This window comes from Anas platyrhynchos, chromosome 3 (genome assembly GCF_047663525.1).
Source record: "Anas platyrhynchos isolate ZD024472 breed Pekin duck chromosome 3, IASCAAS_PekinDuck_T2T, whole genome shotgun sequence".
Classification (NCBI taxonomy): Eukaryota; Metazoa; Chordata; class Aves; order Anseriformes; family Anatidae; genus Anas; species Anas platyrhynchos.
In genome coordinates this window covers 111,661,332-111,733,420 of record NC_092589.1, presented here as the reverse complement: position 1 = coordinate 111,733,420, position 72,089 = coordinate 111,661,332, and the positions used below count along the sequence as shown (strand labels likewise).

The 72,089-nt window shown below is 37.2% G+C and overlaps 2 long non-coding RNA genes across 3 annotated transcripts; one reads left to right on the top strand and one right to left on the bottom strand.

Moving 5' to 3' along the window:
- Positions 1–27,209: 27,209 nt before the first annotated feature.
- LOC106014987 (uncharacterized) lies at positions 27,210–43,280 on the bottom strand. 2 transcript variants are annotated; one of them, XR_011808596.1, is made up of 5 exons: positions 43,048–43,280; positions 42,874–42,969; positions 35,337–35,492; positions 32,486–32,522; positions 27,210–28,482 (listed from the first exon to the last, which is right to left on the bottom strand). It is a non-coding gene; the product is annotated as an uncharacterized lncRNA (long non-coding RNA). The 2 variants fall into 2 exon arrangements; XR_005265040.2 differs by lacking the exon at positions 43,048–43,280 and having other exon boundaries at positions 42,874–43,041.
- Positions 43,281–43,825: 545 nt separating this feature from the next.
- On the top strand, positions 43,826–56,714 carry LOC106014994 (uncharacterized). Its single transcript, XR_001186729.5, has 3 exons — positions 43,826–44,057; positions 50,744–50,788; positions 56,616–56,714. It is a non-coding gene; the product is annotated as an uncharacterized lncRNA (long non-coding RNA).
- The last annotated feature ends 15,375 nt before the right edge of the window (positions 56,715–72,089 follow it).

Here is a 72,089-nt window from a genome sequence, read left to right as displayed (position 1 = left end):
TGTTGCTGTATTTTAAAAATAATTGTGCATATAATTATGTTTTTACTCTTTTTAAAAAATATATATTTTTTTTCTATTATAAAATCCTATAAAAATGAGTCAACTCAAAAGGAAAGAGAAACCAATTTTAATTACATATCTAAATTAGATATCTAATCCTGATAGATTAACTCCCTTTCAGATATAACACTCAACAAATGAAATAGTAAAAATTCAAATAATATTTCTTTTACAACAAGATTTATTTGTACAACAGTTCTTTGCCTAACCCTGCAATAACCCCATTGGCATTGTAATTGCTTACTTGTTCTTCTCCTTTACTTGTTTTTAATGTTTACTTTTCTAACCAATCCTTAATGTTACAACATTCAGATTTATTTACCTCATTATATATCAAGAGAATAAGGCATTTGCTTCATATGACAGTACTTTGGTGTTTTACAGGGCTAATGTCCAAAGTTCTCAAAGCACTTTTCATCAGTGATTTATATATTTCTCAATCTTTCCATCTTCATTTAGAACTATTAACTTAATTTGTATATTAGGTGAACAAGAATACTGAAACCAGCTGAAGCCATATCAGACATAGTAAGGACATGCTTATGTTAGGAAGTAATTCAGAATCATTCAATGGTGTACTTTAGGCAGATTTACTCTGGTCCTCTGGACTAAGCATCCCCAATGAATATTTCAAAGCTCTCTGAACGATCTGACATTATTTCTTACACTGTAGTCTCCATTAGGAAAGGGTAAATATTCATTGTCAATGTGGAAAGGAACTACTCATTTAGTACTTTCTAACAGAAATCTCTTTATTGTGTTATATTTACAGAAACCACTTTGCTAGCCAAACTAAAACATTGAAAGTGGAAGGAATTGAAATACTTCAAAACTGTTTTTCTGCTTCTGAGAAAAACTGTAATGTAAGTGGGGACATAGAAAGAAGACATATCCAAGACAGAGTGGAATTGAAAGTCACCTGTCTGAACCACAGAAAGAAGTCAGTGATTCCCAGTTTGAGACTGTTGATTGAACAGCAACACAGCAATTGGAATGGTTATGATTAGTGATTATGATTCCCATGAAAAAGGAAAGGAAAGGAAAGGAAAGGAAAGGAAAGGAAAGGAAAGGAAAGGAAAGGAAAGGAAAGGAAAGGAAAGGAAAGGAAAGGAAAGGAAAGGAAAGGAAAGGAAAGGAAAGGAAAGGAAAGGAAAGGAAAGGAAAGGAAAGGAAAGGAAAGGAAAGGAAAGGAAAGGAAAGGAAAGGAAAGGAAAGGAAAGGAAAGGAAAGGAAAGGAAAGGAAAGGAAAGGAAAGGAAAGGAAAGGAAAGGAAAGGAAAGGAAAGGAAAGGAAAGGAAAGGAAAGGAAAGGAAAGGAAAGAAAAAAGAAAAGAAAAGAAAAGAAAAGAAAAGAAAAGAAAAGAAAAGAAAAGAAAAGAAAAGAAAAGAAAAGAAAAGAAAAGAAAAGAAAAGAAAAGAAAAGAAAAGAAAAGAAAAGAAAAGAAAAGAAAAGAAAAGAAAAGAAAAGAAAAGAAAAGAACCTCCTCTACAATAAAGTGCATATTTGTATGAATTATCTACTCTTGCTTCTCTCCCAAATCTTAATTTACGACGTGTCTGTACTAGACTCCAAGTCCTGTAGATAGGAGTCCTTCCTGAAAGCAAAGCACTTAACACATTCCTTGTGCTACCATAAATAAAATGACAAAATAGATGACATTTTGGATCTGGAGCCAAATATATATGTTGCCATTCATTCCACAACCTGATTTATCACTGCAATCTTTATATTACACAGTGCCATTCATGGTTTGGCATGCACAGAGGTGGCTGAGTATTTTCAGAAATAGCTTTTATTAATAACTGAATCAAGACTTTTGCTGTAATGGAAAAGGTCAGATGATTGATTAACATATGGATGGCAACTGAACAGGGGAAACATTTTCAAAACTTTCAAATATTTTCTTTATAAGTAATCACAACTCCTTCTTTTCTGCCCTCCAGTTATGAAAGTTTCTGTCACCTACTTGGTAAACAGAAGCAGTAAAAATGGATTTAGAGGATCCAGCTATAGCATAAATGCCAGTTAGAGGAAGCAATCAATTTAAAGTTAGTCCAGTGTTTGAAGATAGTTTATCCGACTTTACAATGAACATACACTAGTGCAAAGCAACCAATTCATCTGTCTCCAATGAAAGAAAAGGAAGTGCAAAGCAGCAAATGCTTGACAGAGGGACAAAGAGATGCATCTCAACTGTATGGGGGAAGAATGCAGTCAGCTCAATGTATTTGCCATCTAATTTGTTTCTCAAAGATGTAACATTTATTTAACACAGTAGCATTTTACTATATGTGGTGCTAATGGAGGTTAAATAAAAGACACAAGGGCAGCAAAATCCCTCACTTACATCTCACACAAGGACAAAACTGTTATGTGAGAGAAATGCTGATTAATTTCTCAAATCTCACAGCACTTTTTGACACCACTGGCTATGGGTTACCTCTTAAGTATTTGAAGATTTCGGTAGGGCTGACTGATTTAGATTTGGATAGGTTTAAATCACACTTGTCAATGTGCTATTAATTTTTAACCACAGTCATTTTTTCCCTAGACTTGTTAATATGCTAGGCAGTCCCAGGAAGCATAAAACTTTGACCCATGCTATCCAACATTTTCATACTGCACTTTCTGTAGGTTCTTTATTCTGTAATCAAAATTCTAACAATCCCCTCAACAGCATACAGTTACAAAATCCACAGACCCAGATAAAACAGCCTCCCATCTGGTTATATGATTGTCAGACATGCATTCTTTTATATTAACTGGTCTTTTCTTACTCAGTTCAGATGAAACATAAATAACTTCAGCTAAAAGCTAAACTCTACAGACAGCTCTGGTGTTGCTGTGTGATGGAATACGATTTTTCCTTACAACCCACCAATTACATCCATGTCTTTTCTGGTCCTTGAGATCTCCTTTGGGAGCTACATTACTCAGAGAAATACAGTAACGCTGAGATCACCATTGCCTCAACACAATGCAAAGTTTAAGGCCTTTATGACAGCCAGTTTGGAAATGAATGCAGCCCCATCTTCTCAGCATTTTAAGCAGATGACTACACAACACTGAGCTGTCTCAGGTTTTCAAACTGAGACAACATTAGGGGGGTTGGACCTGATGATCTTTTGAGGTCCCTTCCAACTCCTTCAATTCTGTGATTCTGTAAGCATTGTAGAAATAAAAGAAAATTTTCATTACAATTGGTCTAGCAAGGAATTTCTTCTTAAAATTTTGGTAGAATATACTTGTAGACTTCAAAACTAGTACATCATCGTTTGAAAACTCCTTGGTCTATATGATATTCTCCAGAAATACCAAACTTTTAGTCCTGGTAGTTATAGCTAATCAGTCATATTAGCTAATCAAATTAGCTGATCAGTCACTTGAAGTCTGTTAATGACGTCTGTTCTGAGCTCTACAGTGTTGATCAGCTACAGAGCTCACTCTAACAACCCTGTTGGAAGGTGAACACTTTATTACCCGAGAGGACTACTATGCATGGCTGTCCTGTGTCTCCACTGGTCAGACTCACAGGAAAGTAAACCAAATGATGATGAAAAAGGTTTAACTCCAGATGTATCATAGTATGTATTGAAATGAGACCTGTAAGAACAAATTGAATTCTCAAGTGAGTCCTTTCCCATTTATTTTCTTAGTCACTGGGAAACTCTTACAGAAAATTCAGGCAGACAATTTCCCTCCATGGAAACCTCATTTTGCCTGTAGAACTAAGCATTCATCCTGGGATATTCAGTTTTTCGACATAGTATAAGCCTTCTTCTCTCACTTCTCTCAGTTTTTCTTTTCTTCCTAAAGTTCATTTCTCTGGCAAAGAAGTGCAATCTGAGAATTAAGACACCTGTTAAAAACTTTCTGGTTTTCTTCAGATAGCATCAATGATATCACAACAACCCGGACTTACTTAACTTTTTCTTTAAAATATCTAACACAGATTCTATATCATTCTCATGCAGACCAATCCCCAGCTTGATCATCTAAATTGAATTTGTTGTATATTAAACAGATTTTTTTCCTCTCCTTGGCCTTTGGAAAACAAGCAGTTATTCTTATAAAAATGTTTATTTTGTTTGTTTGTTGTTTTTTGTTGTTCTTGTTGTTGTTTTTTGTTTTGTTTTTAATCAAAACACTGCCAATCCATTAATCTTCTCTTTTCCAGACTAAACAAAGTGCATTTTGTGATATCCTCCACACTGTTCAGGCATCTTGTGAAAAAAAAATATATATAAGAACTGTATTCAATAAGTGACTATTTCCCTTAGCTTATGTGATTTCTTTTTCATCTGCTGTCATTACCTCTTTTGTTCTTTCTCTTTTTCTGTATTTTATTCTTTTTCTGCATCCCTATCCAAATCAGGCTTGAATCTTCCACCATAGCTGGTATCTCATAGGTCTAATACAAAATATCCCCCCTGCAAAAAAAAAAAAAAAAAAAAAAAAAATCCAAATAATTATTTAAGTAGTAATGAATATTTTTCTATTTTTAGTACAAGTCATTACTTCCCCTTTGAAAATTCACTCTTAAATATTAAGTACCACTATTATAAGATTCCATCTTAATATCTTTACTAATATCTAATACTTAAATTAAATATTTTACCACCTAAATGTGTATTATTCATAATTTCAATTTTTATCAATTCAAAAATTTCAGTCAAAATTTGATTTTTCTGTCACAAATATTTTTGTTAAGATTAGAGCTTTTCTATGTTTCATCTGTTGCTCTATTTTTTCAGACCGGAAACTCTTTGGTAAAAGAACTGTCTCTTTCTATGTTTGCAAAGTACCTAGCAGAATGAGGTGTCAATCCCACCTAGGGTTCTCCTGTTATTGTGTTGCCAGGGAAAATATTTAGCTCTAAAATATCCAAGAAAAATATTTCTCTTACTACAGGCAGTAATAGCTGTTTTGAGATTGGGTGTGGAGGTGGGAACAACCTAAAAATCCAACAGAAAGTAAAAGTAACTGTTGGTAATATATTCAGTCTTTTATCTCAGTGGTCAAAAAATCAAAAGATTTAATGTGATAGAAGACAATAGTTTGGGGAAATAGCAAATGCATATGAAATACAGCTTGAAAGCTCTCCTGTGAGAGACTAGAGAGGACACAAAGCTCTTTAAGTGTGTGGGGGGAGCACTTTCTGTGCCATTAGTGTTTGATTAGATAGTATAACAGATAATGTAAGAGAAAATTAGACTCTAACAAGAAGCAATTGAACCTTGAGTTTTGACAGTCATATGTTGTGCACCTTATCACTTTTATCCTTAGGGCCTCTTAGATGACACATAAGGACTTTCAGTGGATAATTATTATAAGTGCATAGTGAAATGTTATGCCTTTTTCCAAAGATGCATTGGTTAGCCCCAAGTGCCACTGCAGTGGAAGGCAGACCATGGCCTGATTTTGCATGCTTTATGGAACAGCAACTGTGGTCTCTCTGGGCCTTTGAATAATACAAAGGTCATGAAATCAATCAAGAGTTCAAAAGGTAGGAGACCCTTCAAGTCTTGACCTGTTTGGTTGGTAGACAGTTTTGAAATTCCTAGAACAGATTAGAAAGTAAAGCTACTGGGTTAGTCTTCTCTTCTACAATTATTTTTTAAGTTAGAGTAATATCATGAGTCAAGTAGTGTCTCACCACGAAGTGCTTAAAAAAAAAAAAAAAAGGATTCACCCAAGATTTAAAATAAATAAATAAATAAATAAATTATTAGGTAAGTCTAAATGTGACGATGTCTTCTTTCTTAAAAAATAACTATATTTATTAAAAAAAAAAAAAAAAAAGACTAGATTACTAAGAGAAGGTGAAGGCTGTGGGCAGTCTCAAGCTAATCATCCATTCAGGGGGAAGACTGGAATTTTATGTATAAATAGAGGTAGTTGCACTTAGAAATGTTAACATTATGCCTGCAACAATCACTTCCAAATATTTCAGTGAAATTGTGGGAGGCTCTTTCTCTCATGATATCATAATATGTTAAAATATCAAGTTTTAAGTAAAAAATGAATCCAGGAACAATGGACTTGTGATAGAGGAGCCAATGAGGATAGATGCTTTTCTCAATCTCAGTGGGCACAAACTGTAATGCAGGAGGTTCCATCTAAACATCAGAAAGCACTTCTTTACTGTGCACGTGACGGAGCACTGGCACAGGTTGCCCAGAGATGTTGTGGAGTTTCCCTTCTTGGAGAACTTCAAAAGCCATATGGACATGGTCCTAGGCACCCTGCTCTCAGTGGCTCTGCTTGAGCAGGTGGATTGGGCCAGATGACCTCCAGACATCTCTTCCAATCCCAGTCACTCTGTGAGTCTGTGAAAAGGATGTGTTAATCAGAATTTCCTACGTGGTTGTCCATTAGTTTTCATACTTTCAGATTCAAGAGGAGTTCAAAGGGATATATAAGCATAGCTCTACATAAAATGTCAGCAGCATCTATCTAAAACAAGTTTCAGAAAGACAACTGACTTTGTGATATTGTAGTTATTTTGGAGATTTAAATGTCATTGATACCATTGTATTAAATCTAAATCCTAAGAAAATTTCAGTTTCATTTAGTGAATTTAAGGCTAAGTTTAATATTTATCTACAGATGATTGTTGTTTTTTTTTTTTTTTTTTTTTTCTGCCATCATTAAAACAAAGCGTAACTATATAAAAATCGATACAGTCATGATTTATTTCTAAATTAGGCATGTCCCAGGGAAGTGGTGGAGTCAACATCTCTGGGGCTGTTTAAAGAGAGGTTGGACCTAATGGTTAGGAACATGGTTTAGTGGGTTATGTTGGAAGTAGGGCAATGGTTGGACCAGATGATCTTGGAGGTCTTTCCAACCTGAATGATTCTATGATTGTATGTTCCAAGGAAAAGGGCTGTTTGGACTGTTGTGCTTTTCACTGCTAATAGACAAAATAAATAGTTACAAATACTGTAAATTATGTACCTAGTAAATTATTATTATAAACTATATTATCTTAGAAATTATTCAGAATAATGGTGGGTTCCTTCCCTCTTTCCTTCCTTCCTTCCTTCCTTCCTTCCTTCCTTCCTTCCTTCCTTCCCTCCTTCCTTCCTTCCTTCCTTCCTTCCTTCCTTTTCTTTCATTCTTTCATTCTTTTGTTCTTTCATTCTTTCATTCTTCCTTTCTTTCCTTTTTTTCCCTTTCTCTCTCTCTTTCTTTCCTTCTCCCCTTCTTTCCTTCTTGTTTCTAAGTATCTACAAAACCTTGAACTGCAGGAATGGATATTTATTTTCTGGCATGGGAAGAGGAATATACACACAAATTAGGATGCAACTTGCTGATATCATAATTCACTCAAGTGTGATTCATATGAAGTTGCCCACAAATGCAGATTTGGCTAGTTCACCAAGTTCCAGGAAAGTCCTACTGACTGAACTTAGGTATTTAATCCTCCATTTCACATGTTGATAAAATGAAACATCCTAGAACAGAGAACAAGTCTTTCACCAAGGTCATATTAGTGATCTGTGTAGATAGAAGTAACACTTTAATTATTTCTGTCTTATTTTTTTATTTTGTATTCAGCCCAACCTAGCTATTCAGTAAGACAATAGGCAAATTCATACAACAAAAAAATAATTGCAACATGATTTTGCAAGGTCAGAGTAACTGGAAAACTAGGAGAGGTGAATTCATTGTTATTCATTTCACTTCAAAGTTAAATGTCAGTTCCCATGACCCAGTAAATTGAGTGTAATTACTGAAAGTATATAAATGATATAACTGGAGAAAAATCTGACTCCTGTAGATGTTCTTGAGGAAGGTTTTTTTATTTTATTTTTTATTTTTTCATGCATCTGGGTGATTAAAAAATTGAACTCCTGGACAGCAAGATCAGTCAAATTACTTTCCCATCTCCTGACAGAAAAAAATACACTTTGAGGGGCCTTATAAAGCAATCTATCTCTATTGAGCTCATTAGGTTCTGGACAGTTAATAAGAATATAATAGAATCTTGGATGTCCTTTATAACATAATCTGACAAGTTGAAGATCCACTCCAACTTCATTTGGATGGGCAAACAATGAGCCATATGCTACTTTCAAATGCAGCTTAGCTTCCTTCTTGTTTTAGTGGGTTTCATGCATTTGTAAAGATAGCTTAAATAAAAACCAGGACAGCCAATTCAGCATCATTCCAATCTATTCCAATCTTCCCCCCCACACACACCATTGAATGCCAATTGCCACAAATCATCTCACATTTTACTCTATGGAAGATAAATATAGCTACTTCTTAAAACATCCTTGTAGACATCTTTGCACAAAAAGCCATTTTAGTGTATGACAAGAATTTGTTTTCAGTCTGACAAAACAGTGCTTTACTTTGGATACAAAACAGTGTATCCATGAACAACATCTACTGGCTTCTGACATATGAAGTATTTCTACACATACATGCATGTCTTTTGTATACAAAGTCCCTTTACAAGTTATGTATGGACTTAATCTGTTCTTCTGCTCATTTTCTTCACCTTTTTTGAACATATGTTTTGACCTCTTGTACCTTTCTTCTTATTATTAGGTCAGAGATCAGTCCTGCTATAGTTAGCTCTTTATTTCAGTATCAACCTACTTCATAATAATACTGTCACAACCCAAACATGTAAGTCACCAGCCAGTCCACCTAAGTAGCTAATAGGGTGTTTTAAGCACAGAAGCCAGCAATCAATAGCAGGTGACACTCAGGGGAGTGAGGTGAACAGTGGTAGCACCTGTTCACCTGTAAATCCTTAGTCCAAATGATCATATACTCATTTGCAGCAGTAACTCAAGTCTGTAGTCAAGTTGCAGTCTGTAAGTCAAGTCTGAAGAAGGCTCAAACTCCCTGCCTCTGAAGCACGTGATAATTTCCCTCTTGTAACAACAAAGCCCTCATGCTTTACCTGAAGAGAAAGAGCTCTCCTTGCTGCAAGTGTCCATTGTACTGTGGAGCTGACCTTTACGGACTCTTAAAACTATGCTTCTCTTACCCTTTTCTTATCACCAAAACAAAACTGAGGACTAGAAAACTTTTCTGGTACATACCTAGTTGGCACTGAAATTTGTGTTTTATTAAAGCTCATCCTTCTTCTCATCCAAACCTGCCATTTCTTAAGTGTAGTGCCACAGGGAGTTCCAATATGACTGACTCAGAAAATGCTGCATGTAGGGATACAGCCCTTGTAACATTGCAAGCCCTCCACCACTAATTCATCCACTCTGCTAATCAGACACCCTGTGTTGCTTGTAAGATCATCTGAATGTATCATTCTGAGTTATTTTTTTTTTCACTCATGATAAAACCTTGATGTACCTAAAGGCATGAAAGTCTGGAATAGCCTATAAGGTATGTGGAGAGAGACTGTCTCCTACTTTGAATAACCTGGTTATTCAAAGAAAGAAAACTGTCATTACAGGCTATACAAGGACCTGGTAATGTCCAGAGTTGGCACAACAGTGAGCAGAAAGGAAGAGCAGTAGGAAATGTTTACAGCTATAAATATTGATATATGCTTTTTTTATCATTATTATTATTATTATTTATTTTAATAAGGTGAGACTAGTACCCTGCATTAGACCAGTTCTGTGAGTTACTGGAAGTGAATCAAGCTGGAAGAATCAACTTTTATTATTATTGCTGATTTGTTTGTCTCCCAGAACTCTGAGATCTCCCACAACACTGCTCTGACTTCAGCAGGCAGTTCATGACATGCACCCTGACTGGAAAATCAGAGGAAGAGAACTACTGCATATGAGGATACTGAGCACCTCCATTGTCTGTGCTAACACTGAATGTCACCAGTAACGTAAGACTCTCCCTCTTGCATAGTCTTCTTTCAGCCATATATTGCTACTTATCTATTCCTTCAGTTACTATTCTTTGTTTTCCTAACACTGAGTTCACCTTTTTCAGTACTGCTAACATGTGATTGAAGTAGGAAGAAGCAGCTGTTTATACAGCCTACCAAGCAAGCAAGAGTCAGACATCGGTGTGAATGGGTCTGGTTCTCCCACAGCAAAGTCACAAGTGAAAATCACTCTCAGACACAGACTCTGCTTTATTATTATTATTATTATTATTTATTTTCATTATTTTATCTCCCTGTACATGTTCATTTAATTTGCTTTTTCTAACATATGATAAGAATTCAACTGAAAGATCTGAGGTAGTCCTAAACTCTCTTTCTCTTCTCCTTTCAAAAAGGAAAGAAAACAATAAAAATAAATAAATAAATAATACAGCAAATGTGACCTTTGAATCCTTTTAACCATATATGGTCATTCCAGAGATAATATGAATTGCTTGTGTTCAGGCTTGAACAGCCAAGTTAGTCTCTGCTGTATGTGAGTATTTTTACTACAAGACCATACATGCTCTATTAGTTTGGCTAGTGATGCCCTTTCTTGTTCAGTCCTTTGGTATTCTGTGTATCAATTGTACATTGAAAATGCTTTGTGGATGAATTCTATGAATTTATATTTCATTGCTGGTGCTTGTTGAGATGAACCTACAGGATACTAGCCTCATCCAGACTTCTGGAGCAAACCTTGGTTCATGTCTAAAACACGTGTGTTTTGTTTTTGTGGAAATCAGGCTATATGAAAGTCTAGTATGAACAAGACTGATACACTGTTGACAGCATCTGAGTGCAACTAGGACATGAGCATGGGCACTCATCAACTTGAAGTGCCTGAGGTATGCTCTACACAGATGTCATCTACCATTCTTTCCCAATTAATTGTGAAAGATTCCATCTGTCCTGCTGGGAGCTATTAGGCCTCTGTCTTCTTGGCAGGCTGTCTGTTCAAGAGAGAACAGAATCCAGCCTATCCAGTTAGCCTGGGCTGATCCATCAAGGAACTCATGTGGAAGAAGTTAGCATGTCAATGAGAGGAAATTATAATAGTAATTTAATAGGAGCTATGCAACGATGGGAATATAATCTTTACCTATGTCAAGCAGGGATGCTTAAAAGAAGAGAAACAGGAAATGTAAAAATAAGGAGGAAGGAAATTTTGAATTCCTTTTGCTGTCAGGGTTTGTTGTTGTTTAGTTGGTTTGGCTGTTGTTGTTGTTTATTGTCTTTTGTAAGAAAATGACAGATAACAACAATTTGTCTTGAAACCCTAGACTACAAGTGACTGTTTAAGGTTATAGCAGTAAGAATTCTGTTAATGTTCTACTCATTAGAGTCAGGAGATCACCTCTTACTACAGCATCAGTCATCTGTGCTTGTGCAAAGTAGTCATAAAATACTACTGATAAGGCCATTAATGCACAATAGAGGTTCAGACATTTTGAGTCCAGTCTTAGAACATTATTGACTTTTAACAAATCACAGAGTGAGACACAGTGTGATTGAGGTTGGAAAGGACCTCTGGAGATCATGTAGCCCAACCTTCCTGCTTAAGCAGAGTCACCTATGGCAGGTTGCACAAGATTGCAGGTGGGTTTTGAATATCTCCAGAGAAGGAGACTCCACAACCTCTCTGGGCAACCTGTTCCAGTGCTCTGTCACCCTCAAAGTAAAGTTGTTCTACATATTTGTCTGGAATGTCCTGTGTTTCAGTTTGTGCTCATTGTCTCTTATCCAGTCGCTGGGCACCACTGAAAAGTCTGGCCACATCCTCTTGACACCCTCATTTAAGATATTTGCATACATTGATAAGATTGATAAATGACTTCTTGAGAGTAGAAATATAACCTTCTATTTAAAATAAACAAACAACAACAAAACAAAACAAAACAAAATAAAACACAAATAGAGCAAAAGCCTCAGATACACCACTTATTTTTTTGTTCTTTTGACTATGTGGAGTTCTATTTCACTGATACCTTTGTAAAAAAATATTACAAAAGGACATTCCACAGTTGAGCATTCATGAGAAGAATCACTGACTTAAGCCAGATTATCTTCTTTTTCCAGATTATCTTTCTTTTTCCGATACCCCTTCTATGTGGTTCTTGCAGAAAGCGAAGAATGTAGTACACTCTTATCTCTTGGTTAACTCTCCAACTCAATAGTATGAATTTATTTTTTGTTTGTTTTCTTGTTTTGTTTCCTCTCTGTTTAGTTTGCTCTCATTAGAGGGGAAAAATTGCTTCTCCAAACTACTGTTCTTTCAATAAAATGCATCAGTTGAATCCTGCAACTCTACTTATTCATGTATACATCCAATGATACAGATATATAATTTGCCATACAATATCTCCTCCTCCTAAGTACACTGTACACAGTGAAGTGTGACTGGACATCATAAACAACCCCATACGATTTTGTGTGATGTACTACCCTAGCTCTGCTGCCTGCACTTTAAACCCCACATGATTTAGGTGTCATAAAACAAACCACAAAGACAAAAGTTGACAGAAACAAAACAAAGTGTTTTTATTTGTCACTACCTGCACTTGAGAGAATGATTTTCTGAGAAATACGAATGCACCTTTTTTCTGTTTGAAATGAAACCATGCAATGAATCATGCAGTGGTTTGTATTACATGAAATAGTCTCCCATGGTCTCCAGGGAATGTCAGTGAGCCGTAATAGGCACTGGAATTGTTCACTGGATACTTGCACTTCTGAAGAAACAGAGCTTTACATCTACTATATCCGTAACCCTCAACAGAGTTACTTGATCCTTGGTGCTGTGGATGCACAGTGTAGCTAGCAGTGTTCCTCTAACTCACGGTTCAGAAAAAAAAAAAAAAAAAAAAAAAAAAAGAGGGAGAGAGAATAAAAGAATAGCTCTTGCCTTCTTTTTTTTTTTTTTTTTTTTTTTTTTTTCCTTACATACTTCTGGAAGAAGATAACAACTTTCTAAACCTATATCTCGCAATAAGGAAGAAAACAAATGCCTGCTTTTGAAATAAGAGCTGTTGTATCTTGTGTAAGTTTGAGGAATGTGTGCAGATTTTTGGGTTTACGCAGTATACACAGCGGAGCCGTATTTTCAAGATCACCACTGTGTAAACAAGAAAAAAAAAAAAAAAAAGCAGACCAAGAATTCAAAAGGGTTTAACCACATCAACATATTATTAGCATGAATTATGCTGATCTACAAACTGTGATTTCTGATTGGTGCCCTGAACTTCTACTTCAACAAATAAACAGGTTTAAAAATAGTGAGAAAAAAATAAATATATTCATCAAATGATTTCAGAGGAAACATGTTGTCTGATTGCAAGTTAAGAGTTTAATAATTTCATAATATGAAGGCAATAGCCTTCTGATCAACAATGTTTTAAATTTGTAGCGCTGTTGTATAGATCTATATCAGACAAATTAAAACCCTTCTGCATTACAAAGTTATGCTAGTATTGTAAAAGAAGGTACCTGATCTAGGTGACTAGTGCCTATTGAATCTTTTGACAATTTCAAGTTAAATGTCTATTTATTAATTACTTTCATTTCAAGCCATGTAATGATTCTGGGTGATAAATATCTAATGATCACTGCCCCTAGTAATTCTAGGGGAGCCTATCTTTTGTAGAGTATTGAAGTCTAATAGTCTTACAAGACATTTATGGATATTTATATTTTAATTTTACATATTGGGAGGGGTGGGGGGACTTCAGTCTGAGATGACAACTTATACATCCAAGTAACTTTATCAAAAACCAAATTCCACCCTTTAGGTTTGATGCAACCTCATCATCTGCTGACAGGAACTGTTCAACAGTTCACACTATTCAGAAATAATACATTACAAGATCAAAAGGTGAACGCTATGTTAGAACTGTCTTCCAAATGGAACTTCTTTGCCTACAAAATTCAGACTTTAAATGTGTCTTCATTTCTAAAATGGAACAAAAGTCAAAATCTAAGCTTTTACAGTAAGGCACAATGTTCCAAAAAAAACTTTGTTTAAACTGTTCTGAAGAATTACATTTTGATAAGGTAGAAATCTGCTGTTCTGATAAAGGTGGAAAAAATTGCCTCTTTTTTATTTTTTACTTTTTTGTATTAAATGATAATACAAAGTAAATGTCAAAATGAAATGTTTTGACCTTATCAAAATGTTTCATTTTGGTAATTTTCCCATCAAGATTTTAAATGAAATTGGTACATTATTGAAAAACATTTAGGTGTTGTTCAATTGGCATTTTCTTCTGGCAACCTGTTTCATTGGAAAAATCTTGACATTGCCAAATATGGCATTTTTCTCCTGTAGATCTGTTTGTTCTGTTTCAGTCTATCTTTGTGGGGTAAATTTGCTTTCAATTCAAGCTGAACTGAAATTACTTTTTCTAAACCATGAGTGTGGGGAGGGAAACTGACTTTTGCTACCTGTGGTTTCTTTGTAGTTCCCACGATGGGGCTATTTCTGATGATTAGTAATGTGTCATAATCACACTGTGGTTTTCTGGGTACTCAGTTTTGGGTAGAAAAAAAAAGCTAGTAAGAACTGTAGCACTTAGGCAGCTATCTATCTAGCCCAGTCACACTGTGATGGGGTGGATAGTTATTGCCTCTCTCTTCTCTTATCCTTGTCCTTTACTTGAGCTCCCTGAGCACATGTATATGGCTCTTGACCACATGGATACTCCGATGTGCATCTCCTAGTGTGACTATTGATGGCCTATGGGCACTTCAAGTTATCTTTCTCTTCTTCCTGTAGAATGCAGGGATGATTAAATCATTTATTTAGCTGTATTTAATGGACTCTTAAAAGGCACATTGCTGGTTATAGAAAAAGATGTCAAAGCACCCAGCACTGAAATTTCCTCAAGTAATTCTGCAGCCTGGGCAGTGAGAATTTCTTCATAAGAGTTCAGTAATTTGATTTCATGCTTTTCTGTGGGGCTCAGAAATAAACGCCAAAAAGTTGTCTACTGGGAAAGACATGTAAATCATAGACAAGTACAGAAAACAATGACATTAAATAAAATTATTGGCAATGTCTGATACATCCCTCAGTGTTGGTAGGAAGTTAAAATTCTGTCACCAGCTAACATTTACTACATATGACACTTTTACTATATTCCTATTCATTTCTAACTTCTTCACTCTGCTTCCCGTCTTGATTAAAAGACTGTCTTCCATCTTCAGACATGATTCAGTTGGAAAGTTGAAAACTTCTCTTCCTTGAAGGACAGGATTTACAGTAGAGCTAACTTGTCTCTAAATAGGAGCAGCAGGAAAAATGGCAAATAGTGGGCTGATAGGAAGAAACAAACAAACAAACAAAAACCAGAAAAATAACCTCTGAGTAACTTATGTACTATTCTGCATCATGTGGAACATTCAGGAGGTGTATTTTGAGTATTTTGTTGTTGTTGTTGTTGGGTGCAGAAGGTATTCCAATCATATACATTTATTTTACCTAACCTTTAACAGAAAATAGTATATTACAGAGTAGAAATAATTCTAGTTCCAGTAAAGAACTAAATAGTAAAAACAGTTCATGACTCCCTCAAATTCTCTTGTTCGACTGTAACACGACAAACGTGCATTTGGGTTTCAACATTGGCAGAGGGAATGGGAGTGGATAACAATCAATTTCATTCATAAACATACATTAGAGACAAATAGTGCATAATTTAGATTCTCTCCTGGCTTGTTGAATCTGCAGGCAGCCATTCTTTATGTTGCATTAACATTTTGATTGAATGAGCAGGGTCAAAATCATCATTTTTCTCATCTAGAAAAGGAAAACTATTCTGAAGCCAATCATCAATCAATGTATGTAATCAGTCTTTTTAAAGTACCTTGGGCTTAAACATAACTGTCTCTCTCTTCCAATAAAATCAAAATACCAACTTTTTTCATTCAATAAGACTAACACATATACAATAAAGTGTTAAAAGACCAATAAGGACTTTAAATGTGTTTTGCTATTAACAAGATTATTGCAATGGATTTATTCCAAAGGTTGCACCATTTCAACTCCATGACCTTTGGTATGTGAATTAATTTGCATATAATTGTTTATACATTATTGTAAGGCATAATATAGCTTTGCTACTTTATTCATTTTTGTGAAGTTAATGGCTTTTAAAATAAATCCAATAAAGTCAAAAAAATGTCACTAATATCAACCAAGTATGCCTTTCAATATACTTTAATAGTTACTGACACTGTATACACAATGAAGCACCAAGAACTGTCTTTTAACAAGATACTGATTTTCAACAATGTATTGAAGTCATCCAGAATTATGTTGGTGGCAAGTATCAGAGGAGTAAAGGTGGTTAGTAATTACACGGCAAGTTTCATTTTTAGTGCTTCAGCAATGATATCCAATTTGACATATGGGAAATGGAGACAGTAAAGGTTAAACAACTTGCCCAGGTTTACATAGTGAATCAATGGCTGAGCCATTTCCAAATGGAGAAGTTCGTATAGCAGCTTATCTTTGCATCCTCATCATTTCACTTTTACCACACTTTGTGTGTGATACTTTTAGGATACTTGTTCTTTATTGAAAATTGACTGGGACAGAGTTTGGTTGGTGGCCAGGACTATTTCTGCCAAATATGTCAAGATCAGCCTTCTGAGAAGCACAAAGTCACTAGTTCCTTTACTTTCTCAAGAGGAAGAGTAAGGTTTATACATCTTAAAAACAAAACAAAACAAAACATTATCAATAACAGATTGTTTCTATTATTAACATAGATGTCATAGAATCATAGAATATCCTGAGTTGGAAAGTACCCATAAGGATCATTGAGTCCAGCTCCTGGCTCCACATGAGTCTACCCAAAAATTCAGACCATATGACTAAGAGCACAGTCCAAACACTTCTTAAATTCCAACAGGCTTGGTGCCATCCCTGAGGAGCCTGTTCCAGTGCATGACAACCCTCTCAGTGAAGAATCTCTTCCTGATATTCAACCTGAACCTCCCCTATCACAGCTTGATTCCATTCCCTTGGGTCCTATTACTGGTATCTGTCTAACACAATTTTACCTTTTCACAACTGTGTGCTCAGGCAGTAGTGAAAGAAACACTCAGTACTCCATGTACTCAACCTCAGTACATCTAGATGCCGTATGCCTAATTTCAGGTTGAGGTTCCTTGACAATTAAGATATCTTCATTGGACTAATTCACTGCTTCCTCTGTTAACTTAAACATCAAATAATGTCTCAGAGATACAGAAACCAGTGGAAAACTAACTTATGGATGCTTAAGACACATATGCGAAATATATGTCCAAAGGTGTATTGTCTTTCACAATAAGATCTAAATATCAACCCAAAGTACATCTGTGGAGAGTATAGCAACCGAAAACAATAATTTTACAGTCTTTTGAGCTCATAAAGCATTACATCTTTTCTTTGAATGCACGGTAGAAAATGGTCCTAAAAAACTCCAGGAGCATGCTGTTCTTTGCCACTAATAACCTGATTGCTGAATGGTATGTCACTAGAACTCTCTCTGTAATTGCAAGTCAGAGAATTTGCCTGTCATAGTTCCTGAATCTCTTGGACTTGCTCCAGGTTCAAGGTCAGAAAGTGGATGCCTGATGGTTACCCTGCAGATCTTGGACCCACATCTGAAAGTCTACCTTTTATAGCTCAGAGATGGATAATGTACATTTTAATTAAAGCTTTTAAACATGTAATAGTCAATGCTAAATGTAATACCCTACCTTATTATCGTTGTCAGGTGAATATCTATATCCTTGGAAAGTTGACAGAGCCATTACTTGGCTATTCAAGACAGTAATCAGATTTTCTGAGCATCAATCAGCAATCATGATGTCAGGAACATTTTATCATGAAGTCAGGAATACAGAGGGTTTTCATAAGCTAATCAGCAGGCATCAAATAGACAATCAATCTAATTAGTGGCTCACATTTGCATGGCAATCACAGCTGCCAAACCTAGACGACAAATTTCATTAGTAATGAAATCTGAGAACTATGATTTGTGAAACCTATCATCAGATTGGAATTGTGGTTATTTAAATAGAAGAGTTGTTATGGTAGTTTGGGACATTTGGGGAATTTAATCTGCATGGTGGGGTTCTCGTACAGGCGTCTGTTTTGTCTTCAGGGTAGATAAATATCCAGTCTCACAATTTTCAAAGAGCTCATCTCTCAGTGTTGATCATAGATTCAAATCTAACAATCAACATTCGGACACTTCTTTTGTTTCCAAAATGTAACTGGAGCTTTTGAAGCTCTAAATTTCCTACCATGATCTTTGAAAAATGTTAGGCCTACATAGCTACATGCACAGTTCTGCTGCAGCAAATATTTCTAGAGCTGAAAATTTAAGATCCATATGTGAATAATCATGCATAAATTAACCATCTACAAAGGAAAAAATAACCAACTAAATCACAAGGAGAAAATGTTCCTGAGATTCAATATGCCACTTATTGACAAGAAGAAAGTGAATCAAATAAGAATTATATTTATTTATTTATTTATTTAGGAAACAAAGATTCTTGTCCATTAAAAGCTAGTATTTTCTAGGTTGCTTTCTTTGGCTATATACTGTGTCCAAATCTGCACTACCTTGTAAAATTACAGGTGTTGCTGCTTTTGCCTGGGAGTAAGGGGATTGACATGACTTCTTTTTAAACCGTATTATACTAAGATTCTATAACATACCTATGTGTTGCCATTCTAGCTTTTAGTCTCAAGAGCTAATATGTACCAATTCCTTTAACTGAGCAGGTGAAAATATCATCTCTTAATGTCCCTGTATCATGAGTAATGGAAAGAAACACCTGGAATTTCAGATCAGTGATGCCCCAGATGTTGCACCTGTAGAATCTTCAAAATGAGAGTGAGCTACAGAAGTACTGAATTAAGTATTTAGGGTCTACTAGCCCAGTTTGGTATACTATTGCCTTGCAGCCAGACTCACAATTAATTATAGAGCCTGTTTTGACAGTGGTACATTTTTGACATTATACACAAAGAATAATGGAAGTACTTGATACACATGGAAAAGACAGACGCATGTTTAGGCTACTCTGTAAAATGCACATGAAGCATACTTATGAATCAGTTTTGATTATTGGATTGCTACCTTATTTGAAACTTTTGCTGATTTTTATTGGAACAGTCCTGAAATTCTTAACACAAGCAATCCTGCTGCTGCTGACTACCACCAGGATTAACACTGCTCATTGAGTACAATTCTCACCATCATATTTAGATAAAGCTTTATATTTTGATGTAATCACTTTATTAAAATTATAAATGTATTGAAAACAAAGACATATTTCTGTGTTAGAAATATCTAGGCATTAAAATGAGACCTATATTTAAATCAAATTTAAATGGAAGGAGGCTGCTGGGAGGCTCCAAGGATTTGAGTTTATCCAAGCTTTCTTAGGAAAATTCAAAATAAATCTTGAATTTTCTCATTTTGCAGTTTAATCTTTTGTGACATCAGGTTGCGATCCTGATCTTTGACACCCTTTCCTTACAAATGCACAATGTGAACAAAATGGCAGAAATACAAAATATTAAGTGAAAGTTGCAGTAGAAAGGAATATATAAGCAGCTTGGATTCTTTTTCTTTCAAACTAAGAATCACAGTTTGAATTGGACTAAATGCCAAGAATAAAGTTAACAGCTTAAAATGAACAGTTGAAATTAACAGGTGTTATAGCATATGCTAGATTTAACTGCCAAGTATTTCACACCTTCATTAAAACCTTTCATGTCAATTTTAAGGAAACGTTAAAATAAAGAAGAAAAGTATAGCTTAAAAATGAATAGCTAATTGTTAAGTCTCAGAATCAGAATATACCATGGCAGAGAAACTCTCAGTTTGTTTTGTGTGGGATTATAATTTAACTTGCAAGATATTCAACTAGAATGTATCACACTCCATTCTAATTCACAAAACTTTGTGTTTGACCTTTAAAAGGTAATGTGACCTACAAAGCGTTTCATTAGGGGAGACAATGGAAAAAGAAGGCATTCTTGTTTCATGGGGGTATGACAAAGGCAAAAAGGACCAAGAGCAGTGAGGTGCACAGACCGAGCTCTGAATGACCTGAACACCTGTAGCCCAGAAAGACAGTGTAGCTTTTGTTAATAACAGGCCACAGACTTTCTGTTGAGATTAGAAGGTCTCAGGACTAGTCTCACTAATTTGTGTTAATTTATCACTTTACAGTGAGACATTTTTCTTCTGTCCAAGTGGCTATAGTTAATTTGTTTTGCTTTGCTGGTTTAAGAATATTTTTGTACAGATATGAGTAACAACTAGTTATTCTGTGAAGAAGATATTTCTGACTCTGACAATGTTGTACAGAAGAACACAGTCTTCTAAATAAAACAGAGGCCTTCACAAAATCACAGAATCATTTAGGGTGGAAGAGACCTCCAAGATCACCTTGTCCAACCTCTTACCTAACACTAACAAGTCCTTCACTAAACCATATCACTAAGCTCTACATCTAAACATCTTTTAAAGACCTACAGGGATGGTGACCCCACCACTTCCCTGGGCAGGCTATTCCAATGCCTAACAATCGTTTCGGTAAGGAAGTTCCTCCTAATATCCAACCTAAACCTACCCTGGTGCAACTTTAGATCATTCCACCGGGCATGTGGAAGAACAGACCAATCCCCACCTCACTACAGCCTCCTTTAAGGTACCTGTAGAGAGTGATAAGGTCACCTCTGAGTCTCCTCTTTTCCAGGCTGAACAATCCCAGCTCCCTCAGCTGCTCCTCGTAAGACTTGTTCTTCAGACCTCTCAACAGCTTTGTTGCCCTTCTCTGGACATGCTCTAGCACCTCGATGTCCTTCTTGTAGTGAGGGGCCCAAAACTGAACACTGTACTCGAGGTGCGGCCCCACCAGAGCCAAGTACAGGGGAACAATCATTTCCCTAGTCCTACTGGCTACACACTGTTTCTTATACAAGCCAGGATGCTGTTGGCCTTCTTGGCCAGCTGAGCACACTGCTGGCTCATATTCAGTCAACCATCAGCCAATATTCCCAGGTCCTTCTCTGCTAGGCAGCTTTCTAACCACTCATCTCCCAGCCTGTAGCTCTGCTTGGGGTTGTTCTGCCCCAGGTGCAGGACCCAGCACTTGGCCTTGTTGAACTCCATACAGTTGGCCTCAGCCCATTGGTCCAGCCTATCCAGATCCTCCTGCAGAGCCTTCCTACCCTCGAGCAGATCAACACACGCACCTAACTTGGTGTCATCTGCAAACTTACCGAGGGTGCACTCAATCCCCTCATCCAGATCACTGATAAAGATATTAATGAGAACTGGCCCCAGTACTGAGCCCTGGGGGACTCCACTAGTGACTGGCCTCCAACTGGATTTAACTCCATTCACCATGACTTTTGGGGCCTGGTGCCCTAGACAGGTTTTTAACCCAACAAGGCATACACCAGTCCAAGCCATGAGCAGACAGTTTCTTCAGAAGAATGCTGTGGGAAATGGTGTCAAAAGCCTTACTGAAATCAAGGTAGATCACATCCACGGCCTTTCCCTCATCCACTCAGTGCTTCACTTTGTCATAGAAGAAGGTCAAGTTCGTCAAGCAGGACCTGCCTTTCATAAACCCATGCTGACTGGGCCTGATCACCTGGTTGCCCTGCAAGTGCTGCATGATGACACTCAAGATAATCTGCTCCATAAGCTTCCCTGGCACTGAAGTCAAACTAACAGGCCTATAGTTTCCCAGGTCTCCCCTCCAGCCCTTCTTGTAGATGGGCTTCATGTTTGCTAGCCACCTGTAGACTTGGATCTCCCCCAATAACCAGGACTGCTGATAAATGATGGAAAGCGACTTGGTTAGCTCTTCCACCAGTTCTCTCAGTACCCTCCGGTGGATCCCATCCAGCCCCTTAGACTTGCTATACATCTATGTGCTGTAGCATGTCACCAACTATTTCCTCGTGGATTATGATGGCCACATTCTGCTCCCCTTCACCTTCCACCAGCTCAGGGTACTGGGTATCCAGAGAACAACTGGTCTTGCCACTAAAGACTGAGGCAAAGAAAGCATTAAACACCTCAGCCTTTCCCTCATCTCTTGTCACTAAGTTTCCCCCCACATCCAGTAAAGGATAGAGATTCTCCTTAGTCCTCCTTTTTGTGTTTACATATTTATAAAAACTTTTTTTGTTGTTGTTTTCTTTAACAGCAGTAGCCAGATTGAGCTCCAGATGAGCTTTAGCCTTTCTAATTTTGTCCCTAAACAGCCTTACAACATTCTTATAGTCCTCCTCAGTTGCCCGCCCTCTTTTGCAAAGGTCATAAACCCTCTTTTTTTCCTAAGCTGTAGCCATAGCTTTCTGTTCAGCCAGGCCAGTCTTCTTCCATACTGGCTTGTCTTTGGGCACATGGGGACAGACTGCGCCTGAGCCTTTAAGATTTCCTTCTTGAAGAGTACCCAGCCTACCTGGACTCCTCTGCCCTTCAGAACTGCCTCCCACAGGACTCTACCGACCGGTGTCCTGAACAGCTCAAAGTCTGCCCTCCAGAAGTCCAAGATAGCAGTTTTACTGATCCCCCTCCTGACATTGCCAAGAACAGAGAATTCTACCATTTCATGGTCACTCTGCCCAGTACAGCTCACGAACACCACACCTCCAACCAGTCCTTCTCTGTTTGTGAACAGAAGGTCAAGCAGGGCACCTCCCCTGGTAGGCTCACTAACCAGCTGCATCAGGAAGCTATCTTCCACGCTCTCCAGAAAGCTCCTAGACTGCTTCCTCTGAGTTGTATTGTATTTCCAGAATATGTCTGGGAAATTGAAGTCCCCCTACAGGAACAAGAGTTGGTGATTGAGCAACTTTTGCCAGATATTTGTAGAACTGGCTGCAAAATGGTGGTGATGCCCAATGTAAATGGCCCACCACTGACACTGCTGGCTCCACTTACGCCTCATCAGCATCTCTCGTGAGGGCTGCTGGGCCCTGGTGGCTCCCTTATCTGCCTCGAGTGGCCTCAATGCTAGAAAAAAAGGCCCTGCCTGCCCCGATCCCCACGTCTGCCCCAGAGTCAATCACCTTGGTGAGAGTGATGGAGGCTGAGAGTATGATGTAGAAGAGTACTGGCTCATGTAGGGTGGTAAGGCTTGGCACAGGTTTGGCACTAGAAATTGCACTGCTATAAACAGCTCACTAACAGTCAATTAAAGTGTAGGCCTGGAGCTGGACCAGACTGGTCTTAGGGGTAACAAAGAGAATAAAAATAAAAATACTATACTAATACATACATAAAAGCCACCATATGTAGCAAATTTGGCTTCAAGATGGAGTTGTAGAATGATGAAGAACAAGGTGCATTAGCAAACATATAAAAGGGACACCAAGTAGATCCTGGCCACAGAGATAATGACCCAGTGGAGAATGGGAGAGTGAGCATAATTCCACAAAAGGGGGATAGAAACTGAGAAACATGTGTATAGCAATATTAGTTTTATTATTACTGGTGAGACTTTTTTAGGATAAAAGTGTTTTTTCTTTTTATATAACAATTAGATCTGGATTAACGCTGGTTGTTAATATTTCTTTAATACAATACAAAACATTCTTGGCTTTATTTATACAGAATGTTTCTTCTTTAACCCCACACAAGATTTTGAGCATAACAGACACCATGCAGAAACTTAGACACAGCTGAGATTTGTATAATTTTCCCACCCATAGCAAGATCTATTTGAAAATTCCACATGAGTTTTGTACTTGGTGAAATCAACACCAATGAATTTTTAAAAAAACATTTCCTGTACAGAAATGTTGCTTTCCCCCAAGGTGTTTTCGTTTATCTGTTTGTTTTTCCAGTAAAACATTTTGTTAAAATGTATAAATCAATGGACAGTGTATGCCTACATTATTTATGTTCTTTTATATGCAGCTTGGAATCACAGTTAAAACATGCTACAAACCAATTCCCTGGGTCACTGAGCCTGCAGTTGTTTTTATTCTGTGGTTATTATTTTGAAAGATAACTGTAAATTTTATATCATACGACATGGCTCTTTTCTTCCTCAGATACTCATAATAAGGAGTATTATCATTTATTAGTAGTCTGGTAACACCTGGAAGACCAAAGATGCATTATTACTGGTATTGTACAAGTATACAACAAAAACATACTCCCAAAAGACTATAATCTCAATTGAAGTAAAGAGACAATATTGTCTATCCAATACAAATGAGGTATGCACATGGGAGAAGTGAGGTGTTCACAAATATGGGAGTATGTATCACCAGTGCACATTAGTTGCTTAATCAGTCAAAGTATTTTGAAATTTCAGAAGTTAATTTCGAGGCAATAAATAAATATTTGAATTTTGATTTTCATGTCAAAAAGCTTTAAAGGGAATAGTAACATTTGAATGTAGCACAAACCTAAAGAAAATCTTACTGTTTATTGTACTAACTTTCTGTCTTGTGCAGCTGTGACAAATCAGCAATACTATATCAAGCTTTTTTTTTTTTTTTTTTTTTTTTTTTTTTTAAGTTAGATGGGGGGCTTTTCTTCCCACTTTAGAAGCTGCTCTAGAACTCAATTCCTCTGGTATCTTTATGCATGCATTACGATAATGCAATTCTGAAATATTTATTTTAGCTAATAGCTATTTCTTTAGGTGAACACATACTGTGCTGAAGAGTGCCATAAAGAAGAGACTAGAAATGGAATCAGAAAGAAGTATGCTAGTCATTTTGGATTTTGAAAGCAAGCAAAGTAATTTTTTAGTGTAGATGGATATTTCTAAAATACATTGTCCTTAACCATGGATGAATTGTGAAGAGAATGTTTAAATATGTAGCTAAGCATGAATACATATCTCTACTGCTAATAGAGTAGCTTATTATTTTTCAACTTTTGATGAAATCATAACATTGAAAGTTTTGAAAGTTGGCTGGGCAAAATATTCCACTTTACCCAGTTTTCTTTTTGAATTATCTATCAAAATAAGTATTTTTATGATGTACTTTTTCTGTTCCAAGGTGTTTCTTTAAATGCCTTCCTCCCCCTTTTACCCTCCTTTCTCCCTGACTTCCTGAAACTGTAGAAATGGACGGCAATTTTAGCCAGTGGAGCATGGCAATCTCTGAATAAAATCCAGTAACAATACTGATATAAATGGATGTATTTCTTGAGTTAGTGATTTGTTAGCTGCATTCTTTTTGTTGAGAGATGACCATCTTTTGAGGTTGCAAACACTTTCCATTTCATTTTTCCTCTCTTCAATGGAAGTGGTAAACAAATTTTTTTTATTATTTTATTTTTGTTTTTCTTTTTCCCTTTGGTTTTTCAGCTTCTAAATGGGAGGAAAAATGAAAAGAAGAACAATGGAATTAATAATTACAAAAAAGACAATTATTAAAATAAAATATGAATACCTCATATGGTATTCATATTTTTATATGTAAAATTATAAAATATGAATATTTTACATCTTTTACATTCCCATTTTTGCCTCAGATGCCCTTTTAAAATATATTGTTCAAGTAGGCTATTTATCTACTGGATTTAAAAATAAAAATAGGAACTGGCTCAAGGTATAATTAATAATACAGATATTTTAAATATTCATTCAGTACTCTAAATCTTTAAGCACTGACTGGAAGTCTTTGTTATGCTATACTTATGTAGCAATCTAAATAAAACAAACAGTTTGTTTCTTTTTACTTTGTAGAAAATAAGGCATGCATCACATCAACACTTTAATAAATAGTACTCAGCTGGTACAGGAACACAGCCAAAATGCTAGAAAGGCCCATGATAGAGAGGGTTCTTCATGGTCAGGTTTACATGAAGTTTGGAAGTTTGAATTATCATATCTCAGATACTACATGTGGCTAAATAATAAACTTAATTCCACCTTCATGCCTACCAATATTTTTCTTATTGCCAGCACTAAATATACAATGAAATTATTAATGACAGAAGCATTATTTTCTCTTGTTGGCTTGTTTGTGGCTTCTGTTCTAGAAGTGAAAGATGCTTATGAGAAATACTTGGAAAAACAAATCAAGTTTGTATATTCTAGCACCATGCTTTGACCTGCAATAATCCTGGACTATCACAATATATATTGCGTTCCAAATGGAAAACATACCAGACAAACATCCTCTGTGTGACTGAAATGAGTCACAGGCTACTCACAGCTGGGTAGCTGGATGCTGCCAATTTATTTTTTTATTTTTTTATTTTTTTAGGATAATTAGATTCTACTTAGATACTGGAAACATCACAATTTTTTAACCCAGCTTTTGTGTATAAATTATAGATTTTCCAAAATATCAGCATTTTCTATTTTGGGTTTGAATGGACAACCTGTGTTTAGCTCAGTGGGCAGGCCTTGTGCTGTAAAGAGCCAAAACATGTTTAGTTCATATTTTATATGTCTTTCAGGAAGAAACCATTACCATAAGGCCTCTAAGGAGCTTTAATATTTCTGAATGGCCCCAGACATCAGAGCCCAATGAGGATCACTTCCTTTGTAATTTCTGAAAAAGTTTCTTTGTTTCAGAGTGACTCTGAAATGAACAAGGTGAACTTTATGAATGGTCCCTGAGACCCCGTGGGTTGAAGGTCCATGAAAGACAGCCTTTACATGGAACTGCCACTTTGCTCAACTGAGTATTGCAGAAAGAAACTTCCTGTCAAGTGACTGCAGGACCCAAGAAAATCTGAATTGTGATATATTTGGTTGGTTCCTTTTTTAATATGTTGTAGATGAAACTAGTAAACTACTCATGAAAAAGGGATGTCTTCATGGCCAGGGGAGAGTTGCATCCTGCAAGGGCCATTCATGCAATCTGGAGGACATTAAATTACAAAATGAAAGATTTGCTCTGCACAACTTTATCTTCCATTAAGTCCCACAGCCTCTGTTCCGTTGTTTTAGGCTTCACTTGTTTCACTAAATCCTTGTCCTTCCACTGTACAGAGGCTGAGCAGGTTCCTACTCCCATGTCAGCTCAGTCAGCTGAGTCCTGCTACTCTCCGATGTCATTGCAGAACTCACCCTGCCATTTGCAGTGCATCCTGTGACCAGGTGTGACTGTGGACTGGAAGAAGCAAAGATACCACAGCTGATAGTCCATGCATCCTGCTAAGCAGCTTAAGTAGACTACTCACCTTGAAAGCTGATGTCTCGCAGTCATGATTACACATACACAGATTTAAAAATATATATATATATATATATATATATGCAAAGAAAAACAACAGGGCACTCCTGCCTTAAAAGCAAACCTAAAGACCCCATTTAAATCACATTTTCCGTTCTGTGACTTTGTGGGATGTAAATTATTCAGTTCCATTCAATAGGAGAAGCCACATGCTGGCTACTTCTTTTCTTTGCTTCTTTTAAATATGCTAAAATCAGACAGATTTTTTAGTGTAAACAAATGTATTCCCCTTGCTATTTTGCCCTCTCAAGAACCCTGATGATGAGAATGGAGGCAATCCAAGACCAACTAGCATCCTGGGCAGACTTGCAATCTGCTTCCAAAATCCTGACTATTGCTGTAAGCAGTTGAGACGACGTTTCATGTGTCTTGAGTCCTTTACAGCTCCTGCCTACAGAAGTGCAGTTTGACTCAGAAATAGCCCCTTGAGTGTGGAAAGAAATGAGTTCATCTTCACATCTTATGCTTTAACCTTTGTTTTGGGGCTCAGAGCAATTTATCTGCTGTAGATTACGTGGCTGGGTATCTCTGGGATCCCTTCCCAATTTAAAAAGGCCAAGGGAGCAGCATATAAAAAATGAACTCTTCCTGTCATCTGCTTCTAGACATTTCTTAGTCACATGTTCTTCCATCTTCCTCTCTGATATAGAATAACAGAAAAACACAGTTCAGTAGTCTGTGAACGTCCACACCATCAGCTGGAAATTTTCTGTTTTCTACAATGAAGAATTTATGGATGGTATTGCCTGTCTACCAGATCCATAAGAAAGTGCTGTACAAATACATTCCCTTCCACATCCATACTATGATTTTATTATAGTTCCTCTTTACTCGGTTTCTGATTCCCCCATATGAGACACCAGCATTGCCTTTTATCCTAACTGATCATATCATCCGTACCCAGTAACTGGCATTGTGAGAGTCAAACACTTTGGTGAAAAAATATCATTCTGGCGGTGGAAGCCCTTAAGCTGCAGATCATCACATGTGGGATGCCAGTCGTGCGATGCCACACATATACGTGTGCTTGTGTGTAAATCATATTTTATTTTCAGTATTCAGTTTTGATCACTCCCTATACCTGACTGGTTTAACTCAGTAAAAGAGTTTTTATTCATTTTTAGACAAGTATGTCAAAATACTGAATTACTGCTTTTCTATTTGTGTTTTTGACTTATGTACTGTTGATTTCTATTTGTCCTTGTGAAAGGGACAAAGTAGTGTCTTCTATGAGAAAAGCATCTTGGTAGGGTTTCAGCACTGAAAACTTCTTCAAAGATGAGTCACAGTTCTGTAGGTTTCTATTGCCCTTTGGGAAAAAGAAGAAGAAAAAAAAAATGAAGAAAAGAAATGTCATTATACTCTACATCACTTAGACAAGAGAAAAGCAGAGCTATTTTTTTCTTTCTTTGTTTCTTTCTTCCCCCAACCTCCCTCCATTTCTCCAGCAGCTTCTGTGTATAAATTATACATTTTCTTAAATATCTGCATTTTCTATTTTAGGTTTGCACTGATAACCTGTGTTTTTGCACAGTAGGCAAACCTCATGCTGTCACAAGCCATGGTGATACAGCCTCACATTTCACTTCCCTTCATCCCAAGGAGCCCTTTGCTATTATGTCATTAGAGATAATGCGAAGCTTTGAATTGAAACACCATAGACACCAGTGATGCATGACAACCTTTCTAGCCAATGAAATGCCACTGTACAATGGGAGCTGCTCAGTCACACCAGCCCTTGTTAAGAGGAGATAATCATTTCTGTAGAGCACAGTGTCAAGCCATGACAACTTCCCCAGCTAAGGAGCTGAAGGGGCTTTGTGATTTTCCTCTAGGAAGATAGAAACACACCTGTCAAGACTGCAAAAATTACATGTATGCACTAAATACTCTTTGAAACAGTTCTTGATGCTCTGAAATCCACAAAACACTTTAGATAGGGAGGGGGATTGGATGTGTTTTCTGATTTGCTTGTACTTTGGAGAGCTCATAGGCAAAAGACTTTATCTTTGTAGAGCTCAGAGTAGCTAAACAGTGATTGGGGCTGGATGTGAAGATACGTGGTCCACTAAGTCTTACAGCAAATGATAACCATTAAAATCTTTTAAATCTTTTATGAAAGATAGAGAAGACAAGCAGACAAAGTATTTGTTATGTAAAGTATCCAAGGAGGCTTTAATTTTAACAGCATCCTTTATTCCCCTTTCTTTTAGCTGCAGAACATTTTTATGAGGAAAATTCCCCAGTTGATAGTGTCTTTTTATGCAGTATTAAGATGATATTAACTCCCCCTTTGGGAGAGAAACAGAAAATAAAAAGTAGCTGGAGCTTCTATCTTGTCTTTTTTTTTTTTTTTTTTTTTTTTTTGGAATCTGGGCCTGTTCCCTCAGAAAATAAAACAGGGCAGGCACATACACAAAGGGAGCAGGGACAATAGCCAAAAGGGGGAGAAAAAAAAAAAAAAAAAAAAAAAAAAAGCTTGCGTTTGCACTGCTGACTCTGATTTGTAACCTTGCTGCTGGAGAAAGACATACACAGTACATAGTCTTATCAGCCACTCCAAGACCTGGCAAGCTTGAACCAATGTCAAGCTGTTTAAGACATTACTGTTAGCTGCCTTTCTAGTCACAGGGAGAGAGAGAGAGAGGGAGAGACTTGCCAAGCTAAGCCAGATTCTATTTAATCAGAGAATGTTGGAGGGAGGAGGGAGAAAGATGAGGAAGAACAAGGCTGAGAGTTACACCAAGGGAACAAGACTCTTCTTGTAACCAACACTCAGGATCAGTCAGGGCTGGTGGAGAACAAGCTGTTGTTGTGTTCTTTCTGTGTCTCTCTTGTCTACTCAGCCCATCTCTTCTCCTCTGATCTCTCAGGATCAGAATCACCAAAATATAAAAGTGTCATTGCAAATTCTGAGTTCCTGAAATATGGTGGTCCTGGCAGCCAAAATGAAAAATGATATTCGTTTGTTTTGTTGTCCTCCAAGCAGTCCTGTCAAACTATAGCCAAGGATATTATGCCATACACCATACATTTTCATCTTTTTATTCATCTGTTAAAGTTGATTTCTGACATGCTGCTGTTGTTTCATTGCTTTCTTATCTTTGTTATTCTAATTTACTAGAAAATCAGTATCATCTTCCAAGGTATCAGAAGGTATCAGAAGGCCTCATTTTTTATTTTTTTTTTTTGACTGATTTCATTATTTACATGGGAGTTTTATTTATTTTTGAAAGCAATGATTTATAAAAAGGCATGTTGGTCTTTTGCTGCCTTGAATGATGCAGATCATAGATTTCTGTGTTGCAGCTTGAGTGAGAGATCATTTCCAACGTTTTGTCCATGCAGGTCTGTTAAATTATATCTAAGATCAACTTCCCGTTCCAGCCACACCACACTGTACTCATGCATCCTCTGGAGTACACTAGCAGTACAATGGGGAGAAATTGCCAAAGCATTTCACACTTCTTTCACTTATAAAAAGCTGTCAAGAAAAATCTGATAATTGTATTTGATCCACACCTATAAGAACTGTGCCAGCTCTGCCAGGACCTCTCTACAAGCAGATGGGTTGACTCATATGCTTATTCAAGCACATCCTCAGCACATTGAGCATGCTGGTCCTAGCAGTAATGAAGGGGCAGAACATCCTTGGATGGCAGCTGAGCCATCTCAGTCCAGAGGCAGATTGTTATGTGTTATTTGAGAACAGCACCAGCAAAGTATTTCTATATGTTACAGCAAGACCATTTTTTTGATTTATTGCCCCTATCTTTATTATTACCACCTCTTATTTTCCTGTTTTCACAATAATCCATTTGAGACCTGTCTGGCAGACACTGCAGGTAAGTAAGAATCTAAGATATGGAAGTAATATCTGGCTCCAGGCTCCAGAAAGCCAAGGTAAAGAAAAACATTGCCAGTATGTTTTGTATTGGCCTTGAGAATGACCAAGTGAGTGGGGTAGATGTCTGCTTCACCTTATGCTGGGTACCTATCTTAGCTTTGTCTATGGCATGACTTAACATGCTGACAGGGAGATCAAGAGGTGGGGAGAGGGCAACAGGAGTCACAAGAGGGTCTCTCTCTCTTGATTTATAGCATCCTGCAGCAGAGCTGTGGGGAGGATATGGCCAAATTTAATTTGCATACCTGGAGAATGTATTTCTGTGAAAGAAAAACTTTGTGGACAGCATCAAAATCCTTGGGGCTCTAAACTCTATTCTCTACAGTGCTAATGAAATCCACAGTATAAAATTTAAAATAATAATAAACAAAAAGAATCAGTTTTACACTAAATCAAGAGAGAAAGACAGCAATGTGTTTATCTCAGCTGATGAGTTCCAGATAACTTAATGTGTGGGATTTATGCACCCTTCTTTGTCCAGTGTGCCACTCTTCGTCTACTGACTTCAAAGATAGCCTTAGGCAGCTCAGACACCTTGTTGGGAACTACATGTATGATTTCTAGGGCAGCTGGAAAGCTAAAGCAGATCTCATTCTTCTCAGCAGATCTCCAAAGAACCATCAACTGGTCTTCAACTTTCTCAGGGACGTTATGTCCTTTACTTAGTCAATATTTTATGTGGAAGTGCAATCCCACTATATTCAAAAACAAACCTGTCAGAAGATTCAGATGGCTATAATTTTCTTCCTTTGCCTCTAATACAACAAAAAGCACATTCTATTTCAGCTATTATGTTTAAAAAATACATTTCCACCTTTATGCCAACCTGTGAATAGTTGTTTAAGTTTTCCAGTCAAGTGCTTCAGGTATAGAATCTTTATCCTAGCTTTTATAGATTTAGACTTAGAGCAATAGTATATTTAATCACTTTGTAGTGTGCTATCTCATTTAGGTATTTCTGACAAGTAAGACACTTAATATCTCTGCCTCTCTTGTTGTTCCTTCCTTGTTCAAAAGAGAGCAATCATGATTCAAAATGAGACTCTAGTCACATAAAAGTAGCCTGTTTTTCTTAGGACATTTAGGAGTTGTTTTCTCTCTTCTGTAGACCTCCTTGAAAATATAACAAAAGAAATGAAGTGAAACCAAGAAAGCACTTCCAGGAGTGGGTCTGATGATGTAGTAACTTATATTTGAATATTTCCAGCTACTGAAAATAATTTCATGTTGCTACAAATGACTGGTATAAAAGTGGACATTGCTGGAATTTACCCCAGTATATATTTTAGAGTACAGGGAGTCTGTAAAAGTCCATGGGTCAAACACACTTTTATATCTTTAAGGATTTTAAAATAAAATAAGATTTAAATCACATAGTAACTTTTTAAAATAATTTCTAATTTACCTTGGTTGTCAGTCTAAGAATCAGTTGTAGATGGAACCTGTAGAAAGAAAGGAGTCATACAATCATAAAAAACAGTCACATAAGAAAGAGACAGGCAGCAAAGGGAAAAAAAGACCTGTGTGAAACCCCCCGAAGATATAAACTATGACTATTCCTCTCTCATTTCTGTCTTAAGGCATGGAGGTTTTGGTTGGCTTCATCCTGTCATCCTAATTCTAAACTGATAAAAAATCATCCTTCAGTAGGTGCTTTCAGTTTCTACATTTTCTTTCCAGATCTAGAAACCATGTGTTATGTAAAAGAGCAAAGCAAAATCAAATTAGCAATATGACTTGTTCCACTGCATATTTCAATATTTACCTTTTTGTCCTTTAGTTGTCTACCCTGCTTGACTAAATTTGGGGATTTTGTTCAGGAAAGGATCATACAATCAGGCTCCTGACTTATTTAGAGTCATTCAAAAAGCTTTCTTAACAAATGTTCAGCTGTTGGGACTTTAACATGCTTTAAGAACCTCCCTTTAATCTGTGCAAGTTTGCTGAACTGAAATTACTGGCTGGGGGCCATGATCCAAGTTCTGTTAGAGTCAATGGAAGTCAGTCCAATTATTTCAATGGAGCTGGATCTGTTCCATAAGGTGGTGACCGCTTGAAGTTGGTTTGCAAAAGCTGAATTTCTTCTTTTTCAGAGCAGAGTCACTAATGAGGAACAGGCTGTAATGTGGCTGAGGGAGTATATACTTTATGCATACAGCATCTAATTAAACACATCATTCTATACTGTCATAAAGCATTTCCCACACTAAGTGTTGTTCACATTACTCATAGGAGATTTAGGTTTTCAAAATCCCCCACAAAAATGTCCCAGCTGTTCTATATACTATATCTTATAGCACTTGCCACTGTGTGTAGGAAGGATAATTAACCTAAAGAACATTATATTTCACTGCCAAATGCTAAATGTTAGAATTATAAATTTCTTAATATAAACAACATATTTAGAAACAGTAGAGGAGTTAGAAATGGAATATTCTTTGAAAAAGTATTTCACTAAGGGACTGGATAGCCCTGGCAATTGTTACAAGGTACCTTAAAGTCATCTTTTCAAATTCTGTAGTCTAACAAATCAGTAGTATCCAGCTGTGATGGGAGGTACTTGAGGACTTAATGCGGTAGATCTGACTACACACAGAAGTAGTTCTGTCTTTTCTTAGTCACACACTATTATTCATAAAGAGACTAATTCCTTTGTGAATTCTATGTTCTTGAAATGCTTGAAATATAGAATCTCTATCCAGTGAGACATTTTTTAAAAAATGTATCCCACATAATAATGAAAAAAAAAATGAATACTATGTAGTTTCCTGTATGTTTTTTTTTTTTTTTTTTAATTATTATTATTATTATTTTAACCAGTCTTCATTGATTTTGTTCACTAAAATCAACTTTGAACTTACACTTTTCAGGTATTCCCAGTCTCTCTCTTGTTTCAGAAATGTTAACTTCTCCTTCATAGTTGTAAGAGCTTTTGGCAAGTTAGAGTTTAATATTTCAGAGTCAGGAAACACTCCAACTACAGGAAACCCACACTTCAAATAGAGGCACTTCGGACTCCAGAGATTGCTACTGCAGAATCAGGAAAGTAACTCAGGAACATCTGCTTGAGTAAATACATCTGAGACTTAAAGGCTCCTGACTCTGCAGAAGGCTGAAGGGAAGCTCTGGATTGCTTGAGTCCACTGTTGTCAGTTTTGTGACCCTCTCCTCAGAAGTGGATTCTGAAATCCAGTGTTCAAAAGGAGCTAAACTGAACATTTTTGACTTTGGAAAATGAGTTCTCTGAGAATGAAATAAACTAGAAATTCTTTTCAATGAGAAAATGAACAGCCGACCCTAATATGTTTATCCTTTCCTATTTGTGGTCCTTGCTATTTTTATATGACTTAAGAAACTTGATTCCAGGTAGTACTATCAGAATAGAGTCTAAAGTAATTCTGTGGCCAACAAAAACGGCCTTTGTGCTTGGTCAGACCTTGCCTTATTTTCCAATAAAAATCCTAATCTAAATTTAATGTTGTAAGGATAGCTTTTCTGAAGAGACATTTCATTCTGTTTGAGCAATTCTGTTTGTCCAGTACCACATAATGCTTTACCTAGAGGGCAAAGAACTCAGGAAAGAAGAACACTAAGAAGGAATGAGGGTGAGAACAAAAGAAAGATAAGCATGGAAGAAGAAGCAAGGTTCTGAAATAATTGGATATACATTTTAACAATCTGACCACTACTGTAGGGACATCCACAAAGAAGACATTTCAAACTTATTTTGGAATTTTTTGATGGACGATTAGTATTCTTTCCCAAGTTATATCCTTAATTACATCCTCTGCCTCCTGACTTTGAAGCCTTAAAGCTGAAAAAAAACAAAACACACCCTCTATGATGGGGACTGACTATGTTCCACTGCACTTGCCGTACATTTTGCCAATGGCTCTTACAGGACTAGCTCTGGACTTGTGATTGGTTGCTCTACAACCTCTCATTCCTATATTTCTACACAATTTTCAAGAAACAATCTAAAGCCACAAGTCATCACAATTCCCCTTCAACAGCAACACAGCACAGAAAGCAATAAGCCTGTCTGAGCAGTGATCACTTTAAGAGGAGGCAGTCAAAGGTTTTGTTTTACTTTTTTATTTTTTGCATTTCTTTCTTTATTTCCTTGTTTTATTAAAATTCTCGCTGCAGTCAGGATTTTGAGAATGAGAATCCTCACTACTGGCAACACACACAATTATTACTGTGATTTTTTTTTTTTTCCAGGGAAAAATGCAGGTGCATTGTTTTGTACTTACTCATCTGAAGAAGAAGCTTTTCTCAGCATCATGGCAATTATTTAAGAGCTGAAAATTACTAAGTAGTTCATCTCATTTTTCCAACTGTCAGTTTTCTTCACTGCCTTTCTGTCCTTGCAGAAAGTGAAAGCATCCAATGTGGTTTCCTGTTCTATCCTTAAAATAAGCGTAGAAGAAACAGATTAAAAAACTGTCCACACTCTAAGCTTGAAAAATATTTTAAGTTGTTGACACAAACTTATCACATAAGTTTTTGTTACAAAATTTTCATATGAAAGATGCCCTAAAACATATTTCACGATGACACTACTGAAAGCAAATAACTTCAAGTTATTATTAAGTCATTTACTAAAGTTTTTAAAAGGTGTTCCTGAAAATAGATGTTTTAATTGAAGAGCCAGTAGAGCAGCATATGTATGCCATAATGAAAAGACAGGGTTTTCCAGTTTTATTACTTGCAAAATATTGACAGCTAAAACTGTACATTAATAATGGATTTTAAAATATAATGCAAAAAAAAAAAAAATCAAATAATGAACTTTAATTATTTCATTTAAATGTTAGCTGAATATTCATGCAAAGGTTCTTTAATTTTGAATAATGCATTCTGAGTAAATTTTAACTGTTGAAAGCTAAGCAATTTCTACACAGTGATAAAAATGTGTAGTTCAACCTACAGTGCTGTATTGCAAAGGTTTCTATTGGCAAACCTTCTTGCCTAGGCTATCTTTACTTCTCACTGATAATACTGCATCTAACATTTATAATGAAGCAAAAACTAACTTGAAAAGCTATATATATACACAACAGGATCAGTAAGGAAAGACTTAATTTTGATTCAGGAAAGTGCTTAATTCTTCTGGGGAATCTGAGGATGACAAATATGCATAAGTGTAGAAACACCCACATATTTAATGCCTCCAAGCATCTTCTGGTGATGCTATTTAAATGGTACTCCTGCCTGACAAAGAAACAGAAAACATTTGTATAGCTACATAGAAGAATTTTGTTATTCTATAACTAATGACTGATATCTTCAAAATATCCATCTTGTTTACGAAAACGGTATTTCAGGGCATATTCAATTATTCTTTTTTAGTAGTAAATCCTTCGACTGGCTGCATGAAAATAGCCAACTGGATCACACATTTCTGGTCCTGCTAATGATCAAAATGGTTGTCTCTGGAAAGCACACAGGAGCTTGCTCACAGATTTACATTTCATTCTCATGGTCTACAAGAAGACCTGGACGCCCACAATGTATAGCACAGACATAACCAAGAAGCAGCACGCAGCTCCTCACATGTTATATTGTCCTCTGAGGAAGTAAATAGGCAAGAGATTTTGAAAGGCATGTTGTGAAAATACATCTTCCATAAAATTTTGATGGCACTTTGAGCCCATAACTGTAGTACTGAATTTTGGGAAATAATCCACTATAAAATATGACAATGGGATTTTTTATTATTATTATTTTCAAGATTAAAAAAAATAAAAATAAAAGGACTTAATTCCTAAGTAGCTCTTAAACTTCCCTCTTGTAAGTGAAACCTGGATTTTTTTTGTGGGCCTGTAGTGTTTTTACCCTGCTGGGCAGGCAAATTCCACCACAACCACTCTCTCACACCCCCTCCTCAAAAGAGAGGGGAAAAAAGAAATATGCTGGGGAAAAAAAAAAAAAAAAAGGTTGAAATAAGGGTAATTTATTAAAGGGAAAGGGAGGAGGGTTAAAATAAAAATGGAAAAAAAAATATTCTCTACTTTCCATCAATGAATGATGTTTGGCCACATCCCAGGAAGCAGGACCTCAATATGCCTAGCAGTTGTTTAGAAGGATAAACATCATAACAAGAGCCCTCCCTCTCCTTACTCTTTCCCACCTTTTATTGCTGAGTGTGACACCATATGGCATGGAATATCCCTTTGGTTGGTTTAGGGCTGCTGCCCTGGTGACGTCCCTTCTTGCCCACCCCCAGCTGACTAGCTTTGGGGATTTAGAGGGAGTCCTGGTGCTGTGCCAGCACTGCTCAGCAATAGGCAAAACACTGGTGTGACACCAGTGCTGGTCTAGTGCAGAGCACAGAACTGTATGGGCACAAAAATTTAGATCCCAACCAGACCCAGTACAGGGCCTAAGTTACCAACATAATGAACTAAAAGCAAAGAGAGTGGGTATTAATATATTTCGGTCCTGATAGCGACCCATTTATGAAAGAGTTATCTCAGAGAAAGAGTTCTCTATTATCTACGTAAGTTGTGAGATCCCTTTGCATTTCACTTCCTCTGTATATCAAAATTTCTGTCCATCATAGGCAGACTTAATAAGAACAAAGTTATGTATCTACTTAAATGTTTAGCGAGACTAAGGGCCTCTGCACTCCCTCTTTAACCTGAAAGCAATAGAAACACTTAGAAAAAGAAAAGCTGGAATCAACAGGGTTCTTTGCTTTCACACTGTATAAATTTATGCTGGAACATGGGCACTGACATTTCATTCTTTGCTGTTGTCACACAATGCTGCATAGCAGATCAAATGTAGCAATTAAAAATGTTTTGAAACTGCAACTCCTACTCCATAAATTACCTCAGCCTTTTGTTATAGAACAACCAAGTCAACTTCCTGTTTGTGCTTAAACTATTCACAGCTTCAGCTGATGTCCTGCAGTGTCTTTTCCAAAGGTCACACCACAGTTTTCGATTCACACATTTGATTAAAAATATAAGAATCACAGTGTCCTGGGAAATGATCTGCAGTAAAAATAGATCAAGCTACCTGCTGTTTCCAGGATAAACCAGGTTACTGCCTCTTTTCCCCATTCAGTTAGCATTGCAAATAGACGAGGAAATATGCATATCTGCAGAAATCATGCTGCTAAACTGGGGAATTATATAATTTGAAGTATTTGCTTTATGACTTTAAAAAAAAAAAAAAAGGCTTCTGTAACTATTAGCAAAAAAAAAAAAATACAGGTTAAAATATGGTCAAGGAAAAACAAGGGACAGAAAACTAAGAATACTTAAGATTTTATAAGGGCTAAGCTCTCATTCTTCTTTAACTGCTGCAACATACCTTTGCACAATTGCTTTCAGAGCATATTGTCATAACTTTCCTTACACTGATTAGCATCCTCCCTGAAGTCCCATTTGCATTTAATGAAGCTGCTATGGAAGAGACTCTTCAGAGAGAGCCTATATGTCGTCCTTTCTTTCTTTCAAGATCACGTCCCTGAATATGTGTGGTAGGATAATTAAATGCCTGCTCCTATTATCAATAATCCTGATACTTTTGTGTCCAGCATCCAGAAACTTTGAAACAATACCTGCAGCATATGCTACAAAATCCCTGTCCAAAATGAATGAAATACAGGAAGCAATGCAGCAGTGAAATACATCTCTGTCAAATTACAAACTCCTTTGAGTTATACAATTATCTCCATTTTTTAATTCAGCAACTTCATTTTATGTCATGAGCTCAATTTATCTAATCTCATCTAATCTAATGCAAGTTTATGATATTGTCCAGGAAAAATATTCGTGCTGAACCCGATGACAGTAATTAAAATTTCATCCCTTTGCTGTATTTTCAGCTTTTCTGCTACATTGTCCAAGGAGAGATTAGTGCAGAATCTCTTAAATAGGAGATAACCAAATTCTAGAGAGAGCATGGGATCGGAGGGTTCATTTTAAAAGTCCAAATGCTGAACTGGGAAATCTTCCCTGGAGCCCCTGCTTCACAAAGGGAGACTTGGATAGATTCAGAACTGTAAAATTCTGACTAGACTTTACCCAGACCCAGTAGTTACACAAAGAAAAACAGGGAATGTGGTGTTGAGACAATGTATAACAGACTGGTGAGCATTTTGAGTGGGAATGGGCCAAGTTTTAAGAGCAGACCTAACACATGTTCTCTCAAATGTAAATTGGATTAAAAACTGTTCAATTTTACTTATTCTACTGTGAAATGACATCCTGCTTTATTAGCACTGCAGGTCCTGACTAAAATTTAGTAGGATTTTTATCTTAAGAGTGACTCTATGGTGAACTTTGCATTTATTTCATGATTTTTGTCATAGCTTTAGCTACATTTAAACTGAATTTTCATGCACATAGAGCATCATGTTTTCCTTTTAAGCACAAAGGAAAGCTGTCAGAAGAGACTGAAATAACTCTTTGTGAGCCCTCATTGTATCTATATGCTTGGCCCATTGGAAAATAATGTAGATAGATGTCCAGATAAGCAACTAGTTGCTTTAATCTAGTCAGCCCCACATTCATAATGACATATTCCTGGCCAATTTCTGCTTCCAGTGACATCTGATCCCCTCATTTACAGGTAGCAGTCCTGCTATGAGATGTGCCAGCATGGAGCTCCACTAATTTGCTGTCACCTGGTCTCCTTGTAGCAGGATTGGAGCTGAAACCCACAGTTTCATAACAAATGTTATTAAACTGATAGACTAGATGATAATCATTTACATGGCTATTCAGTGAAGCAAACGTAGTGACTGAATTAAATGTCTCCAATACCATGCAGAACATTGGCAAAATATGCACTGTCCCTTTCAAGATCTTTGCCTTAGAAGAAAAATAACTCCAGATATTGATATTCTTGTTTAAATAACCTTTCTTATACATGGTTCTTCTAAAAATAAACAAACAAATAAACATTTAGATTTGTTTATCAAATAAATATGTATTACCCTGGTCAACATAAAATTTCAAATTGCAATATTGGAAAAAGAAGCCTTGCAAGTTCCCACTTTTACTCTGTCACAACTTAAAAACAACCACAGCAATCTTTTTTTGCCACTATATTTTCTGAAACTATACTGTATAACATCACTACATCGTTTTGATAGCTCACAATTGCAAGTCTGCTTTCCTGATCCAATTTCCACTTGATATTTCTGCAATAGATCATATCACAAAAGCGTAGCAGTCAGAACAAAAATTTAGCATAATTCCCATATTTAGGGCTCTGTCAACAGATGTTGAAAATACAAAGAAACTATTTTTAAAATAAAAGTCATGTTAAATGGACATTTGCCTATCAAGTCTGAAAGTATGGCTGGCTACCTGGGTTGCCAGCAATTGCATACATTATTGTCCTTGAACCGTAGCTGTAAATGCACTAGCATACAGTGACGCTGCCCAGAGAAATAAATCAGTTTGAAAGTAACCTACTTCTTTCTTTCAAATTACCGTTAATAACATTTTGCTTTTGCAAGATTAATGTACTTTAGCAAAGATACAATGAAAACAATTGTCTTGCCTGTGTTCCAGCTTTCAGTCATGTTGCTGCTTTTTCCTGCATTACTTATGTATCTATTTCTAAGAAAATTTAGAGTGAGGATGTACAGTACAGAAGATTCAACAGATACAGATGAAACAGCAGTAGCAAAGTAGCTTTCCTAATACATTTCTTCTAAGACAAAGTCATTCTTTTATTAAGAAAATTTCCCTTTCTTCTCACTGAAAACTAAAGCTAATGGGATTTTTTTTTTTTTTCCACTGAGACAGAACATAAAAATGCCAAATAGTATAAAGAATGTCATCCCAAAACTTCATGGATTCAGTGGTTCTTTGATGAATAGCAGGTGTTTTCTTCCGACAGCTCTGGTTTCCGGTGGTTCAGTCCTAGGGCACACTGGCTTGTTATGGAACAACCAGATCTCTGCCACTGGGGAAGTACCTTTAATGAAATAAATGTCCACGTGTGTCAGCACCTTCACTCTTAGAAGGAATCACAGAAATGTATTCTTGACCAGTTTTCTGCCTTAATGCCACTATAATCTTTATAAGCATTTTTCCATCTTTTTTCAACTCTGCCTGCTCACCTTCTTGAAGAGCAAAATCCTATTTAAATGAACACACCACTGCCTCAGGTCTAGGTCAGCATATCCAGCAGTGAGGTGTTATATGTGTCTTCACACAACTCTGCTGGCTCTAAACCGTGTAGCCCTAAAGCTGGAGTTGAGAGAATCTTAAAGGTTTTCAGCTCTATTGAAGCATTGCAAGACTTCCAGACTGCTTTCTGTGAAGCCAAGGCTTGAGGGCAATGTTCCTGGGACAAGCTTGCATGACAGGATTCAGCTGAGCAAGCACAAAGCAAGGATTGACTTCAAGGTTAGGACACCTAAATGAACATGCCTACAGGTGCATTTGGGGTCTCACCTCCCATTGTGGTTTGTGGAGAACTAAACTGATTTCAACCCACCAGCCACTGGGGACACAGGTCAGTTGCGTAAAAAATGGCACCAGGTACTATTAGAGATGTCCCATGGAGTCTGAGACATCCTTATACAGCTGACAGAAACAACACAAGATCTGCAAATGCAGGTGAGGTGGAATGTACCAGCTCATACTGCAGCATCTGAACCATACCTACTTCAGAGTGAGCTGAGCTTGCCACCGAGCTCCAGTGAGTGTAATAACTAGACTTCTATTGACTGTAACAGGAGGATTGTCCCCCTGCAGGCTTGTATTCACCTACTCGTAGACACCTATGTTTTGGTGTTCCAGTGCCGAACTGCACATCCACATATAAAACCCTAAACTTGTGAGCTGAACACCATCCCTATATGTAAAATTATCACCTGAAGCTCCCTTTTAGGTGAGTCAGGAGAAAGATGCATCTCTAAAATGCAATTCCTCCCGTCTTAGTGTGATAATTCAGTGTTTAGTTGGGCCTACTTATATCCATTGACATGTTGGGATCTTTGGGTAAATTCAGGGGTAGAGTATTTGCATGGGGGACGTATTAAAGAAGGGATTCCATTCTGGAAAAATGCCTTGTGGATTCCTTATTTCCAGCTGTTGGCCTGGAAGCGTAATGACCTTCTGTGCTCTGTGCCTAGTCTAGAAGCCACATGTGAACATTACTTGAATAACTTGAATACATTAGGGCACCCCCCTGAACACAGAAATCTATGTTTAGTTAAATGAATCTATTCTATAAAGTTAGTTTAAATTAATACTGTTCTCAGTACCCACAGCTGGGGAGAATATACTAGCTTACCTAATCTATACCTCAAATTATAAAGGAAGAACAGAACTGTCTCACTTTTTCCCCACCAAATGCCATTTTTCTTTTTCTGAATAGGACACTCTCTGCCCATTATCTTAAATAGAGCAGACGGTGCTTCCATTCTCTAGGTGAGTAAATGGCTTTTTGTTGTACTAGGTGCCATCTCTTTTGCATTTAATTTATATATCATTTTTTCCAATGAGATGGAAATGTATGCACCCCTATATCTAGTAGCCATTAAGCATTGCCAATTGAGGAATGAATCTTTCAATGAACCCTAAAATTATATCTTGGTCTATACATTAAAAACATATATGACAAATATCTGAACAATCTAGCTGTTTAATGGACTTTATGTTTCTAGTTCTTGACTGAGACTAGACACAATATCTTATTCTAGAATGACAGCCCATTTGGGATAATTTCTAACCTCTTCAGAAACTATAGCATATGATGACAATGGAAATAATTCTGACATATGAGACTCACAGATACAGGGGAAATGCGTACCTTTCAGCTTGCCCTGAAGGATAAAGCAGGGCTAAGCTTTTTGTCTTCCTGTGTTGACAAGTTTGCTCATTGTCCACTCACGGTCACAGACTCATCCTGAGAGTTTCAAAACAAAGTTAGAATGCAAGCTTGCAAGAGCTCTGTGTTTACAACATAGTACAGACCTAGACTTACTCTCTTATCTCAACATTTCATTAATAAAATACACATAAAAATGCTTCCTTGTCTGCCTTTCTTCATTTAGATTTATCACTAACTCTTTTACTAATGCATATCTGGAATCCTGACCTCATTCACACCCTGAGGATTGCAGTTGTATTTGCAACCATATCACTAGTCATGAATTTGTTAACCTTAAGGGCAATCAGAGAGATACTAGAGAGACAATGCAGACAGCTAGTGCTGAGTGGGAGTACTGTGCCTAAAGCACCCAAATACAGAACAGCTGTGTTTTTCAGCAAATCGCCAGAATTCACCTGAGATATTCAATGACTCATAAATTTCATTTACGTCTCTGGACTGTTGGCATCACAACCATTTTAGCATATTCCCAACACACATAGATTTTCCTCCCTTGAAACTCTTCAGTTAACCAGATTATTTCAAAGCTCTTGCTGCTGTCAGTTCAAATGCTGATCTTTTGTTTGCCTTCAGAACCTCATTGGCTTCCATGCCTACACATCTTGTCACTTCTTCCTGTCAACAAGAGCACCACTGTAGCTGCAGAAGGGCAGCAGATAGTAAAAGCTCTAAGGCTAAGTGGGTAAGTGAGAATGAACAGGAAAGGACATTTAACTCAGCTTGACGTTGTAGGTGACATTTCTAATTTCCAAAAGCCTTTCAGCCCTTGCAAAATGCAGAATGACAAAGTTTCTATGAAAGACTGGCAGACCCATCTGCCTTGCTATAAATGTTAACAAATTACATCTGTGATGAAGGTCAGAGAAAGGCTGGGTAATATTTGTCAGAGATGAAAGAACTGAAATAAAAAGGAAAGATTTTCTTTTATTGGGAACAAGTCCCTGAGTTCATCATCTCACAGGATTTTGTAGTTAGGGTCCTCACTTTTGGATTACTTTTATTCCAGAAATCTTGCATTTAATGCAGCATAAGAGCCTTATCTACTGAGGTTAGGATCATCTCCTGGAAAAGTAAGCTGTGCATCTGTATCAACTCAGCCTGAGGTGAGACTGAAACGTGGAATTTCTTAAATCTGAATAGTGACTGTCATCTGTACAGGGGGAAGAAAAAAAAAGAAAAAAAAATGCTAGACTGTTCTGCTTAGCTTTAGTATGATATTTCTTGGGAGTTTTGGTGGAGCCTCCCTTTCCTCAACTCGTGATTACTGATGGCTTTTAAGTCTCAGTTAAATATCTAGCTGTTATTTAGTTTATTTCTGAGCATACGCAGCTGACTGGGCTTAGGTTGTTGGAGAAATAGACAGCCTTAGATTATGGCTCATCTGGACATCTAAATCAATTTGGGTGGCCCCAATACATAGTTTTCCCTGAAAGTAAAGGAAGAATTTAGAGAAATTGTATTTTGTTGAGGGATGTTATATGGAGAATAATGTACCTTGTAGAGATATGTGAAATCTAATTAAATAGTAAAAGAGAGATTCTCCTATTTTTTAATTGTGTTTTTCCCCAATACCTTCTATATCTTGCCTAAATTTGCATATTTTTCTTTTTAAGCATTTCAGGGAAAATACATTATTTCAATCCAAACATCTATATGAACATGCATTTTCACATCCTTTCAATATAAAAGACTTATCTATAAAATGTGATCACTTTCACTTAGCAAGGCAGACAGACGTGATGTTTCTTCCACCTTCTTGGGATATGATGTCTAATTTTACTTGAAAGTATGTGTACTTACTCCACTCAGATAAGCTCATATTGATGTCTGTAATAAAATACCCCCAAAATTGAATTGCTACCAGCTTTGCATTTCATTATGAATGCTTTGTATGCCTCTGATAAGTATTTGCCAGTTTGGATTTTACCCAGGCTGCTAGAGTCAATGCCTCTGATATCTCAAAGAAATGGCTGTTGGTCTTTATTAATAACAGGTCTCCAGGCACCCGGTTTACATTTTATGTAAGAGTTTCATGCTTCCAACAATATCATGCACTATAGAACAATTCAGCACGTGCCTGCTTCCCCCTGACCTCAGTAGTGGTGTGTTGCTTTGCAGATCCCCTATCTACCAGTGTGAGTTGGAGTTCCTTGTAAATAAAAAGATTCTCACTGTCCTCCTCTTTTATAATTATAATATTTACACTTACAACACATAAAGGCCGCAGCCAAGACTGTCGTTAGCTCTGCACCTCATCATGAATTCTTTGTATGCTGCCAGTAACTGTTCTCAGTTAACCCAGAGCCTGACAATATACCTTGTATAAAGCATCTTTTTTCTAAAAAATTATGATGCTGGTTGGATGAGATGGACTGTCAGAGGCACAAGGAGTTTTAATGATTACCAGATCTAAGTACACCATTAAAATTGTCTTTATTTCAAAGTTTTCTTGGGTGACTTTCACACATGCCACTCTGATGACTGTTTTACTCTCATTTTCACTTAATCTTCATGTTAACAACATTGTCTTTCCCCTCCCATGCCCAGTGAGTCAGGTGCTGCACAAATATATTTGTTCCAGTACCAGAAAGTTTAGAGACTTGTAGTATTTTGGATTCAAGCTCTAAGCTGACAAAGGGTGAATTCTGTTCCACTTACTAAACAGCAGTAGATTGTAATCTAAAGCATACAAATGACTTTACAAATAATAACAAAATGATGTTATTGTCATAGCAATGTATTTTAATAACAATACCAGGTAGGTAGATATTCTTGTGTGTGAATGTAAAAATAAAAACATCACAAACATGACTCTGCTCATGAACTGACAGGCATGTCTACGTACAGATACGTTCACAGATACACTCACAGATTCTTTCATATATCTCAGCTTTGGACATATAATAGCAGTTAGAGGTAGAACAGCTTAATTTGAATGAACTGAAATCTGGTAATTTGAAAAAAAAAAAAGAGAGAGAAAAAAAGTAATGATTTCAATTCATTTTCTGATTTAGACAACTTCTAATTTTTGTTATTAATGTAGCTTTTAGGTGAGGACAGTGAAGTTCTTTTCCATTGCCTCATCAATTTTGGAAATGTTATTTTAACTTAAACCTCAAACATTTCCAGAACCTTTTCAGAATAAGAATGGGAAAAATTGGATACACAACTTCTCATAATAGTGACACTGGTTTTTAACTAATGCTGTCTTACAATTTAACTGCTCTGTGAGAGAAGCAAAGAATCTTTTATATCCATATCATTTGAATGAATGTTATTGCAGTCAGCAATAACAGAATTCCTAACAACAGAATAACAATTGTTGAGTGCACATAAAATCTCAGTTGATAGATACAGATTGAGAAACAGTAAAAGCTTCAGGCAAAACCCATCATTATTTATTTGAAAGATGCGTAATTGGATTTATAAGGATGATTAAAGTGATACATAATCTAGACTTGGTAAGGTACCCCTAAATTTTCAAAGATTTAGGTGAGGATTTAGCTCTTTGCAATTGATAGGAGTCACACAGACTAAATTACATACATTGTTCAGAAAATGTAGGGAATTGGCCATTGAAGGGGAAATGGCTCAAAGAATGCTGTATAAGGTAACTTGTTTGCATACTATTATATTACTGCAGGCTCTGCAGTAACTCTTAATGGGGGAAATTTATCACTGCAGAGAGAACCTGTCAAAGCAGAGGTCAGGACTGACAGACTGACAGAGAGAAGAGAAGTGAAGTGACCAACCAAAGCCTTTTCTACAAATGGAGGAAAAGAACAGCGCAGGGATATTTGCGGAGAGATATGGGCATCCGAGGTCACTGAACAGGAACCACTGTAACAGTGTGCAGAGCGTAGCAGTAATACACCCAAAATATGTAGACGGACTGATGAGAGTGCCTCTGACAGTATAGTGACTATACAGTGTCTGACTGTATCAAAGAGTACCTCTAGCCGGATATTACCTCCTGCTAAACAAGAAACTGCAGTTCCAAGCTGTGTTTTAGTGAGGTGTATTTGTTAACTCTGACATGACTTGCCTTCTTCTGCTGTGATCCCATCATGCTACATTCCTGTTGCACTGAATTCTGCTTCAGAAAAGTCAGTGAAGAGGTTGTGCTACTCAAAACTCAACCTAATGTAAGTTTTTGTAGAGGAACCAAGAACAACTTAAAATGAGAGGGGAAGGAAATAAAATAATAATAATAATAATAATAATAATAAAAAAAGTCCAACTTTCTCACTTCTATAAAATGTGGGAATGAAGCATGATGACATTGAGAACTAGAGGCAAAAAACTTTGCATTTAATTTGGACAATGTTAAGTTTCATATAATGGGAAGAGAGTTAGGAGGAGATGTGAAAGTCATAGATGTACATGTATGTAGAATACTTACTGGATTTGAACAGAGAGCCTGACTAGAAACTGGAAAATAAATTTGTGAGACAGTATCAAAAAGATGTCAATGGAATGGTGTGACCTGGTGAGATTAGCCAAAGCAAACGTGTAAAGAGATTTATATGTTCTTTTCCCTTTTAACAAAAAGGGTTCTGACTTAATATACTGTCTGCGAGAGTGCCATCTGGTGATCCACAATTACATTACAAAAATGACCTTCCTAAGCAAGCTGCAGTTAGAGCTACTGTTCAGATATTTCAGTAGCTCAACCCTCTGCTGGTTTCATTAGACCACGACACTATTATATGCACTGTACTGAGAAAATAAAAATCATTAGAACTCACAGGGGAAAAAGCAGGAACAAACACACTTAATATTCACATAAAGTACAAGCAAATCTTTAGCAAAGCAAGCACAGAAGGTATGCATGTAAAATCTTGTTTATGCTATGAGGATGGAAGGGTGCTTTATATAACAAGGAGAGGTTTGGGGAGTATTTATATAGGTTTTTAGCACTCTAGTTAAATCTTCACTCTAGAGTACATAAAAATGTTAGCTAGTAAGTAGTAAAGGCAGATTCAGTAAGGCTAGCTTTTTGTCTTCAGAGCTCTTTTTAAATTTACTTACTGATGTTTATTTGTCTGACAGCTTCTATAACTAAAAATTGCTGGCACTTCTCCCTATGACCTCCTGAAAAAACTCTCACAGACAAAACATGTACCTTTGTTTTCATCTTCAAACCTTCAGAAGAAACTATGAATTTGGATTATTGTCAGTGATTTTTTTTCATTATCACCATGGAAGGTTCCTGTTTTTGTCAATTTAGGATTTATAGGACCTACAGGACTTGCTTCATATAAGAAAGAAATGTTTTATTCAGCAATCTGAAACAGAGTTAATACATTAAGAAGTGATGTTGAGGGGAAAATTTTCACATGAATTATACAAATGAAATCCTTGTTCATTTCCAACATCTAGAAAGTAATGACTTCATGTTTACACTAATGTGAAAGTCTAGATTAGGTTTGTACTCAACTCATAAAATACCAATATAAGTAAGATATGGTACAGTTCAAACTCTCCTCTCTTGCTGGAACAGCCACTCCGAGCACCAATAAGCCATCCAGAAGAAAGAAACAGAGGGTCCATGTTAACACATCTAACCAAAGAGTCTGAAAGTATATTATTCAATAAGGTAATTATTATGATACTTGTAAGGGAAAGGAGACATGGGAAGATAAAGTGACATGCCAGATATCATGTAGAAAGTGCGAGTAAATGAGTCTACCTAAGCCTCTGGGTCTGAGCCTGGATTTAGACACTAGACCATACTGTTTAACCATGGAGACCTTTGACATCTCAAAGCAGAACCAGAATCTGGGTTAGGAACTACAAACACTTGAAAAATAATTTCTATAAACAACATTAATTGCCAATTTAATCAGTCACATTTATCTTCATTTAGATATAAGTGAAGATTAAGTCTCTCCAGGGGGTAGGAAATAGCTGACATAAACACAAAGCATTGTCTTGTGAGACACTAACCACAAGCTCATTAAGATTAGCTCTTTTGTAGAAGACTGAGAAGTAGTAAATGAGATACCTAGTTTGAGAAAGGAACAGATTCTAGGAAAAGCAGTCAGAATAGATTTGCTTCAGTACCAGGTAAAATAGCTGAAAAGCTAATTAAAGATAGAGGAACTAAACTGCACACATGAACAGCAGTTAGCAGGGATTAAGCAGAACAATTTGGGGAAAAAGTAAGTCTTGTCCTAGATATGCTAGAATTCTTTTATTGTAATAACAAAAGAGTGAATAAAGGAGAACCAGTTAAAATAGTTTACGGGGACCTCCTGGAAGCCTTTGATACAGTTTTCTACAACAGCCTATTAAAAAAGGCCAAAAATTGACTCCACTGGGAACAGGATATTGCTCCGAGCAGCTAGAGTGTGCAGTATTTTTAGAAAAAGGCAAGGTCACAGAAAACAAACTGAATGGAGGAAGGCATGATTTGACACATGGAAAAATATCAGTGAGATGCTCTGAGCTTCCAAGTTAGGCCCAACACTGTAAAAGTGATCTATGTGAAAGGACCACTGAATCTTCCGTCAGTAACAGACATATCTAGAGGTATCTGGAGAAGATTTGGGGAAAAACGTGAAGATATCTAGTAATCATACAAAGAAAGAAAGAAATACTAGGTAATATAGCTTGTGAAATGGATTCTTGAACCTTCTACTATGTCTTAAATAACTGTAATAACTAACAGAAAGAACCACATGACAAGAATCACTTCAGTTCCCTAAAATAAACTGTACCTCAGTTGAAAATTCTACTCCTTTTCTGTTCTCCTTCACTGATGAGTAGGTTTTTTTCTGTTCTATTAATAAAAATAATTCCTGGTTCCTAACTCTGTATGTTTCCAGAATCCATTTTACAATGACAAAAAAGAGCCCATAGGCTCACAATTTTGCATACAGTTCATGGATTGGCACACAAATATCCAGCATTGAATATCAGTGTATAGAAGTTCAGAACATGCAAATCTTTGAGTGCAGTGATACATGGTTAGGACTGTGAATCTGATTTTTTTTTTTTTTTTCCTATGTGAGTTTACAACAACACCTAGCTTGAAGACAGGAAGGGCAGGGATTTAAAACTACAAACTCTAAGTACAAGTGAAGTGATATCAACACTTTATCTGTGGAACAACATGTATGCTATCAACGAAAACCTCTTTTTAACACCTCAGAAACACTGTTAGAGATTCTCATTTTTGCCTCTATGAGATCTCGATTGTCTGCTTCACAACTTGGTGTTCACACATCTGAGTTATTGGAATGGACTAGTATACAGTTGTATAAATTCAGAGAGAAAATCCATAGTTTGTGCAAATGATCTCAGTTCTTGTGTAACTTTTCTGAGAAACTTTGTTAGGTAAAAACCTGTGTCATTCAAGTTCAGCTTTACTTCTTCAGTACAGGTCTGTTATACAAGAACTAAACAAATCTAGAAAAAAATGGTTCAAGAACATCTGATCTAATTTGAAAGAACAAATGACTAGGACAGGAACGAAGGGCAAAAAAAATGAAGGATTATGACAATAAGACAGCTTATCAGATAGTTTTATACACAAGCTGATGTTTGCCACTCTTTGGAAAAAATGTTTGTATTTTCTATATAGACACAAGTGAGTTAGGACACTTGTTGTTAATATAACAAAAAAGTCCTAAAGGTGAAACAAGAGCAAGAACTCTGAATCAGTCACACAGGTATAGACTTTGTGGATGTTCTTTCATGGAGGTATACAAGTAAATACATCCTACATATGTGTATAGGGCAACTGGGCATTCTTGTAATTACATTACAATTCTTGTAATTCCAGATGCAGTTAACTATGCAGACAATCTGACACATGGCCATGCTTATGGTAAGTGCTCAAATACCCTTTTTATTCCTGAAATTATGTGCACATCTTTCTAGAGATCATGTCCCGGACCTCCTTCTCTCTCATGTGAAACCACTTTTAAAGAAGAATTGGAACTCCTTCAAAAAGAATGAAAGGGAATTCCTATGCTGATAGTAGTATTGAATAATAGTCATAGTAACACTATGTATTTTCCTTTTCTCTCTGCTCAAATACTCGAAACGATAAGCCAAAATCTCCTCTGAGAGTCATTCACACAGTTTTTATTCTTGTATTGTTATCTTACTGTCCCTCAATCCCAGTAAGCCAAAACTACCATCACCCCAAAGTTAATTGGATCTCATCGTGCCTGTTTTCCATCAAGAGTGAGGTTCACATATTGTTCTCTTACTGAGTACTTAAAGATGGATTCTCGGGAGTGTCTATTTGTATGAAACACGTATTTCAGTAGGTTATGTACCAGGATTTGAACTATGCCCTATGTGGCTCCTCGTAGAGTCCTTCATTCACAATAGGTAAATGATTTCTTAAAAGTTGAATATTAACTCCCTACTTAAAATTTGCATTTACTTTCAGTAAAGACTTTCATTTCCTGGTTGTGAAATTAATCTTTTTTGTTTTATCAAAGAAACATCAGCACTTCTAAAGCCAGAGTGAAAGAGCCATTAACCCTTTGCAGGAGTATTAAAAATGATATTTTTAAAAGTATAAAAAGTTAAGGAATAGGAAAACCTTAATAGGTAATTGAGATCTGTTTAAGCAAATGGGCCTATGCTAAGGAAAAGGATTGGGGCAGGGGAGGGAGAGAGAGCAGGGAAAGCCTTCCAGCCTTCCTCTGAAATGGTATTCCTTTTTGGTAGAATATACATATTTGTGGGTTTTGTTTGTTTGTTTTTGTTGTTGTTGTTGTTTTTTCCCCAAAGTATTAGATCCTGGATATAAGAGCTGCCAAATGCAAAATACCCTTACCTTCCCTACCCCAGCCTGAGACTTCACAGATATTTTATATCTGTATCCTCCTTCACCACACAGTGTTAGACTAAAGGAGAGCAAGACTGCATATTGCAGTGATTTCAGTAATAAAAATACCATTGTTTAGCCTTAACTTCTCCCATATTTCAACTAAATTATTTGGTTTAGTTACTGATTTTCAACACACAGGAAATAATGTCTCCAGTGATGTCTTGTTCCAAGATATCATCATGTCCAGGTAGCTAAAAAAAACAGTTTCATGAACAAGCGTTTCCTGAGGCACTAAATCACTGAGTAAGGAAGGAGTAGTAGTTACTATTATGAGTTTATTCTCACAGATCAAAGTTAAAATGGCAAACAAACAGCAACCAGCTTAATACCTGCATCTGATTAGTATCATAGCTGATGCAAAAAAAATATATATATAAAATAAAAAAGTTAGATTTATTTTATACCAATTGCATAGATATGTACACATATGTACATATATAAATTTTCACAAAACTATTGGCACAAAAACCGTCATTTAATTTCCCTGTGGGAACCACTCCAAGAAGTGCAAAACAAGTGTATATGGTCTAGAAAAAGGGAAATACAGCTGTCTTCTGAAAGGGATGGTACTGAGCTATAAATTTTTTTGGAGAGAGAAAGAAGTATGCTATTCATTATGGTTTCTCTGTGTGCCCTAGACTTCCTCTCCACGTAAGGTAAGAAAGAGAAGAGAGCCTTGGTTGCAATTTGTGAAATAAGAGAGAAGCTGTACTCTGAACTGAAACAGTGGCTCAGAAAATAGGATGTGTATATTTGTGAGACCTGGAAAATTGTATTTGGGGAATTACTTCAAATTTATTCTGATTTTTCAGTCTTTGGGGGAGCAGAGACTTTTCAGATTTCCTCCAAAAAATTTTACACATACATCCTGAGGAATCTTTTAGGCAGATACTGGTTTAATAGATTGCTTACTCACTCAAGAGTACACAAGAATTTCACACAACAATTAAATCTTCATGTTAACATCACATGCAGAGATGAAATCACGAGACCCCAGTTTTCAATTAGTGAAGTTTACTCTTGCCATTTCTATGATTATTATTATTATTGTAGTAGCATGTCTAGGCTCTACTGCAGGTAGGTGTTGTGCATTATAAAACTGATATTCAAAGATACTCCTTGCTTGAAGAGTTTGTAACATAGATAAATGAGACTTTCAAAAAGGGGTAAGAAATGAGACATTTTGTCTTTGTCCTAAAGATGAAAAACAGAAGCAGGAAGATATTAAATGACTTCTATGGAGGAAATATATGACAGAGCCGGAACAGAAGCTACACTGAGCACTGATGATTTACTAACTATAGCACAAGACCATCCCCAATTTCAGAACTTATTTAAAAAAAAAATCTGGCCCTTCTATCCAAATCTTGCCTTCAAATCTGTTAAAGTTCAACCACTGAGATTTCCTTTATCTTTGCTTTACATCTCCTTTTTTATCAGTGTGTTAATGTTTTGTCTTTTTGTCCATATATTTTTAAAAACCGCTTCTGCTCACATAATTTCTGTAACTCACAGTATGAAATTCAAAGGGCTAAATCCAGTGAAGCAAACAGTAACAGCAAAAGCAAACTTGTCTTCATGTCATTGTATAACGGATAGTGAGATAAGCAGGAATCCTGAGACTGTATGAAAGGAATATGAAATTTAATAGTAAATCCACCAGAGCTGAATAAAATGCATGTAATTAGACTGTTGCCTGAGAAAATATTTTTAAAGATCGGTGTCAAAACCCAGCTACCTAGCCCCTGAGAACAAGCAGGTAATGCATCTATATCCATGCCTGCATTTTATGTATCTGTACTATTTATGTAACTCATTCAACTTGATTAGGCCATGCTGTAGGCTCCAGAGAGTAAACCACATTCATTCGCCCCCTGAAAGCAACTAGGTATATTATTGTAATACAAAGATGTTTGGACAAGTTTTTAAAATCCTATTGTGTTTTGCATTTTAAGCCTGAATGACATTTAATATAAGCATCAAAATGTATCAGCAACATCATGCTGATTTATTTTTTAACAGTTTCAGCTTCTAGGTCGTCAGAACAGGAACTAATTACTGATTATAAATCATTCAGACTCTCAACGCTACCCCAGACTTTACATACTCAGATCATAATAATCTTATATCCTATGCAGTTCCACATCATTTTTTTCAGGCTTAGAGGCATGAACTGGGAACATCTGGGCAAATAAAGATACTCATCAAATAGAAGCATTTGATATTGGTCTAAAATAATGAAATGAAACATAGGAGTGATTGCAGTGACATTTCACAGAGAGAGTGGTCATGCATTGGAATGGGCTGCCCAGGGAAGTGGTGGAGTCAGCAGGAGGTGTTTAAGAGATGAATGGATGTGGCACTAAGGGACATAGTGGTGGTTGGATTTCATGATCTTGAAGGTGTTTTCCAACCTAAATTATTCTATGATTCTATGACTCTCTGACACTAGAGGTCCAGCCTGTATCTATCACCAGAGCTCAAGAAATGCGACACCAGTAGAGCCCATCTATATGTTCGCACAGCGTAATACAACGATTACAGGTATACACTGCGGATTCTCCCGTAGTTTTAGCCCACTGGGCTACAGTCGTGCAGGCAGATAATCCATGTGTAAGTTTAGGCACATCTGTTCACACAAAGAATCAGAGAATGACATGACATATCCCATGTTGGAAGGGACCCACAAGGACCATCAAGTCCAACTCCTGCATCCACACAGGACTACCCAAAAATCAGACCATGTGTTTCAGAGCATTGTTGAAAACACTTCTTGAACTCCGGCTGGCTCGGTGCTCTGACCACCTCACTGGGGAGCCTGTTTCAGTGCTTGAGCACCCTATTGGTGAAGAACCTTTTCCTGATATCCAGGCTGAACCTCCCCTCAAGCAGCTTCATGCCATTCCTTTGAGTCCTCTCACAGGAGTCACTATTGCTATTCTTGTGCTCATAGTAAGCTCTGGAGCTGGTTAGATCTTGGCAAGTCTCCAGAGTTAGTTGTAGGCACTGTGAATCATCTTGCCTGCAGTGTCAGTCCCTTTTATATCTAAATTAGGAGAAATGGTCATTGTTATAGTGTGACTCTAGTGGTTTGTTTGATAACTTTATACTTGGTCAGAAGAACTGGTTGCACTGCAGCAGCACTTAGCACTGCAATACAAGTCACCTTCTAAGCTCAGCCCACATTTACCCTGGGAAGAACAGCATCATCACTTTGGTCTGAAGTTCCCTTTTTCAAATTGATTTGTTGTAGTCCAGAAAATGGGAATTAAAACCCCTTCCTGAGCAAAAATATAGAGACCCACTACAGCAGTGTTCCTCACTTTATTTCTCATGGGAGACAATATCCCCTGGTACCATACATCTTTCTCCTCTCGTAAGCCAGGCAGGATTCTTATGTTATTTTTTGCCTGTCTCCATGCAATTCCTTGTACAATAAACCTTAGACTCTCTCTTTCACATATGTCCTAGGACATCTTTCCTCTAGGAATGTATCAAATGGTCTCTTCTCTTGGAAGACCCTACCCCTGATGCTGGAGCACAAACACATTCAGAAAGAAGGTTGAACTGGGGCTGAGTGCACATAAAGTGATGTCTTAGGTCAAAGACCAGACAGGTATTTCCAGAGGATGTATTTGCAAGGTGCTTCTGCACCTGGTGATGTGAATTTGCAGGAAGAGGCAGGTGCAATGAAAATAAGGATTTCAAATGCCAAATTTGAACCTGTGGAAGGAGAAGGCAAAATATTAGCTTCACTAAAAAAAAAAAAAAACCAAAACAAACAAACAAACAAAAAAAAACCTGCCTGGTTTTTTGGTTTCTCTTTCCATGAGGGGGATGCTGGCGGCAGGATCCCCTCGACGGTCTTGCTGCTGGTTTACACAAGGGAGTAATTTTCATTGGAAACTAATCTTTACCATGTCAGAGGCTCAGTGTCAATTTTATCTGTGTTTCTTGCTGTTACTACTATTTTCCTCAGCAGCAGTGCCACTAGCCCTGCTATTAGCCACTGCTGGGCTTTACCTCGCAAGAGCCCAATGTCTCTTTGCTTGAAAAGTTACAGGAAGTAGCAGCATTAATAACAGTAAAATGATGTTAAAGGAACTGCTGCTTAAGGGCAAAAGAGGTTAACTGGGCAAAGCTACATTGGCCTGACCTAGGCAGGATCCCAACAGCAGGCTTAAAGTTCACTAATTTACATTCACATCCTAACCTGAGCTTTGCAACTGGAGCCCATTTCCAAAGACCTATCTAAATAAGGGCAATCAGGAGAATGAGCCTGACTTAACAAAAAATGTGACTTGAAAGTGGATTAACTGACTTACATTTGTGAACGCTCCTAGGAAAAATAAAAGTGGACTTGTTTCTATTTATTTCATGTTTGGCAGGGAACTAATTCAAACATACCTTTTTATCCCCCCCCCCAAAAAAAAATATATATATAAAAAATATATAGCATATATATATTAATTATTGAATTTAATTAAGTTTAATGGGGTCACTTTAAAAAAAAAAAAAAAGCTGATTCTTATTCATGTTGAGGGCCATGCCTTGTAAATGCATCTATTTAAAAAAACAAAACACAAATCGCTAGAGATTCAAACTTCCCCATATCTTCCTTGGATCTTTCTGCAGGACCCACTGTTAATACCTTGCATAATGTTCTCTTGAAGGCCAGAGGCAATGGGAAATGTTTTTGTTATATAATAACAGTAACAAATGGAAGCTGGGGAAAATGAGTTACTTGGTGGAATAAGATGTAGAAGTTGTATTCTGTTCTTTGATAATGTTCTTGTCTGAATCCCAGGGAAAAAAAAGCATGTATACTTCCTGCTGGAGTTCTCTTGCAGCCTGGACACAACCTTGTAGACTTCTACCAAACTTCCACCATCTCAGAAGAACCACAAGAACAATGAGGAACAGCAGTTCCACAGTTGTTTGTAGGATCTTTGCATATCACTTGAAATGATAATCCTAAGGAAATCAAATACAAATAAAGACATCCATCCCTTTAACATCCCTTGTCTTGAAAGCCAAAAGATCTCTATCTTTTTGTTTATTCTCCTTCTAGTTTGCTTAATATACTTTACCCTTTGTACCTAAGTTTCTTCCTATATACAGCACCATACAAGTTCCTGTCTTGGTGAGCCATTATAACAGGAGATCTGAATGGCAGGTGCTGTTTAATAAGCTTCCCTAGAAATAATTTTCTGTAATAAATAATTTTTTTAATAATCAACAATTTTTTAAATAATCAACAATAAATAATCAACAATTTTAAAACAGAGAGAAAATATTAAAGCAAATGCACAATAGAAGAAGAAAAATACTCACCCACCTCAGCATAACTCAGAAAAAGAATAATTTTGTAAGACACCTTCATCTTTACTATCCTTCAGGAGCTTCTGCAAGAATTAGAAAGCAAGAGGCTATTGCTTTCCTCTCCTCCCCCCAGTTTTTTTTCCTACTTAAAAATCTTTTGGCTTCATCACAATCAACAAAATATATTGCAATCATGAAAAATAGCCTGCAGCTCTGCTGGATGAAGCATATCAGCTTGTTCTCCAATTTTAGAAAATTATATTTTATGGCTATCAAAACTGCAATGAGGAAGCAGAGTTGTAAAGAGAAGTTGTCTGAGAAACATGCAGAACTCTATCTTGATAAAAAGGCTAAATGATGCCAAAACAAAGTCCTTATCAAATCATCCAAAAAAAGAAAAAAAGTTGTAATAAAATGTATGATGCTCTGGGGAAGCATTCAGATTATATTGTTAGGTATGTTTGAGAAAGTAAGTTGACAAGTGGAGAAAGAAACATAATCTCTGATATATGAGCAATTCTGAAACTCTTTCATGGTGAATAAGTTGATCCTTGTCCCTGCAAAACCAAAATGCAAGTAAATAAAACACAAAAGTCCTGACCTTTCATCTCCTTATTGCAATCCTCTGACTTCCCTGTTCTAATGTCATTCTGTGAAATTTTGGATTAATGGTGCAAAGAAATATTTGCCTTGATAATAAAGAGTTTCCAGATTCTCCACCTCTGTTTTCATTGCCACATTATCCTTATTTATAGTATGTAAGTCTGTAACTTGACAAGACTCAGTAACGCTTTACAAGTCTAGAGACAAAGCATCCTGCTTGTCCTCTACACATGTTTAGTACTGTCAAATCATTAAAGCTCTCCCAAGGGTATCCCTCCTTGCCAGATTTGATACCTTATTAAGATTTACAGGATGAGTTTGAGAGTGGTGAACAGCAGTAGAAGCATATTTCCCAACTGAATTTGCACCAGAGAGCTAGCTCCCAGTCTTAGAAGTTAGTCTTATTTTGCTGAAATTGCTGTTTCTTACGGTTCATAAATTATGATAAATAACAGTGAAAAAAAAAAAAAAGAAAAAAAAAAGAAAAAAAAAAAGCTGAGAATAAAAAGAAAAACTAGAAGATAATCTAGAAAGGAATTAAACTGAAAAATACACTGTCCTGATTTAAACCTCACTGAAGTCAAAGGGATGTATGGGTTGAGTTCAACAAGATCTACACCCTTTAGGAGCAGAAAACGTGAGTCTTTGAAGCCCACTGACAGTGTGGAGCTCATATAGATCTAAGAGATTTTGGTCTTCACTCCCAAACCTGCCACGTGTATCTCAAAAACAAACAAACAAATGAACAGCAACAACAACAACAACAAAAACCCACAGCCAACAACCTTCCCCAAGCACAGACTTCTCTAATCTCTCCTCTTCCAGAGAATTACAGATGCAGAATTCAAGATACAGTAGGAAAATTCATCAAAGCAGTAACGACTATAGAAAAAGATCTCGGGAAAAAAAATCAACAGCCACCTCTCCCTGCAACACTACATAGCTCTTCTTCCTTGATGTCCTTAAAGAAATCAAAGCAAGGCTGGCAGAGTCTGATGGTTCATAGAAAACATAGTGGGAAGGAATTAGACAAGACAGTGATGAAACCAGCAGACCTAGGAGATGATGCAGCTTTCTATCCTCAGAGAAGCATGTAGGACAGAGTAATAGTAATAGGTAAAGTCACACACTTTAGAGTTGATGCCCATGGTAAGAGGGGATGTAACTGTTTTTTTTTTTTTTCAAATTCTAATTCTGTCCTTCATTGTGTTTGCATTTTCTCCCATCTTGGTGTCTCCATCTCTGCAGGCATTCAGACACTGAATCCTACTCTCTGATTACAGTTTTCCATCCAGCTTTGCATCAAAATTTTGGTTGTTTATTCTTGACCATATTTCTCTAGCTTGCATATGAAACTGACATGTCAAAAATGTCTAAACAATGATGTTAAAACAGAAGATGTCTACTGTTTCTCCTCTGCCCACTGCAGAAAGGGCTGGAACTGTAGGATAGAAATTCATGGCAGATAGATGAATCAGCAAAAACAGACATGAAAACCTCACTGCGAAATGAAAGACAAACAAAGAAACTGATATTTCAAGTCAGTGTTTGGAGATTTCAAGATACCCTGGAAGTTCATTTCACTCTGCTGAAAGATTTTAGTCTGGATTAGTCAGTAAACCTAACTGCAACTTTCCTTCTTAATATATTTATTTTATTAGGCAAAACCTCTCCTCCATTCACATAAAACTTGCATCTCCTAATTTCTTTGCATTTCCAGGAAAAAAAAAAAAAAAAAAAAAAGGTGTTGGAGGAGATCCCTAGGGCAGCAGGTGATTAAAGTCCACTGGAAATCATCTATTCCTCTACCTGACCTTCTAAGGGCTCAGACTTAGGGGTGTGCTACTTAGTCAGCTATTTTATTTTTTCTTTTCTTGGTGATGTTAAATTCATGCATAGAGGCCCATACTATCAGTCTTTTTATACCTTCCTACCCCTTCCCAGAACCATGAGGAAATCTGATACCCTTTCACCCTCACTCCCTTTCTGGCAAGTGTCAGATTTGTCAATCACAGGGGGATGATCCAGTTCATGAAAATGTGTCACACTAAGTAGAATTTTTGCTCTGACCTTCAGCTCTGCCCTCTACTGTGACAAACAAGTTTCATTTCACCACTCAGAGAAATCTGTTTATTTCCAGCAAAATATAACATCTTTCTTCATAGCAGAGAGAAAAAAAAATCATATCCAGCTGAGGAAATGTAATAATTTCCTGATTTTACTTCACTTCTTTTTCAGGTCTAGGTGCAACTTCTTTATATACAGGAAAAAAACAACAGATATCATTAAAATTGGAGCAGGAAATAAATCTTTCAATTAGATTTCATCTCCTGTTTACTGGTGATGGGAGTCTTCATACGGAGTATGTACAGTGCAGAGCTGGTTACAACTAATAACAAAGAAATGGATTTTCAAATAAGTACTGTCTTTTCTTTGATATACTTATGCAGGATCTTGTTATTTGCTGTCCATGAGCACTCAAATGATATCTGTGCATTTTGAAAATACCTTGCAACTGATGATTGTTATTACACATGATTGCACATCCAAAATTCCCCTTGAAATCCACATGAGTCAGAGAATAACACATGTCTGTGGCTATTATTCAGCACTGGAGGATGAAAGTTTCAGTGTGTCCAGATGATTCAACAACTTAAGGGCTAGACCTACCCCCAAAAAAGGACACAGGGCTCAGAACAGAGCTTTAATGGACAATAAGCTTTTGAGAACCTGCCTGAAGACTTAAGCAGTTGAAGTTTAGAGTCAAAAACATCTCACATCCAACTTTTACATGAAAGTTTCATTGGAAACTAATAGTTTCACTCTGCACACATTCTAGGCTGAGCAGCTAGGAGCTTAACTGAAACACAGAATCATAGAATATCCCAAGTTGGAAGGGACCCACAAGGATTATCAAGTCCAACTCCTAGCTCCACACAGGATCACCCCAAAATCAAACCATATGTTTGTCAGCATTGTCCAAACACTTCTTGAACTCCTGCAGTCTTGGTGCCTTGAACAATTCCCTAGGAAGCCTGTTCCAGTGCCCGACCACTCTCAGTGGAGAGTCTTTTCCTAATGTCCAGTCTTTAATTCTCTCGATGAATCTTCATACTGGTCCCTTGGGTCACATCACTTGTCACCAGAGAAAAGAAATCAGTTCCCCTGCCTCCACACTCCCTCATTGAGCTGTAGACTGTGATGAGGCCTCCCCTCAGACTTCTTTAGGCTGAACAAATCAAGTGACTTCAGTTGCTCCCCTTACAACTTCCCCTCCAGATACTTCACTGTCTTTGTGGCCCACTTTTGGGCACTCTCTAATAGTTTTATATCTTTCTTATAATGTGTCACCAAAACTTCACATAGCACTCGAGATGAGGACAGACCATCGCACAGCAGAGCGGGACAATTCCTTCTGTTGACCAGCTAGCAATGATGCATGATGCACCCCAGGGTACAGGTGGCCCCCCTGGTTGCCAGTGTCACTGCTGACTCACATTCAACTTGCCATCAATCAGAACCCCCAGATCCCTTTCCAGAGGGCTACTCTCTAACCTCTCATCCTCCAATCTGTACATACATCTAAGGTTACCCTGTCTCAAGCGCAGAATCTGGCATTTGCTCTTGTTAAACTTCATATTGTTGGTGACTGCCCAGCATTCTAGTCTATCAAGATCTCTCTGCAAGGCCTCTCAATACTGAAGGGAGTCAACATCTTCATTTTTTTTTTATCTTCTCCAAACTTATTTAGTATGCATTCAAGTCCTGTGTCCAGAACATTTATGAAAAATTTTAAAGAGAACTGGCCCTACAATAGGACCCTGGGAAACCCCACCAGTGACTGGCTGCCAGCCTGATGCAACCACACTTGCTATAGCCCCTTGTGCACAACCCATCAGCCAATTTTTCACCCATTTTATAGCGTATTTGTCCAGCTGTATGCTGGACTTTTTGTCCAGAAATATACTGTGAGGGACAATATCAAAAGCTCTGCTGAAATCAAAACAGATTACATAAGATGGCTTCCCTTGGTCGCCTAGTTGGGTAACTGGGCCCTAAGAGGAAATTAAGTTAGTTCAACAGGACTTTCCCGTCATGAAGCCATTTTGGCTATGACCATTGACTGTGTTGTCTTGCAAATGTTTTTCAATAACTTTCAAGAGTTATTACTTTCAATACTTGAAAACATAAAGCATTGTAAAACAGAAAAAAAAAAAAAGAGCATTATCATAGTTAGTGATAGACATGGGAAAATATAGATAGATAAGCCAAAATTCCCCTTCTTTTTAATTAGTGTTTCTTTCTTACTGAGCTTTCACTCCCCAAAACTGTCCTGTGCACAGAATTTCTATTTGTCAATTTTAGAACTTTAGAGCAAAATTCTGTATTCTCCATATAGAATCTATACTTACTAGTCATGGTTTTGTACACCTATGCCATGGAAGACTTAGTGGCTTACCTAGTGAAAATCGAGTTGTTTAGATAAACCTGGAAATTGTGATGATCATTCCATTAAGCCTGTTTTTTAATAACAGCATACAGACTTTTTTTTTTTTTCCTAATTTCCCTGGAAAAAGGTGTGTTTTGTTGTTGTTGTTTTTCTTTCCTTAAATGCATAAATATCCACTGAGCACCTACAGACTTCTGTTTCTTTGCTTCTGAATCCCAGAGCCTAATCTTGCTTGTATGTCATGTACTATATTACAAGGAAATGAAATGCAATTCAGTAAATTATCCACTTCAAGTTGTGGCCATTTCAGTAGATAAAAGAAGGGTTCTTTATCTTCTATTTGTTTTAAATCCCACTAGGATGCTAGCTTTATATTTAGTCTTAGCTTGGGCTTTGCTGTGAATCTTCAAGAAGGCTCCTCAAGTAGAGTTATAATGAGCAAAGCAGTCTCGAACAAAAGTAATCTCAGACTTTTAACACAAACACTGTTTATTGCACATCTAGTGGTAGTGGCACCCTATCTACTTCCTAACAGCTGAGACTTTGGAAACTAATAGTAGTGAACCTAACATTTTACTCTTGCTTTTAACAAATATCTTATCAGAACACTTAAGAAAAGGGATTATTGTTAAATCAGGAAACAACAGTCTGCAATGTGTGAACAGCTGGAACACAACTGAATCATGCTACAAGACATCACCTTGGATTTTAGGGTACTTATCAGAATTAACACAGAGGATTTGGGTTTTATGGTTGTTTTTTTTTTTTTTTTTTTTTGGTGGTGGTGGTTAGTTGGTTGGTTGGTTGGTTAATCTGTTTACTTTAAAACTCCCGAATTATTAGTGGCAGTTTGGTCTACTAGTTAATGTTAGTCAGTGCTAGAAACACAGTTAGTGTAGTGCTCCAAATGGGTGAACAATAGTCCCGTCTTTTGTCCCTGAATCACAGTGTATATGGACCAGTATTTTTCTGCTGGCAATTGTTAATGCCAAGCACCTGATCTGTAGGTAGATACAGATACTATATGACAGATACAGATACTGTCTGGTGTTCAAAAGTGCTGAAAATGTAAATTTCTTTTTGAATCAATCCCCTCTTGAAACAAGATTACTTTGATAGAGATGACTAAACAAAGGATCCAACATGTAATTTAATGCACCCAGACTGGGAAACAGTTTAGTTTTCCAGAAGAAGGGGTACCTATTGCATTCTGAATGGAGACCATTAAAAATAAACAATCCCTGGCCAATGCTTAACTTCTTGAACAACCTTAATGACAAATTTAATGTTAATGAAAGTGATAGGTATTCACACATATAGAATCATCACACACAGAATTTCTAGGTCGGAAGAGACCTCAAGATCATCGAGTCCAACCTCTGACCTAACGCTAACAGTCCCCACTAAACCATATCCCTAAGCTCTACATCTAAACGTCTTTTAAAGACTTCCAGGGATGGTGACTCCACCACTTCCCTGGGCAGCCTGTTCCAGTGTCTAACAACCCTTTCAGTAAAGAAGTTCTTCCTAACATCTAACCTAAAACTCCCCTGGTGCAACTTAAGCCCGTTCCCCCTCGTCCTGTCACCAGGCATGTGGGAGAACAGGCCAACCCCCACCTCGCTACAGCCTCCTTTAAGGTATCTGTAAAGAGCAATAAGGTCGCCCCTGAGCCTCCTCTTCTCCAGGCTGAACAAGCCCAGCTCCTTCAGCCGCTCCTCGTAGGACTTGTTCTCCAGGCCCCTCACCAGCTTCGTCGCCCTTCTCTGGACCCGCTCAAGCACCTCGATGTCCTTCTTGTAGCGAGGGGCCCAAAACTGAACACAGTACTCGAGGTGCCAGTTCCTTCAAGAATCAAGCCCCTAATTAGTTATGAGTTTTGACTAATTAGTTATTAGTTTTTACTTCAGTGCCAGTGAAGCTCATAGAGTAGATTATCTTGAATGTCATCATGTGGCACTTGGAGGGCAATCAGGCAATCAGGCCCAGTCAGCATGGGTTTATGAAAGGCAGGTCCTGCTTGACGAACTTGATCTTCTTCTATGACAAAGTGAAGCACTGAGTGGATAAGGGAAAGGCTGTGGATGTGATCTACCTTGATTTCAGTAAGGCTTTTGACACCATTACCCACAGCATTCTCCTCAAGAAACTGGCTGCTCATGGCTTGGACTGGTGTATGCCTTGTTGGGTTAAAAACTGTCTGGGGCACCAGGCCCCAGAAGTCATGGTGAATGGAGTTAAATCCAGTTGGAGGCCAGTCACTAGTGGAGTCCCCCAGGGCTCAGTACTGGGGCCAGTTCTCATTAATATCTTTATCAGTGATCTGGATAAGGGGATCGAGTGCACCCTCGGTAAGTTTGCAGATGACACCAAGTTAGGTGCGTGTGTTTATCTGCTCGAGGGTAGGAAGGCTCTGCAGGAGGATCTGGATAGGCTGGACCAATGGGCTGGGGCCAACGGTATGAAGTTCAACAAGGCCAAGTGCTGAGTCCTGCACTTGGGGCACAACAACCCCAAGCAGAGCTACAGGCTGGGAGATGAGTGGTTAGAAAGCTGCCTAGCAGAGTAGGACCTGGGAGTATTGGCTGATGGTCAGCTGAATATGAGCCAGCAGTGTGCTCAGGTGGCCAAGAAGGCCAACAGCATCCTGGCTTGTATAAGAAACAGTGGACTAGGGAAATGATTGTTCCCCTGTACTTGGCTCTGGTGGGGCTGCACCTCGAGTACAGTGTTCAGTTTTGGGCCCTTCACTACAAGAAGGACATTGAGGTGCTAGAGCATGTCCAGAGAAGGGCAACAAAGCTGTTGAGAGGTCTGAAGAACAAGTCTTACGAGGAGCGACTGAGGGAGCTGGGATTGTTCAGCCTGGAAAAGAGGAGACTCAGAGGTGACCTTATCACTCTCTACAGGTACCTTAAAGGAGGCTGTAGCAAGGTGGGGATTGGTCTGTTCTTCCACATGCCTGGTGGAGTGATCTAAAGTTGCATCAGGATAGGTTTAGGTTGGATATTAGGAGGAACTTCCTTACCAAAAGGGTTGTTAGGCATTGGAATAGCCTGCCCAGGGAAGTGGTTGAGTCACCATCCCTGGTGGTCTTTAAAAGACATTTAGATGTAGAGCTTAGTGATATAGTTTAGTGGAGGACTAGTTAGTGTTAGTTAGGTCAGAGTTTGGACAAGGTGATCCTGGAGGTCTCTTCCAACCTAATTCCAACCTCTACCAACCTAAATGATTCTGTGATTATGCATTTATATCCATTTGTGTCCTAATACTTAACCACATGTATTTTAAAGAGAAGAAACAAACAAACAAACAACAACAGAAAGACCCACTGACTTTAAAAATGTTATCTACTTTCTCCCATCCAATTGACCTTGAAATTCTTCTGACTTTCCTGGCTTTCCTTTTCCTTTACACACCTGAGCAGCAATATTACTGAAGTCAATAGAAGCATTGATATGTGTAAGTTCTACTGAAGATAAGTAAGATTTGAAATACCACACCTTAAAATTGTTTGATTAGCAACAGCCTATGGTGGAAAAGATAATGGTGTACATGGAAATTAGGTTTGGTCTGAGAACTATATACGTTTCCTCTGATGAAAATGCCATTATAATCTACTTTTGGAGTAGAAATTGCTGGTAGCAAGTCTTTGGTAGCTAAATCCTGTTCGCAGCATTTTGAACAGACCACAGTTTGGTGAAAAGGTAAAACGTTTCATTAGGAAAGTATGACATATTCTCAGAAAACAGTAGCTCAAAATTAAATATTCTTGCAAAGTTCACACCCGTAGAGTATTAATAATTAGTACTATAACTATTTAACCCCTAGGAGAGAAAAGTAATTTCCGCTTTTAAACATTAGCCAGCTCTATTCTAAGCCAGACATTTTTGACTAAGCCTAAACAAAAGGATTATATTGTATACATTAAACAAGGAATATTTAAGCATATATCTGATTCTTCACTAGGAACACTGCTGCAAGTGGACTAGAAAATTAAGCTTTTCATATTTGCTTCCCGGTGGAAGCTATGTAAAACAGAATAATAAATGATTGTCACTTCATTTCAGAACATAAAATTAATCTTAGAAAACAGAAAAGTCATGAACAATATTGCAGCAGTATTTCATGGTTCACTGGTTATTATCACTTGCCAACATTAAGGTCACAAAAGAACATTTCTCATTTGTTGCCTAGAGTATCTGTGACTATATTCCTATTGTCAAACCTAACCTTTCGAAGAACGACAGAGGAGAAAAAAAGGAGAGAGAAAAAAATATTTTGAAGCGTGGTTTCTTTTGCTGCAGTATGTGTAAAAAAGGAATATTAAAATTAAAAGCCTCGAGCTGCTGGAAATAGAGCAGGTTGCAATCTTTAAATATTTGGTTCTCATTGAGAGTAAAACATTAAAAATACATTAACAACAACACCTGATGGATTTCCTTGAGTCTGAAACTACAACTGCCACGACCATCACTGGTAGTCAAACCTTCACAAGATTTAAAGAGAGGTTGTGAGTGAGGCAGAAGACTGCATACATTTTTGCAAAAATGATCCATGTGTAGAAAAAATTGCTTTGGAGGGTAATACAGAACCATTTATTTCTTGGTCAGTGATTTGAAAATAATCATGGCTATTAGTGTACACAAACAATAAATATAATCTTTATGGTTAATCCTGAGCACAAATTCAAGAAATTTATTTAAAGAAAGGGTTGTCTATGCAGGTCAGTTATACAGAATCCTGTCCTTTTGTGTCTCTAAGGTGAGGGACTGAAACAAATTGCTTTGCTCGGTCCTATGCCTAATAGAAAAGTACCCACTTATTCACTCAGCATATTTATCACTAATTGATCATTTTAGGGCTGAGCAAGGAGATTGCTTTATTCCCACTTATATTTCTTCTAGAAAGACACTTTCAGCCTCTGTGAAAGGTTCTCAAAGGAAGACATGCAATTAATGGCAATAGGATAGACTAGCTTTGCAAAGCTAAGGAACTACATAGGCTACGAATCACAATACAGAAAGACACTAAGTTTGTGCTGTTAAAGTTAAGCATTCTCCGGATTCTTCAGCTATCAAGAAGTAGCCTGAGTCATTATTATGATCTCATGTCCTTCAAAACAAAATGGTAACATCCAGAAAACTGTTTGAGAATGGCCCTCACCTCATGTCCCCTCCCCAAACAAAACCACGATTCGGTAGAACTATTTGGAAAAGGCCTCCAGCATGCCAGAAACCCTTCCAGCAATTGAACAGCATGCACAATTGAATTGCAGTACCCGGGAAGGCTCAGTATCACCCTTTCCTTTACTGGTTCAGTTGCAGCCAGAGAGATCTTCAGACATTCAGGGGGGTTCCTTATGTGATCTTGCAATCTTTCAACAGTTTCACTAGAGAAAGCAAAACCAAACCAAAACACCAAAATCAAACAAAAACAGAAAAACACCGTCTCCCAACAGAAACTAAATCCAAGCGAGAATTAGTGAACAAACAGTTTGTGTTCTTTATATTTAAGAAGAAGTAACTCTTAAAATATTAGATCACATTTGAGTTTGTGATACTGGAACATTTAGCATTTGGTAGACTACATCATCCATTTTGGCACTGATATATGGGTAATTTATGATCATCTCCATTAGCATTAATGGAAATTGCCCAAGTCAACCCCCCAGTGCATCATATCAAGAGCAAACTCCTACATCTCCTGTGATTCCTAATAATTCAAACACCAACCATGAATAGACCAGTCTACAGATTATACTGCAGATTGAGTGGAAAAACAAAACAAAAACAAAACAAACAAACAAAACCACCAACTTTCATACTATAAACAAACTCCCTCCCTCCTTTATTTATTTATTTATTTATTTAAAAAGATACAGCAGTCTCTAAAGTGACATCCTGACTGAGACTCAGTACTGTAGTGGTAGGGGAAAACAAACAATTAGGCATGTTCCTGCTAGTGATTTTTTATTATGGGGTCATAAACTCTTTCCCCCTGACTAGCCTTACTCTAAAATAAAGTGACTGACTCAAATATAAAAGTGCTTGTATTTTGACAGCTTTCCTGCTCTGCTTTTTCAACCTGAGTATAACGGGCAAACAGAGATGAGTTGGCAAAGTGTTTCCAATTAAGCATATAGGGAGCTTCTTTGCCAGTCTCTAGAGAGCAGTTCTGCCTGGAACCCCCAAGTGTTCTCCTTGGCCAGAAATTTATTTTGAAAGCTAATTAATTCGTGCATTATGCCAAATCCATAATAACTTTTTTCCAATATATTATTGCAGAGCAAGTATTCAGGAAGGCCACATTATCAGCAATGATAGCTTTTTGCATTTTTTACTTTAATGTTTTTATATTGACAGATCCCCAAGCACTTACTAATTATTAACCCAAGGTGGCAATTGAGGCTATCACCAGGATGAAGCACGATGGCTGGATGAACACCAAAGATGCATATCTCACTGTCTTCCATACCCTTCATGTTATCTATTTAAAGCAACATTCAGTTTGGGAAATGCAAATAAATGAATAAATGCATGTATAACATGTTATAAATAAAAATCCCTTAAGCCCAAGTGAATGAAGCATTACTTGTAGGCTGACATCCTCACATAGCCACCTGGAAGCCTCTGCAGCTGAGCAAAAGAGGAATGAGCATTTTCCCATATTCAGCAGATAAAGCACATAAATTCATATCTGACCTAGAATCTGGTTAGGAAAGTTTTTCTCTCAAAACGCTGTTAAAAAATTAGAAAAATGATTGATAAATATGACTGATCCTTTTCAATAAATAAAGTAAAGGTCAGAGTATCTTCTTTCACTGTTGTATTTCAAAAGTAGCCGTGCATAAAATTGGCTTTGCTACAAATCCTAAGCTGGAGATATGTTTACTGATAGGTTCGTTAAGGTTCATGAGGCTTTTCAGAAGCTTGGACTAAGATCCGAGTCACTTCCAGGTGCCAGAAGAGGATACAGACAGAATTTTGAACAAACCAGGTGAAATACAAAATGTTTTTGTTTAGTTTCTGCATAAAAAGACTTTTATCAGTTAGGTTTTGCTTTGATATTTTGTGTTTCTTTCAACATAAAAACCAATGTCAATATCTTATCTTTCCCAAACTGATGGTAAAACTAGTCTGGACAAAGTCCTTAAGTGCCAAAACCTCCAAGTTTCACATATAACTGGGAGAATTGATCTAAATCCATCCACAGTGAGACAGATAATTGATAAATGACTGATTACTGAGAACTATGTAAATAACAATTAGTAGTAGTAGTAGTAGTAGTAGTAACTGTTGCAAACATTTAGGGACAGTAAGAATGGCCTCTGATTTTGGCTAGCATTACCCCAGCAATAGTCAGGAATGATGTTTCCTCTCAACTGAATCTAGCTAGAAGGTGGGTCTGTTTCTTTCATGCACCAATTATACAACCATTTATATTTCTACAAGGAATTCTGACAATAATGCATATTTTCTGACAGTAAAACACTGATAAGAAGGCTTCTATAGAGAATCCAAAGAAGAAAACTGAAAAATTTGAGGCAATCACACAAAATGTTTGAAATGTTGTGAGTAAGCCAAGTAAGCCAAGTAATCTCTAGAAAGGTGATGCTTTATTACCATCAGATCTCTCTCCTTTTGTAGTCCATGCTGAAATGCATAAGGAGACCAACTAGGCTCATTGAATCTATTTTATTAAAACATTCATAAAAAGTTTCTCCCTGGACCACACATGATTAACAAATAAGTCTCAGGCAGATAAATTATCAAAGGGCATCTGTTAGACTGACCAGGAAGGAGCTTTAAAGAAAAAAGGGGATTGTGCCCCAGAGATAAGGTATTCCTATTTTCTCTTTTCACAGTTAAGGGAGTCATAATTCACCAAGTTCACAATAAGCTATTAACATTGGCTTGTAGCAGCAATTGATAAAGCAGATTAAAAAAAAAAAAAAAAAAAAAGAGAAATTCGATAATGGCTTGAAGCATTAACACACACACACACTGTGAATTTATATCACCTTAAGCCACAACTTGCCAATATCCAGGAGCTGTGTGTTCTCCCGCCAAAGCCATACATTCACCCACCCCTTGGCACTGCCTTTTCTGGGGTGGCTGTTGCGGCAGGCTGCGGGTCCCCAGATGGAGTCTTTGGATCTGCTAAACCATTAGTTAATCACTTGGAGATGATGTTTATTTCCATTGATTTTGGGGGAGTACATCAATCCCTATCTGGGCAGGGGTGGGCCCACCTCAGGCCCATGTCTATTTCTGCAAGAGGCACAAGGTTGGGGCATCACAAAATGCCCCACTGAGCACTTCAGCCTCCAAGAGCCTAGGCTCCGAGCTGGTGCAGTAGGACCCCACGAGGAAGGTAAACCATATTTTTATGTGATTGGAAGGTTTTGAAAAGTAATTCAATTTTACCACAACGCAATTGGTACTGCCTGGCTCCCACAACATTGAGAGAGCCATATTTCTCCAGCCAGTCGGCACTAGTGGTATCTACACTGCCATTGCTATAGCTTCATATGGAGATTGGGCTCTACACCCTGCCCCAGCAAAGCTGAGAAAAGTTTTACCTTTCTTCCACTGTCTTATCACACACTCTTCACAATCCTTCCTCCTCCTACTGTGTTGGTACCACCTGTGCAGCAAAAGGTAGGAGATAGTGAGTGCAGTCTCACCTGGGATCAGCAAATATTTCATTCCCTTCATCTTTTGCTTACTAATAAGACAGGACTATATTCAAAGTCCTCCTTCTGAATGAACTCTGCTAGAAATGAGACTCCTGCTGAGTAGATCATTTCACTAACAGGGTGAATTTAATGTTTATTTATTTTCTCCCTATACAATTGGGTATTGTCTCTTGCTCACATGTTCAGGATCAAACATTTCTAGATGTAGTATCAGCAAGGAATTTCCCACAGGCAAGGTTGGTTGGAAATCAGTAGTACAGGATACTGCATGCCTTGTAAGCTCATCTAGATATATTTTGTCCAATTGATTCCCTGCCATCACATTGGCCTCTGGCATTGTTGGAATTTCAATTTCACCTGATCTCTACCTGTGATGAATCCATATTTATGTCTATTGAGAATTAAATAGCTTATAACTGAGGTTACTAAGTTCAGTACAGGAACTGTATTTCATGTCCTGTCCCTTACAGCTTTAAATTCCTCAGAAGATATAGTGAAATACTTGCATAACCTGAAAAAATATGTACTTTCTAAACCAGAACCTTTCTGCAGTCAATGTATTGCCAATTCAATGACAGGAGTATTTTTCTCAAATTGAGAATTCAGTTGATAAGGCAGAGTGTACTGATTTCTTTCCATCACTGTTTTCATACATCTCCCTTATACTGTCTCTTTCCATCATTTATTTACCTTGTTTTCTATTCAATAAACTAAGGGCAAAATCAGGTTATTAGTTATCTGTTTGTAATAGTGGAAACAATATAGTGAAAGGACACCCTTTTATTAATGCCTTTTCTGTCCAAGCCTATTGCTCTGCTAATAATGTGGGAAATTTAACAGAGGTCAAAACTCATCCTGACCCTAAAGCTACTGTACTAGCTTCAGACTCTATTATTCTACAAAGAGAAGGGGAGAGGCTGTTTGAAAGTGCTGCATTTCTATCACTTAATTTTCCTTTTCCTCCAGCAATTCACAAAGTTTTGGAAAGTATTGCTCTACAGTTAAATATGCTTTGGACTGTGTTTCTGAACAGCTTGCAGAGACTACCACATAACCTAATGAATGTTCTACTTGAAGGCTTGGCCTCATTAATTGGCACTGTGATATCCTCCTGATCTCTTCCTTCCTGCTTCCCAAGAGAAGTGTCAACATTTAAAACTCAAGATTTGTCTGCTGATATTTTTAAAGAGGTAAATAATTTAATT